General features: G+C 46.7%; 1 protein-coding gene across 1 annotated transcript; it reads left to right on the plus strand.

The window, feature by feature from the left end:
- Positions 1-25,380: 25,380 nt before the first annotated feature.
- On the plus strand, positions 25,381-60,451 carry RNF32 (ring finger protein 32). The gene is made up of 8 exons (XM_055421644.2): positions 25,381-25,395; positions 25,920-26,187; positions 30,469-30,611; positions 34,828-34,860; positions 35,609-35,733; positions 35,850-35,958; positions 59,411-59,578; positions 60,205-60,451. Exons 1-8 carry the CDS (start codon positions 25,381-25,383, stop codon positions 60,424-60,426), a joined length of 1,083 nt encoding a protein of 360 aa, XP_055277619.2. The 3' UTR covers positions 60,427-60,451.
- The last annotated feature ends 497 nt before the right edge of the window (positions 60,452-60,948 follow it).

Here is a 60,948-nt window from a genome sequence, read left to right on the forward strand (position 1 = left end):
TTTCATAACTATTAGTTTAATGACTAGGCAATCGAACATGTATTTAGAAATAATGGCCATGTAAATTAGTTATGCTGAGAACAGCACAGGAACAAACTTTATTTAAAATATACGTCGCAAAGAGTCGGACACGACTGAGCGACTGAACTGAACTGAACTGATACACGAAACGCTTCCAAACCAAGCCACTCAGACGATTGTCATACAATAGAACAACTTTAGAAAAAGAGAACTCATTTTTTTATGGACTATCTTTTATTTAGGAGTTTCTTTTTGTATTTCTACTTACACAAAACTACCTCTTTTTCTGTTAAAGGAGTTTAAGCTTCGTAAAAGTTCTCAGCATGACATTTGTTTCAGAGTGGTGTTTATTTCCTGTTCAACACTGTCACAACTGAGGCAGCTGGACCCTTTCAGTATTCAACTTCATGCCTTGCTGTGTACACAAAGCATGATGTCTTCTTACAAAACTCCCACACCTGCTGTACTTAAATATACTCCAAACTCCCTTTCTTTATGATTCATTTTAAGGGCAATAAAGAGACAGTGACAGTCATTATAATAGGATTTAATATGAATGAAAAGTATAGCCTGTGTGTAAGACTGCTGCTACCTAAAGGCTGAGAACTAAGAAACTGAGTGCAGTTGGCAAAAATAAAATCACGGATACTTCAGATAGAAACGTCTAGAGGATTTCAGTAACAATAAATACCACGTGAGTGACACGCATGACACACTGAATTCTCACAAAACATTTACTTCCAAATTATCTTCGAGCGCTGAAAAAACACACAGGCAACTGCATAATAGTAGTTTAATGGACTCGTTCTAAATAATTTCTTGATTAATTAATAAACTCTGGATCCATGAGCTAAGATTTCCCTTAAAAAGTAGGAACGATACGCTTCGCACGTGAAAGCGAGTGAGCTGCCGTCAAGGAGGCTGTCTTCCTAGGTGGTTTCACTCGCCCAGACAGAGCGCGCACGGCCCGGCCCCGCGGACCCGCAGGGGCGCAGGGGGACGCAGAGTCAGGCAAAGAGCTCCCGCCCGGGCCCACCCGTCCTCCTGCACCCGCGCTCCCCCAGACGCTCCGCGGAGCCACCCTCCGATCCGCCCCACCCCGGACCTGCTGGGGCTGTCCGCGCAGCAGCACACGGCACACACACACCTGAGCAGCCCCGCGTGACGGCCCCGAGCTGTCACCGCGGAGAACACGCGATGCTCGTGGGGCAGGGCTGAGTGACCCCAGTTGCCAAGGCCACCAAGGCCACTTGAATGACAGTGCTTTTCGCGTTCTTCCTTAGTAAGTGGCCTGTTCATGTAAGAAGTTGTCCCCGCTGAGGCCTCTGGCTAAGTCCAGCCAGTCGCCAACCTGTGGACTTAACTCACAGCCTAGATGAGTCTTACTGCTTGAAACCCCCTGAGTCCGGGCTGGAGAGGGGCTGTACTGGGTCACTACCGCGACCACAGACAATGGCCACAGCATGGAGTCGTGGAGGGACTGAGTATACAGACAGACCACAGCCAGACCGTATGTGATAACAGAACGTTGACCCACAGTCTGGCAGCAACCAGCCGGGAAGCCAGCCCATAGCCTCTGCAGCAGGCCAGGCAGTCAGGATTGATCCACGCCAGCTTTGGTGTGTTTTATCCATCCTGTCAAGTCAGGGCAGAGCAAAAAAGCTAATGTGCCCCAAACCAGGCACATCAGATGTCCCACATCTGTCATATGTAGCCCGTCTCCAGCTTCCCTGTGCCCGCAGCCACCAGCAGGGCACACTGAGCCACCCCCTTTCAATCCTGCCCCCCTTCGAGGCTCTGATGAACGCAAGTGCCGGAGGCCAGCGACCTCCTGATAGAAAACCCTTCATCAACAGCACGTCTTCCTGGTCGGTCTTTCTCCCACCGCACGAGGCAGCAGAGAGGATGTCATCACCAGCTGACAGAGGTAGAACCAGGAGCCGAACGGACGGCTCATAACGTAAATAAAATGCCGCGCCAAAAAGCTGTGTTTTCGCATCCCTCCGCTTCAGCTCTGCCTTTTACAGCAGACTCTTTTGTTGCAGACGACTCGAGACATTCCTCACCATCTGTCCAGGAGCTTCTCTTAACCCTTCAACCTCGAAGCCTTTCTCCTCGGACGCCCCTTTCCCGGTGATCATCCTTGTCAGTCTCCTCTAAAGTCTCCACCTGGTCTAAATCCACCAGATCCTCAATCAGCGATGGCTTTTCCCATAAGGCCATTTCCATCAGCTACAGTACGTCCTGACACTCACAAGATCTGTAATCTTGGCTTTGCAATCTCTTTGCCTCATGTTCTTAAAAGTGCACTGTCCACCCTCAGAGGTGGACAGGACGCTGTGGCACAGCTGACAGGGGAGCGTGGAATGGACATTTCTTTAGAGCCAATTCTGTGAGTGTTCTGATAGATCAATTTTGATCATGAAGCCAGGACAGCAATACTTCACTGTTTTCATAATCTTCTTACGTTTTAGAAAGATCTTTTGGAAACAAAAACATCATGGTAAAAAATTATATCTAAAAACAACCCTCAATACTTTTTATTTTTTAAATAGCATGTCAAGTGTGATTCCCTTGATCACACATTCATTTTTAGTCTCTCTGTACACATGCACTGGAGATACGACTAAATGGTATTCACCGAATGTTCATGATAACTCCTCCCTGTGGTAGGGCCTTAAGTGTGTTCACATATGTTTATACATGTGTGTATATGTTTACTTTCTTCTTTGTACAGTTATATATTATTAGAAGTTGCTTAAAAGGCTCTATGATTTTACCAAACAGTGAAGTTTTTCTTTTTGAAAACCCAAAACTTGAAAGTACACAAATAAACATCTATTTATTCAATAACTTATTGACAGTTTATGAAATTAAAAAACAATCAGGGAAGAGTTTAGAAACATATATATACCAAATAAATAGTAGGTACAAGAGGGCTAAGGGAATAAGTAAAAAAATTCAGGGATCATATAAAGTAAAAGGTTAAAAAACTAAAAGAAGAGATAATGAGGGAGGGAGAAAGAAAAATTACCCAATGAAAGGGAATGAAAGAAAGTAACCCAAGAAGAAGACAGTTACGGGGGAAAAAAACAAAACGAACAAAACATCTAGATTCACAACGCTGACTTTGACTTTGACTTTGACATGTAAATAGCTTGCAGACGTCACTCCCATACTCACAAGGAAAGAGCTGAAAAAAATCAACAGCTTTTCTTAGGATGACCAGAAAATTAAGATCAGAAGGCAAACCATCACGCAAAAACCAGAGCTGGCTCACTAACCACTGGAGCATGGACCAGCTTAAGAGTTAAAAACACCGGGGGACCAGGTATTCTGTGAGTTTTACCTCCAGGAGTTTCACTAAGTTCTCATGGTGAATCTTGCAGGAAGACTCCCCTCCCCTGGTGTCCATGCCAGTGGGAGGGAACACGCAAGGGAGGAGGCATTCTGAAATGCACACGGAGCTTTCTCTTCTTTGCTCAGAGACCGGCCCTCATGGGAAGCTTTGCTCTTGCAGCCAGCGACCTGGGAGAGGACGGGTGGGTGATTCGAGCCCCTGCTATTCTCCTGTCTCACACAAGGAAGGGGAAGCAGGCTGACGGGCTCTTGTAAAGCTCACAGCCCGCAGACACCGGCCCATTGAAAAGTGAAGATTTATCCTAAGATTACAGAATGCTTCTCCTCCCCCGTACCAGGCACCACATCACAGGGCTCCAGGATAATCAGTGGATTATGACTGAGAGAGATGAGACAGAGCATCCATCTAAGACAGAGTTTCAAGGGAAATCCGACGATGGTAGAGGAAAGAATAAAGACCACAGCAGAAATGGAAGCGTCGAAGCCTCCAGCCGCAGCAAGGACTCAACCCAGCAGGGCTCCTCACCAGACAGACAAAAAACATTACACCTGTGGAGAAGACTCTGGAGTCCCTTGGACTGCAAGGAGATCCAACCAGTCCATCCTAAAGGAGATCAGTCCTGGATGTTCACTGGAAGGACTGATGCTCAAGCTGAAGCTCCAATACTTTGGCCACCTCATGCGACAAGTTGACTCACTGGAAAAGATTCTGATGCTGGGAGGGATTGGGGGCGGGAGGAGACGGGGATGACAGAGAATCAGATGGCTGGATGGCGTCACCAACTCGATGGACATGAGTTTGAGTGAACTCCGGGAGTTGGTGATGGACAGGGAGGCCTGGCGTGCTGCGACTCATGGGGTTGCAAAGCGTCGGACACGACTGAGCGACTGAACCGAACTGAACTAAACTGAAAGGTCTATTTACCTCACTTCCTATTATCCAAAACACATGCCTGGCTCCCACCAAAAATAATAAAATACACAAAAGGCATTTTTAAAACTGCTGTCTGGGACTTCCCTGGTGGTGCAATAGATGGGAATCCACCTGCCAGTGCAGGGGACATGGGTTCAATCCCTGGTCCAGGAAGATCCCACATGACACGGACACCACAGCTACTGAAGCCCACACCCTACAACCTGTGCTCCACAACAAGAGAAGCGACGGCAATAGGAAGTCCGTGCGCCAAAATGAAGAGTGACCTCTGCTCGCCACAACTAGAAAAAGCCCACACACAGCAACCAAGACCCAGAAAAACCAAAAACTAAAGAAATAAATCTGTTTTTTTAAAAAAACCTGATGTCTGAAAAGACAAAGCAAGCCAGACTGTGAACAGGACTCCAATATGGCAGAGATTTTGAAATGACCAAATGGGTCTTTTTTAAAACAATGACAAATATGATGATCGCTTGAGTGAAAAAAAATGAACAACATGCAAGAACAGACAGGTAATTTAAGCAGAGATGGAAATTCTAGGGAAGAGTCCAAAGGAAACCCTAGAAATCAAAACTACTGTGAAGAATTGAGTGCCTCTGATGGTTTATCAGGAGACTGTGGCACACAGCCAAGGAAAGACTCAGAGAGCTTGAAGGCACATCAGTAAAAACTTCCCAAACAGAAGTACAAAGAGAAAGAAAAGAATGAAAAAGAAAGAGAATATCCAGTAACTGTGGGACAATTCCCAAAGATTTAAATTTGTGTATTAGACTATTGGAAGGAGAAGGAAAGGGGGGGGGAATGGAACATTTGAAATAATAATGAATAATGAATAAGAATTTCCAAGGAGAAGGAAATGGCAACCCACTCCAGTGTTCTTGCCTGGAGAATCCCAGGGACGGGGGAGCCTGGTGGGCTGCCGTCTATGGGGTCGCACAGAGTCGGACTCGACTGAAGTGACTTAGCAAGAATTTCCAAAATTAATGGTACACACCAAACCACAGATCCAGGAAGCTCAGCAACATCAAGCAAGATAAATACCAAAAATTGTACACCTGGCATATCACATACAAATTACAGAAAACCAAAGAAAAAGAGGAAATCCTGAAAGTTAGAGGAAAAAACTCACCTTGCCTATAGAGGAATAAGGATTGTATTTACATCAGACTTCCTCTCTGAAATTATGCAAGCAAGAAAAAAGTGGAGTAAAATATGTAAAGCATTGAAAAAAAAACCAACTAATCTAGAATTCTGTATCTAGTGAAATTATCCTTCCAAAGTGAAGGGGACACTAACAATGAATAATCTGAAAAGGAAATAAAACAATTCAATTTTCAACTACATCAAAAAGAATAATATATTTAGGAATAAATTTAAGCAAGGAGGTATAAGGCTTTTACACTGAAAACTACAAAATCTTGCTGAAAGAAATTAAAGAAGACCTTAATAAATGGAAAGACATCTTGTGTTCTTGGACTGGAAGGCTTAATACTGTTAAAATGACAGTACTACCAAATGTGGTACAGAGATTCATTGCAATGAACCCCCTATCAAAATCCCAATAGTATTTTTGCGGAAATGGGAAAATAAATTCTAAAACTTATACAGAAGTTCAAGGGACCCAAAATAGCTAAAACAACCTTGAAACAGAAGAGTAAAACTATAGTCTCCTACAGGCCAATTTCAAAACTTACTGCAAAATGCAACTGGCGCCAGCACAAGGACAGACACATAGACCAGCGTAATAGAATTGAGATTCCAGGTATAAACATCTATGGTTAACTGATTTTTAACAAAGGTGCCAACACCATTCAATGGGGAGAGGGTGGTGTCATCCCAAAAAATGGTGCTGGGAAAAACAGACATCCACATGCAAAAGAATGAACTGTACCTTTGCCTCACACCATATACAAACATTAACTCAAAATAGATTAAAGAACTTAAGTGCAAGAGCTAAAACTACAAAACTCTTCGAAGAAAGCATTAAGGGAAAATCTTCATGACATTGGATTTAGTGATGATTTCCTGGATATGACACCAAGAGCACAGTCAAGAACAGAAAACACAGATAAATGGGACCATTAACTTTGAAACGTCTGCATATAAAAGAAGATGCGTGAAGGGAGTGAAAAGGCACACCACAAAGTGGGAGAAAATATTTGCAAATCACACGTATGGTAAAAGTTTCATTTCCAGAATATATAAAGATCTCCTAAAATTCAAAGACAAGCATGCAAGCCAATTTAAAAATGAGCGAGTGACCTGAATAAACATGTCTTCAAAGACAATATACAAATGGTCACCAAGCACATGAAAAGCTGCTCAATATCATTAGTTATTAGGGAAATGCAAATTAGAATCACAGTGAGACACCACCTCACAACTATTAGGATGGCTGTGACATTTTTAAGTTCAAAATAGCAAGTGTTGGAGATAATGTGGAGAAACTGAGCTTGTACATTACTGATAATGGAAAATGGTGCATCTGCTATATAAAACTGTGTGGTGGTCACATACCAAATGACTCAGCAATTTCACTCCTGGTATGTACACAAAAGAATTGAAAATAGGTATTGAACAAATGCAAGTACATGTGTGTTCACAGTACTGCTACTGACATTAGCCAAAACATGGGAACAGACCAAGCGTCTAAGAATGATGAATGGATGCAAATTGTGGCACGCGCATATAGTGGAATATTCAGTTCAGTCCAGTCGCTCAGTCGTGTCCGACTCTCCACGACCCCATGAATCACAGCACGCCAGGCCTCCCTGTCCATCACCAACTCCCGGAGTTCACTCAAACTCATGTCCACAGAGTCGGTGATGCCATCCAGCCATCTCATTCTCTGTCGTCCCCTTCTCCTCCCGCCCCCAACCTTTCCTACTCAGCCATAAAAAAGAATGAAGCGCCGACACATACTACACATGGGTGAACCTCACAAACATTATGCTAACTGAAAAAGACCAGACACAAAAAGTCACACAGTGTATGATTCTATGTATATGAAACATCCAGAATAGGTAAATCCATAGAGTTAGAATGCAGACTGGTGGTTGCCAGGGGCTGGCGGAGGAGGGAATGGTATGGCATTTTATTTTCACTATGGAGTTATTGACTCAGATCATGAACTCCTTATTGCCAAATTCAGACTTAAATTGAAGAAAGTAGGGAAAACCACTAGACCATTCAGATATGACCTAAATCAAATCCCTTATGATTATACAGTGGAAGTGAAAAATAGATTTAAGGGACTAGATCTGATAGATAGAGTGCCTGATGAACTCTGGACGGAGGTTCGTGACATTGTACAGGAGACAGGGACCAAGACCATCCCCATGGAAAAGAAATGCAAAAAAGCAAAATGGCTGTCTGAGGAGGCCTTACAAATAGCTGTGAAAAGAAGAGAGGCGAAAAGCAAAGGAGAAAAGGAAAGATATAAGCATCTGAATGCAGAGTTCCAAAGAATAGCAAGGAGAGATAAGAAAGCCTTACTCAGCGATCAATGCAAAGAAATAGAGGAAAACAACAGAATAGGAAAAACAAGAGATCTCTTCAAGAAAATTAGAGATTCCAAGGGAACATTTCATGCAAAGATGGGCTCGATAAAGGACAGAAATGGTATGGACCTAACAGAAGCAGAAGATATTAAGAGGTGGCAAGAATACACAGAAAAACTGTACAAAAAAGATCTTCACGACCAAGATAGTCACAATAACGTGCTCACTGACCTAGAGCCAGACATATTGGAATGTGAAGTCAAGTGGGCCTTAGAAAGCATCACTACAAACAAAGCTAGTGGAGGTGATGGAATTCCAGTTGAGCTATTTCAAATCCTGAAAGATGATGCTGTGAAAGTGCTGCACTCAATATGCCAGCAAATTTGGAAAACTCAGCAGTGGCCACAGGACTGGAAAAGGTCAGTCTTCATTCCAATCCCAAAGAAAGTCAATGCCAAAGAATGCTCAAACTACCACACAATTGCACTCATCTCACACGCTAGTAAAGTCATGCTCAAAATTCTCCAAGCCAGGCTTCAGCAATATGTGAACCGTGAACTCCCAGATTCCTTTTTTAGAAAAGGCAGAGGAACCAGAGATCAAATTGCCAACATCCACTGGATCATGGAGAAAGCAAGAGAGTTCCAGAAAAACATCTATTTCTGCTTCATTGACTATGCCAAAGACTTTGACTGTTTGAATCACAATAAACTGTGGAAAATTCTGAAAGAGATGGGAATCCCAGACCACCTGACCTGCCTCTTGAGAAACCTGTATGCAGGTCAGGAAGCAACAGTCAGAACTGGACATGGAACAACAGACTGGTTCCAAATAGGAAAAGGAGTACGTCAAGGCTGTATACTGTCACCCGGCTTATTTAACTTATATGCAGAGTACATCATGAGGAACGCTGGGCTGGAAGAAGCACCAGATGGAATCAAGATTGCCGTGAGAAATATCAATAACCTCAGATATGCAGATGACACCACCCTTATGGCAGAAAGTGAAGAGGAACTCAAAAACCTCTTGAGGAAAGTGAAAGAGGAGAGTGAAAAGGTTGGCTTGAAGCTCAACATTCAGAAAACAAAGATCATGGCATCTGGTCCCATCACTTCATGGGAAATAGATGGAAAAACAGTGGAAACAGTGTCAGACTTTATTTTGGGGGGCTCCAAAATCACTGCAGATGGTGACTGCAGCCATGAAATTAAAAGACGCTTACTCCTTGGAAGGAAAGTTATGACCAACCTAGATAGCATATTAAAAAACAGAGACATTACTTTGCCAACCAAGATCCGTTTAGTCAAGGCTATGGTTTTTCCCATGGTCATGTATGGATGTGAGAGTTGGACTGTGAAGAAAGCTGATCGCCGAAGAATTGATGCTTTTGAACTGTGGTGCTGGAGAAGACTCTTGAGAGTCCCTTGTATTGCAAGGAGATCCAACCAGTTCATTCTAAAGGAGAACAAGCCTGGGTGTTCAATGGAAGGACTGATGCTAAAGCTGAAACTGCAATACTTTGGCCACCTCATGTGACGAGTTGACTCACTGGAAAAGACTCTGATGCTGGGAAAGGTTGGGGGCGGGAGGAGAAGGGGACGACAGAGAATGAGATGGCTGGATGGCATCACCGACTGTATGGACGTGAGTTTGAGTGAACTCCGGGAGTTGGTGATGGACAGGGAGGCCTGGCGTGCTGTGATTCATGGGGTCGCAGAGAGTCGGACACGACTGAGCGACTTGACTGAACTGAACTGATGGAGTTACTGGAATGTTTTGGAACTAAATAGAGGTGGTAGTTGCACATTTTGAAGATGTTAAATGCCACTGAATTGTTCACTGTAAAATGGTTAACTTTATGCTATGTGAATTTCACATAAATAAATTGTTTTTAAAATCATGGAGAAATATAGACCTTTTCAGACCGAAAAAAAAAAAAAATGAAGGGATTTGCTCCCAGGAGAATCATCTTGCAATAAATGCCTAAAGTTCTTCAGAAAGAAGGAAAATGAGATGGGTCAGAAATTCAAATATACTTTAAAAAAAGTATATTTGAATAAAAAAGATGGTTAGAGAAGGAACAGATGAAGGCAAAACAAAATGTTTCATTTTTTCATGTTCTTCGTTGATCTAATAGATATATTGTTTGTTCAATATAATCAACAAAGAGCTATGTATTGGATGATTTATGGCTTACAGATAAGTGAAATGGATGACACCACTGTTAGAGGGGATGGCAGAGAGTGGAGCGTCTACTCCTATCCATGAAACAACATAATGTTACTTGAAATCAGATTTAGATTAGTTGCAAATGTCTACAGTAAACTCAGTGAGTGAGTGCAGTCGCCCAGTCGTGACCGACTCTCTGCGACCCCATGAATCACAGCACGCCAGGCCTCCCTGTCCATCACCAACTCCCAGAGTTCACTCAAACTCATGTCCATCGAGTTGGTGACGCCATCCAGCCATCTCATTCTCTGTCGTCCCCGTCTCCTCCCGCACCCAATCCCTCCCAGCATCAGAGTCTTTTCCAGTGAGTCAATTCTTCGCATGAGGTGGCCATGCTAGCACTAATCAAAAGAAAGCTGGAGAAGCTGTACTGACGTCAAACAAAGCCAACCTAAGGAAAGGATAATCATCAAAGATAAAGACAGGCATTTCATAACAATAAATGGGCCAACTCTACATGAAGACATAACTATTTTTAATGCGTATGTACCTAATAACAGGTCAAAATATGTGAGGCACAAACTTGCAGATCTGCAAGAAGAAATAGACAAATCCACTATTATAAGTGGAAACTTCAACAGCCTCCCATCAGTAACTGACAGATCCAGCCCATAGAAAATCACTAAGGACATAGTTGACCTGACCAGCACCATCAATCAACCAAATTTAATTGACATTTAATAACAGTTCATTGAACAACAGCACAATGTACATTCTTCCCAAGTTCATATGGAATATTCATCAAGATAAACCACATTCTGAAACTAAACTACTAGTTATCAATAACTGAAACAGTTTGAAAATGCTGAAATATTTGGGGAATCAATTACACATTTCCACGTAAGACATGAATCAAAGAAAAAAGTCTCAAGATTTTTTAAAATACTTTAAAGAAATATGAAAATGTAATTTATTGAAGTTTGTAGAATGTAGAAAAAGCAGTGCTTAAAGAAAAATTTATAGTATTGAACGCATGTTAGAAAATAAGAAAACTCTAAAATCAAGACTCTTGGCTTCTGCATTAGGAATCTAGAGCAAGAAGAGCAATACAAACCAAAAGCAAACAGAAGAAAATAAATAATAAAAATTAGTGCAGAAACCAGTGAAATTGAAAACAGGAAAACAATAGAGAAAAACCAACAAAATCAAAGCTGGTATTTTTAAAAGATCAGTAAAATTCATAAACCTCTAATCAAGAAAAAAAGGGAATACAGAAATTGCTAATCAGAAATTCAAATGGGATTATCAATGGATTGCTACTGACCCACTGGACATATAAAAATAGTAAAGGGATATTCTGAACAATTTCCACACCTACAAATTTGATAACTTATATTAAACAGACCAATGTCTTAAAAGATACACCCTAACAGAACTTTTAACAAGAAAAAGAGATAATCTGAACAGCCTATATTTAATAATAATATAGGTGCTAAAAAAACTAAGCAGCAAGTCCAGAGTGTTTCACTGCTAGACTTTTAAGAACGAAATCACACAAATTTTCTACAATCTCACCCAGAAAAACAGAAGCACTGCCCTGATACCTGCACCAAATAAAGGTATTATAAGAAATGAAGACTACAAACCAACATCCCTGATGAAAATAGATGCAGTTTCTCAGCAAATTATTAGCAAATAGAGCCCAACAATGCATGAAAAGAATTACATACCATGACCAAGTGAAATTTAATCCAGTAATGCAAAGCTGGTTCAACATTCAAAAATCAGTTATTGTAATCCACCACATCAACAGGCTAAAGAAGAAAAATCATATGATCTTATCAATAGATACAGATAAAGCATATGACAAAATTCAACACCCATTCATGACAAAAAACTCTTAGTGAACTAGGGATAGAGGGGAACTTCCTTAACTTGATGAAGAACATCTGTGAAAAAGCTAACAGCTAACATTAGACTTTACTGTGATAAGTGCTTTATCCCTCTCATGGGGAAAAAAGCAAGAATGTTTCCTCATTCTACACCTATTCAACATCATACTGAAAGTCCTAGACAATGCAATACGAAAAGAAAAGTAAACAATAAAAATATACATACTGGGAATCTTTATTCTCAGAAGATATGATTCTCTACAAAGAAAATCCCAAAGAACTAGCAAAAAAGAAAAAATAAAAGTCCTGGAACTGATAAGCTATTATAACAAGGTTGCAGGATATAAGATTAATATAAAAAAGTCAATCACTTTTCTGTATACCAGCAATGAACAAGTGGAATTTGAAATTAAAAACACAGCACCATTTACATTAACTCCAATAAAAATCAAATACTTAGGTACAGATCTAATAAAATATGTATAAGATCTACATATGGAAAATTACAAAACTCTGAAAGAAAGCAAAGATCTAAATAAGTGGAGAGATATTCCATGTCCAGGGAAAGGAAGACAATGTATTTAAAATATTAGTTCTTCCCCAATTTGATCTATGGACACAACACAACCAAAATCCCAGTGAATTATTCTGTGGAACTCAACAAACTGATTCTACAGTTCATTTGAAAAGGGACAGGACCCAAAATGTTGTTGTTGTCCAGTTGCTCAGTCATGTCTTACTCTTTGAGGCCTCATGAACTGCAGCACGCCAGGTTCCCTCAAACGCATGTCCATCAAGTCAGTGATGCCATCCAACCATCTCATCCTCTGTTGCCCGGCCCCCTCTCCTCCTGCCTTCAAACTATTCCAGAATCAGGGTCTTTCTCCATGAGTCAGCTCTTTACATCAGGTGGCCAAAATATTAGAGCTTCAGTTTCAGTGTCAGTTCTTCCAATGAATACTCAGGGCTGATTTCCAAGATTGACTGGTTTGATCTCTTCACTATCCACGGCATTTCAAGAGTGTTTCAGCACCACAGTTCAAAAGTACCAATTCTTTAGCTTTCAGCCTTCTTTATGGTTCAGCTCTCACATCTGTACATGACAACTAGAAAATCCATAGCTTTGACTGTACGGACCTTTTTCGACAATGTCGTGCCTCGGCTTTTTATTATGCTGTCTAGGTTTGTCATAGCTTTTCTTCCAAGAAGCAAGCATCTTTTACTTTCATACCTGCAGTCACTTGAAAAGGCACAAGACCCAGAATAGCCAACACAATACTAAAGAAGAACAAAGGTCAAGCACTAACCCTCCTAACTTAAAGACTACATTAGAAAGATATAGTAATCAAGGCAATGTGACATTGGTGAAAGAGTGGACAGATAAATGGAGCAGAATAAAGAGCCCAGGGGAAAAAAGGGTTCTAGACACAGACCTTGTATCTTTCACAAAAACTAACTCCAAATAGATAATACACCTAAATGTAAAATGCAAAACTATAAAATTTCTAGAAGATAAACTGTGAGAACATCTAGGTGACCTTGGCTTTGGCAATGACTTTTTACTAATAATACCAAAGCCACAATCCATGAAAGAAAACAAACTTTAAAGATGGACCTCATTAAAATTTTAAATTCTGTTTTGTTAAAAACATTGTTGTTCAGTTGCTCAGTTGTGTCCAACTGTTTGCAACCCCATGGACTGCAGCACACCAGGCTTCCTTGTCTTTCACTATCTCCTGGAGTTTGCGCAAACTCATGTCCATTGAGTCAATGATGCCATCCAATCATCTCATCCTCTGTTGCCCCCTTCTCCTCCTGCCCTCAGTCTTTCCCAGCATCAGGGCCTTTTCCAGATGAAAAAGACAAGACACAGCCTGGGAGGAAATCTTTGGACTTATGTTCAAAATATACAAAGAACTTCTACCACTCAACCTAAGAAGGTATCATGATTTTTTTAAGTGGGCAAAAAATCTAAACAGACACCTCACCAAAGTAAATACATAGATAGCAAATAAAGATATTGAAGATGTTCGATATCACATGTCATAGTTCAGTTCAGTTCAGTTCAGTCACTCAGTCGCGTCCGACTCTCCGCGACCCCATGAATCACAGCACGCCAGGCCTCCCTGTCCATCACCAACTCCCGGAGTTCACTCAAACTCATGTCCACAGAGTCGGTGATGCCATCCAGCCATCTCATTCTCCATTGTCCCCTTCTCCTCCCGCCCCCAACCTTTCCCAGCATCAGAGTCTTTTCCAGTGAGTCAACTCGTCGCATGAGGTGGCCAAAGTATTGGAGTTTCAGCTTTAGCATCAGTCCCTCCAATGAACATCCAGGATTGATCTCCTTTAGGAAACTACAAATTAAAACAAAAATGAGATGCCATTACACACTTATTAAAATGCCTAAACTTCAAATAACGTACCATATCAAGTGCTGATAAGGATGTGGAGCTAGTGAGGATTCAGAAAGTACACTTTGGAAGACTGGCAGTTTCTTAGAAAGCCAAACATGGTCTTCACATAATCCAGTAACCCAAGTGAGTTGAAAACTTATGTCTACACAAAAACTTGCACACAAATGTTTACAACAGCTTTATTCATAATCACTGAAACTACCAAAGTGTCCTTCAGTAGATGAGTGGTGAACAAACTATGGTCCATCAGACAATGGCATATTACTCAGCAATAAAAAGAAATGAGGTATCAAACATAAAAAGACATGAAGGAAACTGAAATGCATGTTGCTAAGTTAAAGAAGCCAATCTGAAAAGGCTACACACTGTATGAGTATGAAATTCTGGAAAAGGCAAAACAACAGACAGTACAAAGGTCAGTGGTTGCCCATTATTAACATCTTGCTAACATATGCTGCATGTGTCCCAAATGACCAACCAATGTTGATATATTCCGATTAGCTAAAGTGTATAGTTTTAAGAATTCACATCTTTTTGTATAGCTGTAAAGGTTTTGACAACTGCACCACATCATGTCCACGATTACAGCATCACTCAGAGAATTTCATTACCATAAAAATCTCTCCCTCCCTTCTTTGTACTGTCATTTTGCCTTTTCCAGAATTCCAAGATTTTTATGGTTTTACGGTTTACGAATTCTTAAAACTATATACTTCAGCCAATCAGAATGTATCAACATTGGTTGGTCATTTGGAACAAATGCAGCATACAAATGCAAGATATTAATAATGGGAAACTGTAAAGAAATGCTTTGTATTATATGCTCTGTATTATATGCTTAATTTGTCTATAAATTTCATTAAATAAATAAAATTTATTAATTTTAAAAAAGTATCTGGATTTGATCAGGATTGAGTCCGCACTGAATATAGCAAAGCATCAGCTGATTCCACTTTCAGAGAAACTGTGCTGTCGATGCAGTGGTTAGAAACTAGCATGCACTTCTCTTCCAGGCTACTGTGGAGTTTACGCTAGAAACCTGGCAGTTGTAATGCTTTTAATGGGCTTCCCTGGTGGCTCAGATGGTAAAGAATCCACCTGCAATGCGGACAACCTGGGTTGGGAAGATCCTCTGGAGAAGGGAAAGGCTACCCACTCCAGTATCCTGGCCTGGAGAATTCCATGGACTGTATGGTCCATGGGGTTCACAAAGAGTCTGACACAACTGACAGAGTTTCACTTCACTTTGTTAGGGCAGAAAAATCACAAATATCTGAGCAGAGTCAGTACTTGCAAACTCCAGTGAGTAAGCATAATTGTCCTTGAATGGTTTTTAAAGCGTCTGGTACAGGAGACTCACAGAGCAGTGGGCATGAATATCTTTATCATGTCAGTCATTCCATTGTAACAGGACACTCCTCTTCCCCAAAGTAACAGATGCACTCTAAATATATTGGATTCAACAACAAAGAATGAATTTGCTCCATTTTCTGTTCAGAAAACAAGTTTCTAAAGGAGCTCTTTGGCTATGCCCGTGACTTCAAATTACAGGCAAGGCACTGAAGCATGGACGGTGACCCCGTACCCTCCCCGCCCACCCCGGCTAGGAGACGTTGCCATTAGCGCCTCTCTGCTATTTTAACATTAGCAGGGACGATGCAATCATTGTACTCGTGCCACGGACAAAAATACAGATACGCCTTTGGCCAGAAGGGATGAAATAGCTCAACCTGAAAGATGATGCTGTGAAAGTGCTGCACTCAATATGCCAGCAAATTTGGAAAACTCAGCAATGGCCACAGGACTGGAAAAGATCAGTCTTCATTCCAATCCCAAAGAAAGGCAATGACAAAGAATGCTCAAACTACCGCACAATTGCACTCATCTCACACGCTAGTAAAGTCATGCTCAAAATTCTCCAAGCCAGGCTTCAGCAATATGTGAATCGTGAACTTCCAGATGTTCAAGCAGGTTTTAGAAAAGGCAGAGGCACCAGAGATCAAATTGCCAACATCCGCTGGATTATGGAGAAAGCAAGAGAGTTCCAGAAAAACATCTACTTCTGCTTCATTGACTATGCCAAGGCCTTTGACTGTGTGGATCACAATAAACTGTGGAACATTCTGAAAGAGATGGGAATCCCAGACCACCTGACCTGCCTCTTGAGAAACCTGTATGCAGGTCAGGAAGCAACAGTCAGAACTGGACATGGAACAACAGACTGGTTCCAAATAGGAAAAGGAGTACGTCAAGGTTGTATATTGTCACCCGGCTTATTTAAATTATATGCAGAGTACATCATGAGGAACGCTGGGCTGGAAGAAGCACAAGCTGGAATCAAGATTGCTGGGAGAAATATCAATAACCTCAGATATGCAGATGACACCACCCTTATGGCAGAAAGTGAAGAGGAACTCAAAGGCCTATTGATGAAAGTGAAAGAGGAGAGTGAAAAGGTTGGCTTGAAGCTTAACATTCAGAAAACGAAGATCATGGCATCTGGTCCCATCACTTCTTGGGAAATAGATGGGGAAACAGTGGAAACAGTGTCAGACTTTATTTTTTTGGGCTCCAAAATCACTGTGGATGCTGACTGAAGCCATGAAATTAAAAGACGCTTACTCCTTGGAAGGAAAGTTATGACCAGCCTAGATAGCATATTAAAAAGCAGAGACATTACTTTGCCAACAAAGGTCCGTCTAGTCAAGGCTATGGTTTTTCCCGTGGTCATGTATGGATGTGAGAGTTGGACTGTGAAGAAAGCTGATCGCCGAAGAATTGATGCTTTTGAACTGTGGTGCTGGAGAAGACTCTTGAGAGTCCCTTGGACTGCAAGGAAATCCAACCAGTCCATTCTAGAGGAGATCAACCCTGGGTGTTCATTGGAAGGACTTATGCTAAAGCTGAAACTCCAATACTTTGGCCACCTCATGCGACGAGTTGACTCATTGGAAAAGACTCTGATGCTGGGAGTGATTGGGGGTAGGAGGAGACGGGGACGACAGAGAATGAGGTGGCTGGATGGCATCACCGACTCGATGGACATGAGTTTGAGTGAACTCCGGGAGTTGGTGATGGACAGGGAGGCCTGGCGTGCTGTGGTTCATGGGGTCGCTAAGAGTCGGACACAACTGAGCGGCTGAACTGAACTGAAGCTCTTTTTCATTTCATTATTACAAACAAAACAAAACTCTTGTATAATCTTTAGGAAAAAGAGTATTTTAGAAAGTTCCCCCACTGGTGTAACTGAGCCTTTACAGGATGGCTGCCGCAGGACTCGGAGAGATCACAAATTTCCCAACAATCGCTGGCCCTCACATATTGCAAAATACAGGAAAAGAATTATTTGGAAAAAAGACTTGGGTGGAAGTAAGATACGAATTAGTAATAAATCTAGAAATATTACTAGAAAGTTAAAGGCGATACTAAAGATTCAGAGAAATATATTGAAGGAAAAGGCATTTTCGGTGACGGTTAAAATTGAAAGCTATCCATAAATTAAAGGTGGATTCTGCACCACTGTTCTTCACTCTGCAGGTTTATTTTCAGCATTAAGGACAGTGCTGAGAGGCCGGAGTGGGATATGCATCGAGTGGGACTAAGAACATTCCACAGGCAACAAAGGAGGAACGTGACAGCACGAACATTAAATACGCGAGGGTGCGGAGGCGGTTAAACTAGGAAGAACCACTCTAGTCCTGCCCAGCGCCCATCAGCACAGGGTCCGTACGTAGTTTTGGCAGATGGGCAAGCTTCATCTGTGTGGACCAAACGGATTGAGAACCCAGACTCTCCCACCACGAGTGTCCAACAGCTTGTCTCTGCAGTAATAGCGGGAAAACGTCATTCTCAACCAGGAGACGAAGTCCAAATGCCCACTGTCATAGCTGGCTATTTTCCTGTGTGGTGGAGAAGAACGCACCCAACTCCACACCGATGCTCACCTCTCTGCTCTGTGCGCAGACATGCTGGCTCTGCACATCTGTAAAAGGACATTGACTATTGCCTGAAAAATACACAGGAGCCCTTGTATGAGGCAATGCTCTGCCTCCCAGGCTAGACCTTTCCATTTAAGTAGAGATAAAAATGTGCAGGACAGAAAATAACAATTATGTTGCTGGAGATTCAAAGGAACATTGTGAACAAAGGATTCTGGCACCAAGAAGGATGCAACAAGCTCCTCCTCTTTGGGTTAAAAAAAAGAAGCCTCAATGCTAACTTGGATGAAATGGTTTTCTGGGACACCAGTCCGCCATCGCCCCTGTCTGTTGGCTCCCAAATAAAGACACTGTCCCCTTGACCCAACAACCGGTCTGTGGATTCGTTTGACTGTCAGGCTGCGATCAGTACACGCTCGGACTCGGAAATACCTGCATTGCTCCCACACAGAGAAAATATACTATACAATTCCCCCGGCATATAAACGCTTCCCATGAGGAGCCAGCCCTTCCCGTCCTCGGCTGCCCCTCCTTTGAGGGGTGTGGGCACCATCACCCTTCCCTTCACAGTGTTTATGCCCGGACCTCTGAACCACAGCACCACACGTAGCAGGCTTCCGTCCTCAGCGCGCGGCGCACTCACTGCAGGCACGCCCGCGTCTTCTCCGCATCTCAGCGGAGCGACCAGCCTCAGCCTGTCCCCTCCACCTGCGTCTCACCTCCTCCCCACTGTTTTCTCCTCAGATCATTCCCAGAACACCCAGTTCATGCTTCTGAGATTCTGAGACATTAATAACCAAGTGTAAGCAGAGAGGGTTGGGGGTCCCCAGAGAAAGGGAACCAGACACGGCTTTCTAGACATGAGAAAAGCCATTTTTGGTCTAAGCCATTCTGAGATCTAAGCCTGGTCGCAGTGCTTGCCTTGAACAGGTCTCAGTCATTATTGATATTAAAGGAAATGCAGAACCAAAGACACAATCAAGAAACAATAGTTCACTGATAAAACAGAGTCCGAGTTCCCCCAAAGGGATGTAGGGAACAATCTGATTCAACCACTGTTGTTGTTTAGGCGCTCAGTCATGTCTGACTCTCTGCAGCCCCACAGACTGTAGCCCCCCTGGCTCCTCTGTCCATGGGATTCTCCAGGCAAGAATACTGGAGTCAGTTGCCATTTACAACCACTGAGCTCTCCCCCCCGATACAGAACAGAATGATGATGTTGACCCTTTAAGACCAAGACTTTGATAAAATAAAACTCGGACTCTGTTGGCCTTCACCCCAGTGCAGTGCTGAATTCGCCTCTGCTCAGGCCCCTTCACAAATGTGCATGTGAAGTGAAGGTCGCTCAGTCGTGTCCGACTCTTTGCGACGCCGTGGACTGTACAGTCCATGGGATTCTCCAGGCCAGAACACTGGAGTGGGTAGCCTTTCCCTTCTGCGGGAGATCTTCCCAAGCCAGGGATCGAACCCAGTTTCCCGCATTGCAGGCGGATTCTTTACCAGCTGAGCCACCAAGGAAGCCGAATTAATGAATGTGCACGTACCTTAGCTTAAAACTTCCCCAGCCTGGCTGTTCCGGGAGGCACTGCCTTGGGAAAGATCCCCAGGGTTCTCCTCACTTGCTGCAAGTAACCATTCCTTCCTTCTCCTTCTCCTTGGCTTCGTTGTGTCTTCTGGCTCAACATCCACCAAAAAGTGAACCTGGTTTTCAGGTGACATGAGTGCTTATATAAAGGGCATTGGACACTATTGCAGAGAACGTATTCACGGGCGGGGGTGGGGGGGTGTTCAGAGGATGCAAACACAGTCTACATAAGGCAAATTTTAAGCCCATCTTTAAGCAAACAAACAAAGACACTAAAAGCATAACAAACTATAAATCACTGACAAAAGGTTTCTCGGAGTGAGGCAGGTGGATTATTGAATGTTATTGAATCTTTCTCATCCACGAATGTCTCATTTTGAAGATGAATACAAGACTCTATCTGAAGGAGAGGTGAGATATGTGGTCCTCATAACATCTTCAAATATCAACCACATCAGCTATGCTTTTTGTCAAGAATTACAAAGTAACAATTGCAAGACTAAATTTTTAAGCAAATGCCTGCAAAAAAGTATTCTATGTCACTAAGAAGAAAGACCCCTTTCCTTAGGATAGAAAACATGCAGATAGTAAAACAGTACTGAAAGCTGAAACACTTGGACGGAGTGAAGGAATTTTTTAAAATGGGAATTTTCCTTAGATGTTGAAGTTTAAAAAGAACAAACACCTTAAAATTGATATAAAGATTGCTGCTGCTGCTGCTGCTGCTAAGTTGCTTCAGTCATGTCCAACTCTGTGTGACCCCACAGACGGCGGCCCACCAGGCTCCTCCATCCCTGGGATTCTCCATGCAAGAACACTGGAGTGGGCTGCCATTTCCTTCTCCAATGCATGAAAGTGAAAAGCAAAAGTGAAGTCACTCACTCATGTCCGACTCATCGCGACCCCATGAACTGCAGCTCACCAGGCTTCTCCACCCATGGGATTTTCCAGGCAAGAGGACTGGAGTGGGGTGCCATTGCCTCCGCCAGATATAAAGATTAGCAGGCACTGTACACTGTACTAAGCAGTTCACATACATACGCTGTTTTAGCCTTACCCATACACGCATGGGAGTCTCCGGGCAAGAATACTGGAGTGGGTTGTATCCTCCAAAGGATCCTCACAACCCAGAGATCGAACCCACGTTGCTTACATCTCCTGCATTGGAAGGCGGGTTCTTCACCACTAGTGCCATCTGGGAAGCCCTGTTTTAACCTCACCAGAGCCCTAAAGTGGCACAGTATAGCTCTTTATCATCTGAATTCTTCCCATTACAAGTAACAGAAAACCAGACCTCAACTGCCTGAGGCTTAAACGGAAGTTATTCACTCAGGTTAACTGGAAAGACTCAGAGTTGGGTTAAAGCCCCTTCAGGACTTAAACTACCTCACCAGGGCTTGGACTCTGTCCAAATCTACGCCACTTCCTGTTTAATCTCCTTCTGAGGTTCAGGACAGCCCCCAACAACTTGAGGCTCTCACCTTGTGAGGAGAAGACAGCCAGCACAGCTGCAGCTTCACGTCTTTCCTTGTTCCTGCACGTAGCAGGAAGAATAAAGGAATTTTCCCGTTGCCCCCACAAGCAGACAGAGTCCATCTGATCGGACCCGCTCCATACTATGCTCATGCCAATTGTAAGTCACTGTGGCCAGGGCACCGAGACTTTCTGCTGAGCTGTGGCTGCTCGTATGCTCCATCCCAGGACGCCTGATGGAGCAGGGCTCATGGACGCTGAGGGGAGGAATAAGAAATGCCCCCTTTATGTACAGAACCCAAAAGTAAGACCTACCTGACTGATCCCAAAGCTCTGGCGCTCTCTCCTCTGTGCTGGAGACACTCCCAGTCACAGAACAAAAGGTTCTCAGACCACCCTGCCTTGTCTCCGAGCCCCATCACCAATCGGAACGTCAATCAAGGTTACAGTGTTTGTTGGAAAAGCTTCCAATAGTATGTGAAGGTTAATAAAACTCACTTCATTATGAATTTAACTTGGCTTTACCAAAAAAATTTAGCTGTTTTTAGTCAGTTTCTACAAGTTTCCAAACAAGAGTGGCTGCTGCTGCTGCTGCTAAGTCACTTCAGTCATGTCCGACTCTGTGTGACCCCATAGACGGAAGCCCACCAGGCTCCCCGGTCCCTGGGATTCTCCAGGCAAGAGTGGCTACCTTACGAAATTTATTCCACTAGGAAAAAAAAATCTTCAATGAAGATTCTAATTGTCTTGTTTCATCAATATAATACCATTCATTCCCATGTTACATCACTCACGTGGCCTTCAACAATCAACGATCTATTAAACCAACTTGGTAAGTTCTTTAGACCTCGCTTTCAGAGGAGTGGAGAAAAAAGGGGCTATTTGCATTTAGTATGTTGCGTCTGTACTTTCAGCTGAACTTCCTTTGAATAAAAGTTGAAATAGTACAACTGAGTCAGTGTCTCAACAACTGGGTCTGGTCTCCGGGTTGGGCCAGAGTGCGGCGTTAAGTCCGGGATCCCAGCCTACCTCCAACAACTAAAAAGCCAAAGAAATGGACGCAACAGCGGTTTTCGGACGCTGGACGACGGGCAGCGCGTGATGTGATGCTTAGAGAAGGGAAACCGGGGTGCCCAGGCAAGCCAAGCCATAACCGAGGCAGGGCGGCGGCCCGGCGGCCCGGGGCAGGCGGGCTCCAGGAACCGCGCGGGGCGGAGAGCCGCGGGCAGAGCGGAGAGCCGCGGGCAGAGCGCCCCGGGCCCGGCCGCGCGCCCCCGCCCGCGCGCCCCCGAGCGAGGGCCGGCCGAGCGAGCACGCGCGGCGCGGCCCTGTGCGGCGCGCGGCCCACGAGCGCGCGCGGTAAGAAAGCCCCGCCCAGGCGTACTGGGCGCTCGGCAGGGCCGGCGAGCATGCGCGATGCGGTTGCAAGCGGGGCGGGACCGGCGAGCATGCGCAGTGTGGCAGAGCCGCGGCTGGCCTCCGGAAAGCGGCTCCCGGCCCGGGGCGGTGCGGGGCTGATGAGCATGCGCGCTGGTGCTAGCCTGCCGCGGAGGCGGTTGCTAGGCAACGGCGAGCCGCTTTGGTAGAGGGCTCCGGCCGCGGTGGTCGTGCGGCGGGCGGGGTCGATTGCGCCGCAGGTGTGGTCTCCGGTGGGGTACGCGGGAAGGGAAGGGCGGGGACGCCCTGCGAGCGAAAGCGGTCGGCATTGTCCCCGGGACAGCCCGCCTGCTCCGCGGCCATCCCTTGGGAGGCCCTGAAGGGTCAGTGCTTGAGATCCGTTACTGGAAGGCTTCCCGTGTACCGTTGGCCCTTGAACTCAGTGAATTGCCGAGTCCTCCCGTGTGCTGTGCGCCGATGTTCTTCAGTAAATGACGGGCTGCAGCGCCGTACCCTCCCTGGAGGAGGACGGGGTGGCGCCTGGGGCTCGAGCGTCCTGGGGACTTGGTCAAACCACGGGGACCCAGGGACCCGAGGACGTCACCTTACATCTGTCTCTGTGCTTCTGGACAGCCTAGGTGCAGTCTCGTCAAAACCGTAAAACAAGGGATTCCTGAGTTACAAAACGACAGTGTCCAATTGTCTTTTAAAAATTGCGTTCCTCTTGTATGCCTGTGTTTTTAACTAGCGTGTTTATAAATTAGCTGAAAGTCACTTAGGCAAATTGGTAACTAATTACTTTGGCACCATAGTAGTGTTTTTTTGTTACTAAGTCCTACATCTTTTAACTAATTGTTAACAATGGAATTTACAAAGAAAGAATATTCCTATTAATTTTAGCTCTAAATACTGGCTAAGGATTAACTTTCTAACCCTACCATTGCCACAGACTAATTATATAATTTTGGAGGAGTCAGTAATCTCTGGATATGTTTTCTCATTTTAAAATAGAGTTACTGCGTGTGTGTGTGTGTACGCATGCGCACGTACGAGCTCAGTTGGGTCCGACTCTTTGCGACCCAAAATGAAGTTGGACTAAATACTTGAAAATAGCTTCCAATGCTGAAATTTAATGACACTATAGGACTTACAAGGGGCACCGTTTTTAAAAGCTTTTATCCTGATGTTAATCATGATGGCTTACTCGAGATAAAACTGTCAACTGCAGAAGGTTAGCTGTGATTATTAAACAATTTTTAAGATGATGTAAACTATACTCTCCCAGGTTGTGGGCGTTTGGAAAGTAGAAGATTCTGGTAGTGATCTTTCAGCATTTTAAATGTCTTCTGCCATTTCTCCAGCCTAGACTGTTGTGATGAAACATTGGATGGAAACTTCCTTCATGCTTCTCTTGATGCCAGAATTGAAAGGCAATGAGGTTGCCGTGGAAACGGTCACCTCACTTCTAGGGGATCTTGGCAGCAGCTCAGCCCTGACTTTTCTTATTCTACATTTCTCATTCAACCCTCTCTCCTTAGGAGGTTCATTCTGTGGGACTGACTGGATGTAGGTGTCCACCCTGAGACACACATGAGGGATCACTTCCTTTCTTGTCGTAAATCAGGCCCTCGATACTGCTCCCTAGATGACTTTAACAGGGTGCCGTCTCTCCCCCCCCCAATGTATTTTGGTCTCTTGTCTTCTCAGATGGTGAAGAATCATGAGATATACCCTTGTCTAAAAACTGACGGGGTCAATTCCAAATTCTTCCTCCAGCTTTGAAGGGAATTGGGCTGCGTTATTTAATCCTGACAGTAGTCCTGTGCGGAGAGGGTTGTGTGTGTGTCTTATGGGAAAGCAGCCTCAGATATGCTATGTGTTTTGCAAACGGAGCAAGACTGGAACCTGGCTCACGTTCTGTAGTCTGTGCTCTCAGCAGGGGGACGTCACGGAGCGTCCTCCTCCATCCCAGGGCATCCACTGTTCCCTTCTCTGAAATGCAAACCTCTGCTGAGCTCTGGAGCACCTTTGCTTTTCTCGTGCTGTGGGGCAGCATGTTCATCGCCCGCTCTCTATCCTTCAAATCCCAGGTTTAGTATTCTCTCTTTAAGAGGCTTCCCCGATGGCTCAGATGGTAAAGAGTCTGCCTGCAATACAGGAGACCCAGGTTCAATCCCTGGTCAGGAAGATCCCCTGGAGAAGGAAATGGCAACCCACTTGAGTATTCCAGCCTGGGAAATCCCATGATCAGAGGAGCCTGGTGGGCTACAGTCCATGGCGTTGCAAAAAGTCACAGCAACTAACACTTTGACTTTTCAAGAAGTATTTCACTTATATTCTCTGATCTTTTAGTCTGAAATTTTGTTGTATTCACACATGATATCATTATATTTAGCAATGGATTGTTCTCGTTCACATTAATAAGTTTCCCCCAACTCACTGGAGAACTGCTTGAGGACAGGGCTTGACCAAGATGCAACTGGCTTGAATTCCTCCAAGACCAGATCATGGAACGTGGGCTGTGGTGGTAGGCGGTCCTGTCACTTCAGTTAGACCCTCAATTTATCTCTTCCCCATAAGCTTCATCAGATGTGTTATGCACACTCTAACTTTGACTTTCTGTTGACTTTTTTACAGTAGAAGAATTAAAGGACTGGGGTATGAAATGATGATATAATTTGATGTAGCCAAGCAACAGCTCCTCCCGAATCAACATGTTAAGAAATAAGGTACACAATCCTATTTAAAACACAGACATTGTTTTACTCATGAATATGTTTTAATTCAGCTATTTGATGTTTTAAAAATAGTTTGCAAACCTTGCATCAGTGAGGCACTGTCGGCTGTAGTGCTTGGCGCAAGCATTTCTTAGCTGCAGAGCAATTTTTTGTGTCAGTTTTCACCAAAGAAACACGCACTTAAATGCAAGGTTCTCTGTGGTATAACAGAAACAAGCTTTGCCTAATATAATTATCGTGAAACAATATACTCAGGCATGCACAGCTTTTATAGGTCAGACTGTATTTATTCTTATTATGATTAAGGCCTTAGTAATTAAGTGAAAAGATGTTACTGTGCCATTAACATAAATGAGAGTGGGCTTTGGTCCCCCGACTAGGGTAGCGATAGGTGCAGCATTCTTTACTACTGGATCTGGTCTGGTATGCCGTCAAGGTTGAGTATTAAAGTGTAAGCTTTCTTGTAAATGAGCCATTAGATATGTAACTATAAGGCTTTTTTCCCTACTTTTTAGGGTCATTCCTCTAAACAGGATAACTTAGCAGTCACTGCAGTGGCTTTACAAGATCACATTGTACATGATCTTCAACTTCAAAATCTTTCAATAGCAGATTATTCTAAGACAAAGGTACAAAAGGCAGAGAACAGATCCAAATCTCTGAAAAGAAATACAAAGGCAATAATAGATACTGGACTTAAGAAAACTACACAAGGAGGCCCTAAAGTGGAAGATCCAGAAAAAGAATATGTTCTTGATCCAAAACCACCACCATTATCTTTAGGTAAGCTGATCTCATCACTCTTATTTTGCCTTACTAGAGCTAAAGAATCTAGTTGAGATGAATAGTACCATTTTCTTTGATACATAAATTATTTTAATTTATAATCTTACAGAAAGATATGTGTGTACTAAAGTTTAAAAACAGTGGTGGGGACAGTTTGAGCAAAAATTAAAGATAGTAATGATAAATGAAACTTGCTTAGCTGTGTCCAACTCTTTGTGACCCCATGGACTAAAGAGTCCATGGAATTCTCCAGGCCAGAATACTAGAGTGGGTAGCCTTTCCCTACCCCAGGGGATCTTCCCAACCCAGGGATCAAACCCAGGTCTCCCGCATTGCAAGCAGATTCTTTACCAGCTGAGCCACAAGGGAAGGCCAGTAATGATAAGTAGCACAAGAATAAGTAAGAGGAGAATAAAGTAAATATCCGTTAATCTACAGTGATAGAAATAAATCATTGAATAAATAATAGGAAAGGCTCTTTCTTACAGTCGATTAACAGCTATTAAATATAGTAGATGGCTAGAAATAGGAAATCACCATCTGGCCAAGACCATAGTGATAAAAAGCTGCCACATCTCTTTGCCAACAAAGATCCGTATAGTCAAAGCTATGGTTTTTCCAGCAGTCATGTACAGATGTGAGAGTTGGACCATAAGGAAGGCGGCAGCCAAAGAATTGATGCTTTCAAATTGTTTTTCTGGAGAAGACTCTCGAGAGTCCTTTGGACTTCAAGGAGATCAAACCAGTTAGTCCTAAAGGAAATCAACCCTGAATATTCATTGGAAGGACTAACGTGAAGCTCTAATACTTTGGCCACCTGATGCAAAGAGTCGACTCATTAGAAAAGACCCTGATCCTGGGAAAGATTGAGGACGGGAAGAGAAGGGGATGACAGCGGGTGAGATGGTTGGACAGCATCACTGACTCAATGGGAGAAAGTGAAGGACAGGGAAGCCTGGGGTGCTTTAGTCCACGCGGTCACAGAGGGTCGGACGTGACTTAGTGACAACAACAGCCACAGTGGTGACAGTGGTACCCGGACGCCGGAACCAGCGGGGAGTGGCGCTCAGACTCGGATCTGGGCGCAGCCTCAGAGCGTCGCCCCAGGGGCGTACTCACTGCACAGAGAAAGCGGCGGCACCTTTACCAGGTGAAGAAGCCTGGGGCCAGGCTCTCAGAAGGGCGCAGGCCCCTCCTAGACACTCCCACCAGAGAAGCATCTCTCAGTCTGCTCTGAGGACACATCAGTTGACCCAGAGGGAGGTTCCTGGCCGGGGCTCCGCAGAAGCGTCAATAGAAGCAAATAAAGCCCGAGGTGCCAGGCCAGGTCCTGAGGGGCCGAGGGGGCAGGCCAGCTGAGCACATGTGGGATCACGGTCAGGGCAGAAGGGCGTCAGGGAGACTAGAAGGACGCCCAGCGGGGCGGACAGATGAATCAAGAGCGCTGGATCAACAGGCCGAGCCGGATGGGGCCGGGCGCTCAGGTCCCATGACATGTGAGCATCTGGGGGGGCCCAGTGCATGGCGCGTGAGGCTCCTTTACACAGTTTTATAGTATTTACAAACAAGTCCAAACTATTGTAAGCTGCAAACTTAGGAACAGAAAAGGTTTTCTTTCTTTTTTTTTTTTCATTTTTTGCAAGAGAGGTCAGATCCAGCCATGCACTCAGGAGGAGGCTGGCGAACATCAGCTGGCTTCCACCATAGATTCGCAGGGTTAAGTGGATTTGTCCCTGCAATTCCTTCATAGCTCAGTTAGTAAATCATCTGCCTGCAATGAGGGAGACCCAGATTCGACTCCTGGGTCAGGAAGATCCCCTGGAGAAGTAAATGACAACCAACTCCAATATTCTTGCCTGGAGAATCCCATGGATGGAGACTGCTCTTGGGTTCCCATCTTTTCTTGCTGACATGCTGGAGTTCTCAGCGTCCTCTTTGTCTGAATCCCGTGTTGACTTCGCCACAGAGACTATCCTCTCCGGGTCTGTGTCTGATCATACGTTTGAACAGACTCTTCACTCCAACTACTGTTTCGTTACCAGTTTTTCTCGTTATCCTTTATGATCTGGGGGGTTTCCATCCTTACCCATCCTTGAGATCGCAGAGATGTCCCCACCTTTTTTTCACTACCTTTGAAGTTTTGCATTTCACTTAGATCTCAGCCCAGTTTATTTTGCAAATGATTCGGGGAACATTATTTCATATAACAATTAAAGTTAGATTCTTCCCTCAAATCATCAGCCATGCTTTCCTAGCTGGCTTGTGGCACCACGCTGTGCATGCAGAGAGTTTTCTGTGTTTATCTGAGAGAGGGAGAGGGAACGTGTGCATGATTTGGGGCTTCTGTTTTTATGTCAGCATCTCACTGTTTTTATTCATAAAATTTTGTAATACGCCATAATAACTCGTAGGAAAAGAGCCAAAATCCGTCCCCCAGAATGTCTTCCAAAAGTATATTCTCTCAGTACATTAAAATACAGCAGGTGACCTTTCATTGTATCTTCATGGAGACATTCCTTCTGGAAGCTTCCACCATTCCGCTCACATCTGGACAGTCGCTCTGCGGGGCTGGTGCGGCGCCGTGGGCCCTGGGCCTCTGCTCAGCACCCTCTTGTGGACTGCGGCCCCGAGGCTCTCCTGCCCCTTAGCTTTCCTCACCCCGCAGTGCCATTGTAGCAGGAACTGCTGGGAAACAGCGTGTGAGAGGCCACATCCAAGCGAGCAGGCAGGAGACACCTGTGTTCTGCTCCGACGTGGACTGTGGCTGATACGAGGTTCTCCTCACAGTTCTGGAAGGGCTGCCTCCTGGTGTCTGTGTTGCTGTGGGTGCATCTGATGTGCTTCTGGCTCCGGGTACTCTGGGATCTTCTCTGCCTCTGCAGCATCGCAGCGAGCAGACTTGGGTGAGTCCTTCATTCCGGCCTTGCTGGGTGCTCTCTGGCTAGAAACAGGTGGCCTCTTCTGGGAGACGTTTGGGCTCTTTTTTTTCTTGAAGTTGTCCACTCTCCGTTTTCTGTTCTTTCTGGAATGCCTGACTTTCAGGTGTCAGACTGATCCTTGAGTCTTCTTATTTTCTGCCTCCGGAAGTAGTAATCTTCTACCTTGAGATTATCCCTTCCTCCTCCAGTCTTTTGGTTGACTCTGGTATTCCTATGGATACTAAAACGTTTCCATCTTCGAGAGCTCTTGTACTCTGAGCGGGCCTGTCGAGGCCTCCCGTTCTTGTTCCGCAGACCTGGCACTTCACTGTCCGTCCCTGAAGGCGGCCCTGTGGGTTGATGCTGTGTCCACTCAGTGGCCTGGGGCCGCGGTGGGGAGAGCAGAGGCTGTGCTGACACCCCCAACCCCATTCTCCCGAGCTCCTCGCAGTTCCTTCTCCAGAGTGAGTGCTTCCACTGGAACAGATGCTCTGGGCCTGCTCCGGGGTAGACACGCAGAGGATCCTCAAACGTGGCTGAGACAAGGGCTGATTCTAACGATAACTGTACGTCATAAGAAATTTTTAGCAAGGGAAGAACTGGGTTGATACTCATTTTACAAAGGTCATTGGCAACAGAAACAAGCAAAATTGGAGGAAGGCAATGCCGAAGGCTGAGAGAGAAGTTAGCTGAAAAATGAGGAGACCTTTGGCTAACACCTGTAAAAAATTTGTAACATAGAATATCAGCCCGGCCTGCTTTATGGAGTCATTGTGAAAACGAAATAGAAATGGGGAATTCTTTGTAAATAAAAGCAACATAAATGTAGGATATTATTCACCTTGCAAGTCCCTTGGATAGTGAAGAGATCCAGCCAGGCCATCCCAAAGAAAATCAACCCTGAATATTCACTGAAAGCACGGATGCCGAAGCTGAAGCTCCTATACTTTGGCCACTTGATGCAAAGAGCTGACTCACTGGAAAAGACCCTGATGCTGGGAAAGACTGAGGGCAGGAGGAGAAGTGGATGATAGAGGATGAGATGGTTGGATGGCATCACAGACTCAATGGACATGAGTTTGAGCAAGTTCCGGGAGGTGGTGAAGGACAGGGAAGCCTGGAGTGCTGCAGTCCATGGGGCTGCAAAGAGTTGGACACAACTGAGTGACTGAACAGCACCAAATTATTGTCCTTGACTTCTGTGCACCCATATAAAAGCAGCATTCTAAATACGGTGGAATGAAGTAAGTAATGTGAATGTTTTGCCTTAAGATTTGCAAAATAATGTCATTAAAATGATGCATGAGTTACCACCCTCCAAAATATACTGGACTCACATTCCCTGTTATTTGAACTTCAGCACAGAAGTTGGGCCTCTTTGCCCCTCCCCCGTTGCCACTGTCGGCGGATGAATGGGACAGGGTGAAGCAGAGGTCCGTGGAGCAGGGGGACTCCATGCAACCGTGCCCGATATGCAAAGAGGAGTTTGGACTTCACCCGCAGGTGTTTATCGTGAGCCTTAGATAAGCAAGCCTGCGGGGCGTTCTCCAGTGACTGGACTCTGAACTGGGGATTAAGAGGGTCCACGCTTCTTTCTTCCAGTCTCTTCCTCCTACTTGACCCTGAAAGACTCTACATTTTCTTTTCCATTAGTTAAGTTTGTATATGAGAAGGAGCTAAACACCCTCACTGAACAGTCTTATTTACTGATTGCTCTTAATTCTCAAGTACAGGGTTTGTACAAGACCGTTCCCACTCCACTGGCCGTGCGCAGCGGGGGTGGGGGAACCCAGCTGGCAAGGTACACGGAGCAGAAGAGTGGGGATCGTTTATGCTGTTCTGAGAATTGAAATCTTAAAAGGAAAACCGAGCTTGAATATCTCCAAAGAATCTGTGGGAGGATCTTTAAGTAAAATCTTATAACAATCTTTATTATGAAAGTTTACCATAATTCAGACTGATGATAATATAGATAATGTACAATCAGTCTATGTCATAGGTTTGTTTGGTTTTTTCCTATACATACTTTGTCTAATTACTTCAATCTCGTGGAAGTTAAGGGGCTCTGCAATTTCCCTCATGTGTAGCATAATGCTTCCTACACAGAAGCACTTGGAACTTTGCCTTAAAAAAGCAAAAAAATACAGCAAATATATTTAAAAGCAGGCTTAGAATTCACAGCCTAGGAATCCCAGGCTTTGTCTACCAACCTGGCACATAAACTCTCAAACTTCATTTGTTTTAGTAAGTTTTTATGGTTAATGAGTTAGTTCACAGTGATAAACTTCTGTTCTTTACTAATTTGAACTCACACATTATTTTAAACATACTTATTATGTCCTAGTTCTCTATCAAGACCTAATCTCTTAGGTCCATGAAGGTTGGGTATTTCAGAAAGATTGTGGTCCTTAAAGTGCGGAAGTAGCTCTGGGACGATTTAGCCTTTAGTGAAAGAGCTAAAAAAGCCGCGAGGAGTCTTTCTGGCCCCAACAGCCTCTCCCTTCACGGTGCTGCAGACACTAGGTCTGATGGCGATGTGAAGAAGGGGAGCTGAAGCTGAATATCTGAAGGGGGACCAGAGTGTCACAGCAGCGTCTCCCCCACTCTGCTTGTTGGGAACGTCTCACTGGAATGCCTCTGATTATAGATATGAAATGTGTCTCCTCTGCATTTCTGGTTACAGTTCTCAGGTGTGGCTTCTTCCTGTGCTGTTGTCTAGTCGCTCAGTCGTGTCCGACTCTTTGCAACCCCACAGACCCTGCCCACCAGGCTCTACTACTCATGGAGTTCTCCAGGCAAGAATGCCAGAGGGGGTTGCTACTTCCTTCTCCAGGGGATCTTCCCCACCCAGGGACTGATTCCCAGTCTCTTGTATTGGCAGGCAGATTCTTTACCACTGAGCCAACTGGGAAGCCCAGTTTCTCCTTAGTTGGCATTTTCCCAACGTTCGATCAGTTCAACTCATGTGTCTCTGAGGTGGGCGTTATATCCCTTAACTGATGAGGAAATAAGCAATTCCCATGATCCACAGCAGGCTGCCTCAGGACATGTACTCAGCAGGGCTGGGATCCAACCCTGACTTCAAGGACACTTTCACTGTGTTTACCACCACTGAGTCATTCAATTTTCTTATCTCAGAGAATGTTTGCCAATAACAACTATTCATGAACGTCTAATAGTATATTTTAAATATACAGAGTTCAGTTCAGTTCAGTCTCTCAGTCATATCCGACTCTCTGTGACCCCATGAGCTGCATCACGTCAGGCTGTCCTTCACCATCTCCCAGAGCTTCCTCAAACTCATGTCCATCAAATCGATGATGCCATCCAACCATCTCATCCTCTGTCATCCACTTCTCCTCCCGCCTTCAATCTTTCCCAGCATCAGTGTCTTTTCCAATGAGTCAGCTCTTCGCATCAAGTGGCCAAAAGATTGGAGTTTCAGCTTCAGCATCAGTCCTTCCAATGAACACCCAGGACTGATCTCCTTTAGGATGGACTGGTTTGATCTCCTTGCAGTCCAAGGAACCCTCAAGAGTCTTCTCCAACACCACAGTTCAAAAGCATCAATTCTTCTGCACTCAGCTTTCTTTACAGTCCAACTCTCACATCCATACATGGCTACTGGGAAAACCATAGCTTTGACTAGATGGACCTTTGTTGGAAAAGTAATGTCTCTGCTTTTTAATATGTTGTATAAATTAGTCATAGATTTTCTTTTAATCTTTAAGGACTAAGCGTCTTTTAATTTCAATACCGCAGTCACCATCTGCAGTAATTTTTGAGCCCAAAAAATACACTGTCACTGTTTCCATTGTTTCCCCATCTATTTGCCATCTATTTGCCATGAAGGGATGGGACTGGATGCCATGATCTTAGTTTTTTGAACACTAAGTTTTAAGCCAACTTTTTCACTCTCCTCTTTCACTTTCATCAAGGGGCTCTTTAGTTCTTCTTCGCTTTCTGCCGTAAGGGTGGTGTCATCTGCATGTCTGAGGTTATTGATATTTTCCCCCACAATCTTGATTCCAGCTGTGCTTCATCCAGCCCAGCATTTTGTATGATGTACTCTGCACATAAGTTAAATGAGCAGGGTGACAGTATACAGCTTTAATGTACTCCTTTCCCTATTTGGAACCAGTCTGTTATTCCATATCTGGTTCTAACTGTTGCTTCTTGACTTGCATACAGGTTTCTCAGGAGGCAGGTAAGGTGGTCTGGAATTCCCATCTCTTGAAGAATTGTCCACAGTTTGTTGTGATCCACACAGTCAAAGGCTTTGGCATAATCAATAACGCGGAAGTAGATGTTTTTTCTAGAACTCTCTTGCTTTTTGTGTGATCCAACAGATGTTGGCAATTTGATCTCTGGTTCCTCTGCCTTTTCTAAATCCAGCTTGAACATCTGGAAGTTCACAGTTCACGTACTGTTGAAGCGTGGCTTGGAGAATTTTGAGCTAGACTAGATGGACCTTTGTCAGCAAAGTAATGTCTCTGCTTTTTAATATGCTGTCTAGGTTTGTCATAGCTTTTCTTTCAAGAAGCAAGCTTAAACGGTGATAATTTAAAAGGACCCATGTTAATGAGTTTTTGCAATTTAGGCTTCTTGGTGGCAATAAGTTTCAAGGATCGGTTTTGGAACTTTCTGGGTTGTATTTATTTTGCTATTCTTCCATCTTTCCCATTGAGAAGAAAAGACTAGACTGAATAAAGGCAGGATGGTGGGGTGAGGGGATGGTTGCTTTAAAACTGGGAGGTTTCCCTCAGACCAGGTGGCCCAGGGAAGGCATGGGCCTTCCATGCCTTGGAACATGCACTCCTGGGAAGTTTATCTGCTGCTCCCCCCTCCATCCCAGCACCCTCGAGAGAATTCAGGAACGCGGAGCAGTGGAGTGGACTGCATGCTGGCTGGCCTGCCCTCACCTTCCCTGGTCCTTCCTTCCAGAAGAGCCAGCGGCTTTTCTCTTCATTCAGTCTAAGCTCCTTTGTCCCAGCCCAGAGTATCTTTAGACAGTCTGGATATAACATCTCAACCCAGAATATCATAGTATCACCGACTCAATGGACGTGAGTCTGAGCAAACTCTGGGAGATACTGAGGGACAGGGGAGCCTGGCATGCTGCCATTCATGTGGTCACAAAGAGTCAGCCACGACTGAGTGACTGAACAACACGGAATACCATTGTTCAGTGGGAATCTGAGCCACAGAAAGGTGGAATTTTCTGGCGACCACCCTTGCCCTGCATTTAAAGGAGAAAAAGTAATTCATGTGTCTCTGGGATTTACTGCTCATTAAATTTGAGAGTGTAGTTGAGTTGAACAGAGTCCTAAGAAAAGGTGTTTGCTTTCTGTCTTCTGCACCCCGCCCCCAGCCTGGGGCCCTGCCAGCTGTGCTCTTTCTTAGGATCTGCCCAGAAATTCTTCTCTTTTATAATCATCTCATTTTTAAATATACACTTGTTCTGTAGCAAACTTCACATGTTCATTTGATGTTTCAGATTGTTGTTAAGTTTCTCTTGAGATTATATACCTGTGCCATGCTAAACTTTAACTATGAATATTGTAAATATCAAAGTTGTTAATCTGCTTCTTAACTTTTTCAAAGAAGCAACACAGCTTACCTTTTAAAGAGTCAGAACTTTTCTTTTAATTAATGCATTTATGCTGCTTCTCCTTTAAACTAATTTAAACTTCAAACCTCCTTTGTCTTCTCTGAACAGGTGCTGCTCTCCTGCTCCCACGTGTTCCACAGGGTGAGGCACTCCCCGCTCCGTGCCCCCAGGGGCACACCGCACCCTCCTAGCTCAGAGCTGGGGACCACCTCTCACTGTGCTGTTTAGTCCCTCAGTCGGGTCCGACTCTGTGCGACCCCATGGACTGTAGCCCAGCAGGCTCTTCCGTCCATGGGATTTCCCAGGCCATGATACTGGAGTGGCCTGCCATTTCCTCCTCCAGGGGATCTTCCCCACCCAGGGAGCAAGCCCGCATTGGCAGGCAGATTCTTTACCACTGAGCCACCAGGGAAGGCCTCTCTCACTTTCCCGCTCCTGAAAAGAGCCATTTATTTTATCCATTGTCACCACTGACAGCTAGAAATATGATTTTAGACTAGAGTAGGACCCATCCTGTTTTGAAAGTTGTGAATTCTCCGTGGCATTCAAGCCTCAAATGTCCCTCCGAGAGAGTGTGGTTGGTGACGTCCACCGGCGTGGGCAAGCCCCGCTCCCTCTGAGTTCACCGCCCTGTCGCCTGAACGCAGGGCATCCACCTTCACGCAGGGGCTCTCAGAAGTGTTTGATGTGCCTGCGTGTACATTCTTGTAAAATATCATTTTTCATGAGGAAGGTGTTAACATCTGATGAAATGTCTTCCCTTCATAATCTGAATTGGGCCAAGTCTCATGATTATGCGAGAAAAAGAACAGTATAATTACATGAGAAGTAAAACGTGTTGTTTCTGCGTAATTACTCGTGAAATTTCAAGTGAAATGTTTTCCTTCAGGCTTGCCTTCAGGCTTTTGAAAACTTCACAAATAAAAAAACCTGTCCTCTCTGTAGAAAGAACCAGTACCAAACCCGGGTGATCCGCGATGGGGCCCGACTCTTCAAAATCAAGTGTGCGACCAGGTGAGCGGCCCGGGCCGGGAGGGAGCAGGCCGGCCCCGGGCGCGCTCCGGGGCGGCGGGGTGCGGGGGTCTTCCCTGCACGGGCCGGCCCGGCGCTGACGGCGCCCTGTGCCCTAGGATCCAGGCGTCCTGGCGCGGACACGTGGTCAGGAGGTGGTACCGGGAGCTGAGGAGGATGGTGCCGCCCGCAGACGCCAAGCTGAGGAGGAAGTTCTTTGAAGCCAAGGTGGGTGTGACCCCGACGCCGCTGGCGGCTCCCTGCCCGCGGATCCCAGGCCTACGCGGCGGGACACCCTGAGCCGGGCTTCAGGTTTAGGCTCTTTCAAACGGGGAAATGCCAGCCCCTTAAACTGGTTTTCTAACCCGGACAGTAAATACTTTCAGATGTCCTTTTCTAGTCACGTCATAAAAGAGAAGTCGCTCAGTCGTGTCCAACTCATTGCGACCCCAGGGACTGTAGCCCACCAGGCTCCTATGTCCCTGGGATTCTCCAGGCAAGAGTACTGGAGTGGGCTGCCATTTCCTTCTCCATCATAAAACTGGTAAAATTGAATAGGGTGAAATTCAGAGCAAGCTTTTGTGTGCCCACCTTATGACAACGATTTAGATAAACTCATCTCTTCAGAGAAAAGAAAGGGAACCGCCTCAAGGTTTTACACCTCCTCCTGAGCAATGGAAGGCCCTCCTGGGGTCACCGAAGTGCGAGAGACTTTTAGAAATAAGAAACTGCGGTTTCTGCCTTTTCCTTTAACCAGTGTGTGTGTGTGTGTGTGTGTGTGTGTGTGTATAGGTCTGTTTAACAACTTTCCCTTACACGCCTCATACACAAAGGCCAGGCACAGAGGAGGGGCAGGAGGTCCCCGACCTGCCCCCCAGCTCTGCGGCCTCGGACGACACCCTGGCTCCTGCCTGGGGCCCTGTCTGTGCTGTGAAGGCCGTCGTCTCCCCCGCAGAGCGGAGGGCCTAGCACACAGCGGGCACCGGAGCCGCGTTTACTGTAAACGTTACCATATCGCTCAGGTCAGTCTGTGTGCAGCTTTAGACGTGGTATCTTGTAGACACGCCCTGTATGAGAGGATGACCTTGCAACAGTGTCACCTGGAATCACTGGGGCAAACCTGCAGTCACAATTTCCTATGCCTGTTATCTGTGGAAGCACCACTCCCGTTTATTTCCATCCTTTCTAAACGCATCTGTCTTCTAGCCTGCACTCCCACGTGGGATAATGAGTGATAGGAAGTTACCCTTCGCTGTGCAAGAGGTGCCCTCTCTCCAGCTGTGTGATTCCTTGTGTCCAGAACCTAAGGACTGAGCCCCGTGCACTGGGGAGGGGGTCGCCGTGGGCCATTGTCCAACCTCCTGCCCGACCTCAGGCTGCGGGGCTGATGTCCATGGGTGTCTCGACCCCACCATCCTTCTGCGTGCCCGGGGTGGGGGGCTTCTTCAGTGTCCCTGAAAGTAGGTGGATATAGCTTGACCACAAAGCAGCGATCATAACAGATTTTTCTAATGCCCTTCCTGGTCGCTAGGTAACGGTTCCAAGCAAGGTAGTTGTCAGTATGCACAAAAGAAAATCAGAATCATGGCTCACGTGAAGTCACCATGCCTCAGACTTAATCGAGAAAGTGTACTTGATTTGCCCTCTGGAATAGGACACCAGTAAAGGCAGCATGTGAGCAAGCGACCTTAAAATACCGAGTCTTTTGATGACTCAGAGGTTGATGCGGGTGGAGGGAGTCCCTTCTGTGGCCCAGCACAGCGGGCTGGAGCTGCCCCAGGGCCGCCTCCTTCCCTGGCAGTCAGGATGGCCGCTGGAGGGGGGCAGAAACAGGGAGGAGGAGGCCGTGGGTGGGGAATCTGGGGTTCCCCCCGCAGGACTGGTGTGGAGGACATCTGGGGCAGGGGCAGGGCCTGGGTCGCCGCAGGTGCCCCCGTGAAAACCCCTGAGTTCCCTGCCTCCTGGGCCTTTCGCAAACGTCCCCATTTTACAGAAGAAACAGATCAGCTAAAACTCTGGATAAGGGACTTGACAGAAAGAACACGTGCCACGCTCACTGTTACCTGGACAGTGAGCCTCTCCCCCAAATGGCTCAGGGAGCACCACGCTCACCTCCTTAGCAGCTCTCAGTGCCACCGAGTCTACCATCTCGGAGAGCCTTGGCCTTTCCCCGCACGGAGCCCCCATGCTCACCACCCCCAGCCTGGACGGGGCCGCCGGCACTTCCTCCGCAGGCCTCTGTCTCACCTCCGCCGGAGACGGCAATCCCGCGTGTTGTGGTTCGTTCTGAGCCAGCGAGCGACTGCCTCCCATGTTGGTTTTTCATCTCCCTCTTATGTTCCTTCCATGCTTTTCTGTATTCTTAGTCTGACAGTAAGGCTTATTCTCGGTGTTCCTCTTAATAATTTATAATATATAATAATAACTATTATTTTTATGTATAATTATTACATAAATATATGTGGGCTCTCAAATCAGAAATTATCATTTCTGCTTGGAAAAATTTAATTACAGACTCAATAGTAGTTTTACCTTCTGTATAAAATTTTTTTATTTTCCTGCATCAGTTTAAGATAACTTTTGAAAGCATAGACTACCCTTTGCGTCCACACGGAGCCGAGTCGAGCGGCTCATCCGGCTGCACACACACACACACCGTACTTCACATCACTCTTCCCCAGAAGCATTTTAACTTAGTGAAGTTTTACTCCTACTTTTTTGCACAGATAGGCATTTAGTAATTGCCTCTTTCAGTTTATGAAACCTGGAATCCCCGACTATCTCTGCTAGTTTCCTAAACCTTCTCCACAATTTGTTCACACCTCGCCCCAGCCCACTTATCCCGTTTGGCCATGAACAGTCAACATCTGTAAACTCAAACCTCATTTTCAATAAGTGAAGCCTGAATTTACATCAGGTAGTAGATTGGCCCATCACTTCTGGGAAATAGATGGAAAAACAGTGTCAGATTTTATTTTTTGGGCTCCAAAATCAATGGCTGTGGATGCTGACTGCAGCCATGAAATTAAAAGATACTTACTCCTTGGAAGGAAAGTTATGACCAACTTAGATAGTATATTAAAAAGCAGAGACATTACTTTGCCAACCAAGATCCATCTAGTCAAGGCTATGGTTTTTCCAGTGGTTATGTATGGATGTGAGAGTTGGACTGTGAAGAAAGCTGATCACCGAAGAATTGATGCTTTTGAACTGTGGTGTTGGAGAGAACTCTTGAGAGTCCCTTGGACTGCAAGGAGATCCAACCAGTCCATTCTAAAGGAGATCACTCCTGGGTGTTCATTGGAAGGACTGATGCTAAAGCTGAAAGTCCAATACTTTGGCCACCTCATGCGACGAGTTGACTCACTGGAAAAGACTCTGATGCTGGGAAGGATTGGGGGCGGGAGGAGAAGGGGACGACGGAGAATGAGATGGCTGGATGGCATCACCGACTCTGTGGACATGAGTTTGAGAGAACTCTGGGAGTTGGTGATGGACAGGGAGGCCTGGCGTGCTGTGATTCATGGGGTCGCAAAGAGTCAGACACGACTGAGCAACTGAACTGAACTGAAGTGAACTGAGTAGATTGGCAGAAGTACACACTCCTGTCTCTGCTCCTGGTGGCTGGTAACAGTAGAGGCCTTGGACACTTAAATGCCTACCTAGGTGGAGCCCAGAGACCATCCTTTATGATACAGACCACTTATCATTTATTGAATGACTCTTGTGATTTGATGACGCACTCCTTTTCCTATTTGGAACCAGTCTGTTGTTCCATGACCAGTTCTAACTGTTGCTTCCTGACCTGCATACAGGTTTCTCAAGAGGCAGGTCAGGTGGTCTGGGATTCCCATCTCTTTCAGAATGTTCCACAGTTTATTGTGATCCACACAGTCAAAGGCTTTGGCATAGTCAATGAAGCAGAAATAGATGTTTTTCTGAAACTCTCTTGCTTTCTCCATGATCCAGCGGATGTTGGCAATTTGATCTCTGGTGCCTCTGCCTTTTCTAAAACCTGCTTGAACATCTGGGAGTTCACGGTTTACATACTGCTGAAGCCTGGCTTGGAGAATTTTGAGCATGACTTTACTAGCGTGTGAGATGAGTGCAATTGTGCGGTAGTTTGAGCATTCTTTGGCATTGCCTTTCTTTGGGATTGGAATGAAGACTGACCTCTTCCAGTCCTGTGGCCACTGCTGAGTTTTCCAAATCTGCTGGCATATTGAGTGCAGCACTTTCACAGCATCATCTTTCAAGACTTGAAATAGCTCAACTGGAATTCCATCACCACCACTAGCTTTGTTCGTAGTGATGCTTTCTAAGGCCCACTTGACTTCACATTCCAAGATGTCTGGCTCTAGGTCAGTGATCACATTATCGTGACTATCTTGGTCGTGAAGATCTTTTTTGTACAGTTCTTCTGTGTATTCCTGCCACCTCTTCTTAATATCTTCTGCTTCTGTTAGGTCCATACCATTTCTGTCCTTTATCGAGCCCATCTTTGCATGAAAAGTTCCCTTGGAATCTCTAATTTTCTTGAAGAGGTCTCTTGTTTTTCCTATTCTGTTGTTTTCCTCTATTTCTTTGCATTGATCACTGAGGAAGGCTTTCTTATCTCTCCTTGCTATTCTTTGGAACTCTGCATTCAGATGCTTATATCTTTCCTTTTCTCCTTTGCTTTTCGCCTCTCTTCTTTTTACAGCTATTTGTAAGGCCTCCTCAGACAGCCGGTTGTATATTGTCACCTTGCTTATTTAACTTATATGCAGAGTACATCATGAGGAACGCTGGGCTGGAAGAAGCACAAGCTGGAATCAAGATTGCTGGGAGAAATATCAATAACCTCAGATATGCAGATGACACTACCCTTATGGCAGAAAGTGAAGAGGAACTCAAAAGCCTCTTGAGGAAAGTGAAAGAGGAGAGTGAAAAGGTTGGCTTGAAGCTCAACATTCAGAAAACAAAGATCATGGCATCTGGTCCCATCACTTCATGGGAAATAGATGGAAAAACAGTGGAAACAGTGTCAGACTTTGTTTTTTTGGGCTCCAAAATCACTGCAGATGCTGATTGCAGCCATGAAATTAAAAGACGCTTGCTCCTTGGAAGGAAAGTTATGACCAACCTTGATAGTATATTAAAAAGCAGAGACATTACTTTGCCGACCAAGGTCCGTCTAGTCAAGGCAATGGTTTTTCCCGTGGTCATGTATGGATGTGAGAGTTGGACTGTGAAGAAAGCTGATCGCCGAAGAATCGATGCTTTTGAACTGTGGTGTTGGAGAAGACTCTTGAGAGTCCCTTATACTGCAAGGAGATCCAACCAGTCCATTCTAAAGGAGATCAATCCTGGATGTTCATTGGAGGGACTGATGCTAAAGCTGAAACTCCAATACTTTGGCCACCTCATGAGACGAGTTGACTCACTGGAAAAGACTCTGATGCTGGGAAAGGTTGGGGGCGGGAGGAGAAGGGGACGACGGAGAATGAGATGGCTGGATGGCATCACCGACTCTGTGGACATGAGTTTGAGTGTACTCCGGGAGTTGGTGATGGACAGGGAGGCCTGGCGTGCTGTGATTCATGGGGTCGCGGAGAGTCGGACACGACTGAGCGACTGAACTGAACTGAACTGAACTGTGATTTGTTGACTTTTCCTTCCTCTTCCAACTTGATAGACTCACTTGTTGAGCTATTAGTATGATCTTGTTGTTCAGTCACTCAATCATGTCTGACTCTTTGTGACCTCATGGACTGCAGCATGCCAGGCTTCCCTGTCCTTCACCATCTCCCGGAGCCTTCTCAAACTCATGTCCATTGAGTCAGTGATGCCATCCAACCAGCTCATCTTGTGTCGTCCCCTTCTCCTCCCACCTTCAGTCTTTCCCAGCATCAGGGACTTTTCTAGTGAAGAATCAGCTCTTCCTCGGGATGATCTAGGAAATGTTAATCTACAACTCTAAGTGCCAGCATGCCTGTGTGGAATCTGAGAGGTGATTAAACTAGGTCCTGAGTTTCACATCACCCAGGAGTCTATAGACACACCCAGCCTACACGGATGCACACAGGTGACAGTCTGAGAACCGTGTCAGGAAGTTACTGTGAGCTGCTGGGTGAAAGATGGTTGGGGACTGCATTTTTCACACACAGTCTCAAAGGAATCACCCCCCAGATGAGTCAGAGTCTATCAAGAGGAGGAGATGTGCATACACTAGAAAAGTCCAGGAACCCCCTTCTCGGCCCAGGGGCCACAAAGCCAGTCAGTGGGCAGAGCGGCCCCTGAGCCCCTCAAGTGCACGCGGAGCGCTGGGACAGAGCTGCGTCTTTGCACTTTGACACCAAAGCTGCTTCGCCTGAGCCCAGCCCCAAGGACACCTGTAAGCAGGTGGACCCCAAATGAGAAGTATTCTGTAAAACAGCTGACTTCAACAGAACAGTGTCATAAAGAAAAAAGAGGAATGTTCTGGAACAAAGATACTTGAGAGATACAACATTTAAATGTAATGAAAAGTCTTTGACCAGATCCTGGGTCAACACTAAACAGGAAAGCAACGGGAAAACCAAGCAACTGTGACAGTGCCAAAGGAACACATCAATCTTCCCAATAACTGACTCCAAAGACACGGAGATCTGTGATTTACGTGGAAAAGAGCTCAATGAGCTACATTAACACAGAAAAACCAGTCAGCAGTCTCAGGAACACAGCATAGGAACAAAATGAGAAATTCAACAGAGCGGTAGAAAAATTAAAAAGAACCAAGCAAATTCTGGAGCTGAAGTACACGATGAATGAAACGAAACGAAAACCGAAACGGAAGCCTAAACATCGGAGCGGTTCCAGGAGGAGAGCGTGAGTTAGAAGACAGAACTGCGGGAGCTACTCAGTAAGAGGGGAACAGAGAAAAGTGACGAAAGCACGCGTGACCCTTGGAATACATGAGAAGAAACCATTTGTGAATTATTAGAGTCCCAGAAGAAGAGAGGGAGGAGGCAGACAGTACATAAAGCAACAACGGCTGAGAACTTCCCAGATGGGGGAGAGATTTAGACATCCAAGTTGGTAAACCTCATAGGTCACCAAACAAACTCAATTTAAAGAGACGTTCTCCAGGACACATTATAATAACTGTCAAAAGACAGCATCTTAAAAGCAGCAAGAGAAAATAAGTTTATTACTAACTTAACAAGAAAATGCCTACAGGCTATTGGTGGGTCTCATCAGACTCACAGGCCAGAAGGTGATATATGCAAGGTGCTAAAAAGAAAAAAAACCGCCACGCAAGAACACTCTGCTAGCAAAGATGTCCTTCAGAAATGAAGGAGAGATAGTAAAGCCTGCCCCAGACAAATGAAAGCTGAGGGACTTCATCTCTAGACCTGCCTCCCAAGAAACGCTGAGTTTTGCAGGCTGAATGCTAATTTCAGGAAGGATGCTAGTTGGTAACATATGCATGTGTGTGTGCAGTCGCTCAGTCCCGCTCTGTGGCCCGCGGACTGTAGCCACCAGGCTTCTCTGTCCGTGGGCTTGCCCAGGCCAGAACACTGGAGCAGCCTGCCCTCTCCTCCTCCAGGGAATCTTCCTGACTCAGGCAGCGAACCCCTGCCTCTTGTGTCTCCTGCATCAGCAGGGGTATTCTTTACTACTGCGCCACCTGGGAAGTCCAGTTAGTATCATGAGAACATACAAAAGAAAGCACATTGTCAAATTCAGAATACTCTTAATACTGTGATATTGTGCTATATTACTCCCTTATAAAGATTAAAGGACAAAGTATTAAAAATAACTATCAGTTCAGTTCAGTCACTCAGTCGTGTCCGACTCTTTGCGACCCCATGAGTCACAGCATGCCAGGCCTCCCTGTCCATCACCAACTCCCAGAGTTCACTCAAACTCATGTTCATCGAGCTGGTGATGCCATCCAGCCATCTCATCCTCTGTCATCCCTTTCTCCTCCTGCACCCAATCCCTCCCAGCATCAGAGTCTTTTCCAGTGAGTCAACTCTTCGCATGAGGTGGCCAAAGTACTGGACTTTCAGCTTTAGCATCAGTCCTTCCAATGAACACCCAGGATTGATCTCCTTGACAATGGACTGGTTGGATCTCCTTGCAGTCCAAGGGACTCTCAAGAGTCTTCTCTAACACCACAGTTCAAAAGCATCAATTCTTTGGCGCTCAGCTTTCTTCACAGTCCAACTCTCACATCCATACATGACCACTGGAAAAACCATAGCCTTGACTAGACAGACCTTTGTTGGCAAAGTAATGTCTCTGCGTTTTAATATACTATCTAGGTTGGTCATAACTTTTCTTCCAAGGAGTAAGCATCTTTTATTTCATGACTGCAATCAGCATCCTCAGTGATTTTGGAGCCCAAAAAAATAAAGTCTGATACTGTTTCCCCTTCTATTTCCCATGAAGTGATGGGACCAGATGCCATGATCTTAGTTTTCTGAATGTTCAGCTTTAAGCCAACTTTTTCACTCTGCTCTTTCATTTTCATCAAGAGGCTTTTGAGTTTCTCTTCACTTTCTGCCATAAGGGTGGTGTCATCTGCATATCTGAGGTTATTGATATTTCTCCCAGCAATCTTGATTCCAGCTTATGCTTCTTCCAGCCCAGCGTTCCTCATGATGTACTCTGCATATAAGTTAAATAAGCAGGGTGACATATGCAGCCTTGATGTACTCCTTTTCCTATTTGGAACCAGTCTGTTGTTCCATGTCCAGTTCTAACTGTTGCTTCCTGACCTGCATACAGGTTTCTCAAGAGACAGGTCAGGTGGTCTGGTATTCCCATCTCTTTCAGAATGTTCCACAGTTTATTGTGATACACACAGTCAAAGGCTTTGGCATAGTCCATAAAGCAGAAATAGATGGTTTTCTGGAACTCTCTTGCTTTCTCCATGATCCAGCGGATGTTGGCAATTTGATCTCTGGTGCCTCTGCCTTTTCTAAAACCATCTTGAACATCTGGAAGTTCCCGATTCACATATTGCTGAAGCCTGGCTCGGAGAATTTTGAGCATGACTTTACTAGCGTGTGAGATGAGTGCAACTGTGCGGTAGTTTGAGCATTCTTTGGCATTGCCTTTCTTTGGGATTGGAATGAAGACTGACCTTTTCCAGTCCTGTGGCCACTGCTGAGTTTTCCAGATTTGCTGGCATATTGAGTGCAGCACTTTCACAGCATCATCTTTCAGGATTTGAAATAGCTCAACTGGAACTCCATCACCTCCACCAGTGAATATATTTGTCAGTACTATAAAAAGATGGAAATTATATAGTATTTGTCAATACTATAAAAATATGTCAATTGTGACATCAAAAACATACAAGGGGGAAGTAAAAGGGTGGAGTATATGCAGTCAGAGTTATCAGTGTAAAACAGACTTGGATCTATACGACGCTTTATGTAAGCCTCACGGTAACCACACAGCAAAACCCTACCGCAGATACACTGAGTTAAACAGAAGGGAAGTGAACGCTCCACTCTGCAAGACCTTCAGTCCACAAAGGCCAGCAGCAAGGGAAGAAGAGAGGAAGACAGGAGCTAGGGACAGACAGGAGGCGGCAGGGGCGTCCGGAAGTCCTTACCTAGCAGCGGTGCCTCTCAATATGCATGAATTAATTTGTCCAATCAAAAGGCGTCAAATGAGCAGATGGATAAAAAGCAAAACTGCCTACAGAGAGACTTGCTCCACCATTAAGGGCACAAACAGGCTCAAATTGAAGGGACAGAAAAAGATACTGCATGCAGGTAGAAACCAAGAGAGAGCAGGGGTAGCTGTGCTTCTGTCAGATAAAATAGACATTAAAGCTGTAGCAGACAGAGAAGATCATTGTATAATGACAAAGTAGTTAATCCATCCAGAGGACGTAACCAAAATTAACCCAAAATGGGGTACAGACTTAAAGCCTGAAAGCAGAAAACTCTTAGCAAAAGGCCCAGGGGGAGTCTTGGCACTGACCTTGGCACTGATGTCTTTGGATACAACACCAAAAGCACAGGCAACAAAAGCAGAAAGAAATAAATGGTCCACCTGAAACCATCACAACCTTGTTATATCAGCTATACTCCAAAACAAAATAAAAGGTTTAATTAAAAACATAATTAGCTAGAGGGGAAAGGAGGGAAGAGAGAAGAGAAGTTAGGTATGGAAGCCAGATTTCTCTGAAAGTGTTCAGTTTGTGTTTTTATTTATTAAATGTTCTTAATAACTAAAAATTAATCAATCAACTACATCAAAATAAATAGCTTCTGCACATCACTGGAAACAGTCTACAAAATGAAAAGAGACAACCTAAAGAATGGGAGAAAATATTTGCAAATCATAAATCTCATGAGGGGGTTGTATTCAAAATATATAAAGAACTCATACAACTCAACAGCCAAAACAACCCAACCATCTGATTTTTTAAAATGGGCAGAGGCAGTGACTAGGCACTCTTCTGAAGAAGACATACACACGGCCAACAGGGGCGTGAAAAAGGTGTTCAGCCTCAGTTATCATCAGGAAATGCAAGTCAACACCACGGTGACACCACCTCCTGCCTGTTAGCATGACTGTAATGAAAAGGCAGGAAAGAACAAGTGCTGATGGGGAAGTGGAGGAAAGGGAGCCTCTGGGCGCTGTTGGTGGGAATGTAAATCGGTACAGCCTCGATGGAGGCCGCACGGAGGTACTGAAGCTTGAGTAAAAGCGGGATGACCGTACCATCCGGCAGTTCCACTCCTGCGCATCTGACCGTCTGAAGCAGAGATCAAGAGCTCGGAGAGATCGCTGCACTCCCACGTGGACGGCAGCATGATGCATGTCGGCCACGGCCCAGAGGCAGCCTGGGCGTCGGTCGGCAGAAGAGTGGACGAGGAAGACGTGGCGCACACAGAGGAACTGAGCCGTGAGAGAGCAAGCGAGGCGCCATCCGCACCAGCACACGTGGACCTTGAGGACGTTATGCTATGTGATGTGAGTCCACGCATATGTGAAACCCGCGCAAGCCGAACTGCCAGAAGCAGAGTAGCATGGCGGTGGCCAGGGCCGCCGCGGGAGGGGTGGGCAAGCGGGGACGCCGGCAGAGGGCAGCGCCCGGCTCCGGGACGCCCTGGTGCTTGGCCCGGCGATGGCCATCAACAACACTATCGGACGCTTGAAAGCTGCTGGGAACGTAGATCGGAAACGTCCTCACCACCGACAGGAAATGGTGTTAACTCACCCTCTGTACCTAAGAGGCTCGGGTTCGACCCCTGGGGTGAGGCAATCCCCTGGAGGAGGGCACGGCAGCACACTCCAGTATTCTCGCCTGGAGCATCCCATGGACAGAGGAGCCTGGGATGGCTGTGGGCTGGGGTCCACGGGGTCCCAAAGAGTCGGCTTAGCACGCACGCACCCTCCTGTGGTGACTGCTTCCCAATATGTAAGTGCGTCGAGTCATCACATTGTAAACCGGAAACTTACACCACGTTATACATCAGTTCTGTCCCAACAAGGCTATAATGAGGTCGCACATCCTTGCTAAATATCAAAATATATATAAAACTTTGGAGATTCTTGTGAAACGACAGATGGACGGGTGATGAAGCAGCAGAAAGCCACCCACCTGTGTCCAGAGACTCTACAGTAAGGAGACACAGCAGATCAGTGAAGAAAAAGACTTACTGAAAAGGACAGTTAATCTCGGCATTCACGTGAAGGAGAAAAACAGACATTACTTCATACCTCATCCTCAGAAGATTCCATGTTAATTACATAAATACTTCCCAAGAGAATGTATAAAGTTACTAGAAGGCAACAGATGTCGCACTGGGCCCTGAGCTCTGCCCTGCCAGGGGCCCAGGACACTGCGGTGACCCACGTGCACTGGGGGCTTAGAAGACCCTCCTGACGTTGCCACTGGAGCCAGGGGCCAGCGGCCCCCACCGTGCCGAGCTGCTCAGCAAAGCACCAACACGGGTGGTCAACAGGGTGAGACGATCGTCTCTACCTGAGTTTTCAGTGACAGCGGAGCATCAGCTTATATCAGTACACAGACTGAAATGCATGTGTTATTCAGGGGTTGGCTACTTTCAAAAGATGTGACCCTGTGAATAGAGTAAGTGTTTCTCAGTGCAGTACCATAACAGCCTAATAAGAAAGATGTTAGACATGAAACAACCGTGAACTCTGAGTCAGTAAAGACGTCATTGTCCAGAGGTGCCCTAAGAAAAAAAGACTTTCATCTCAGTTCAAAAGGATACCCTATTTTATTAAAGATAATTCAATGGCATTTTTCTAATGGTGGAGACTCTTGAGAGTCCCTTGGACTGCAAGGAGATCCAACCAGTCAATCGTCAAGGATTTCTGAATATTCATTGGAAAGACTGATGCTGAAGCTGAAGCTCCAATACTTTGGCCACCTGATGCAAAGAGCTCACTCATTGGAAAAGACCCTGATGCTGGGAAAGATTGAAGGCAGGAGGAAAAGGGGACAACAGAGGAGGAGATGGTTGGATGGCATCACCGACTCAATGGACATGCATTTGAGCAAACTCCAGGAGATGGTGAAGGACAGGGAAGCCTGGCATGCTGCAGCCCCTGGGATCACAAAGAGTTGGACACGACTGAACAGCTGAACATCAATGATGTAAACAGAATTTTATTATTTTCATCAAGAAACAAACGTGCATTTCAGTTTTAAAAAAATGTTTGTTTTCCTTTAAATGCCTATAAAAATCCTTTAACTTGAGCTTGTCAGTATAATGAGCCTTTCAAATCTAGAAACCACAGGTTAAGAGATTTAAAATAAAGCGTAACTCGTGGTCCTGGATTCTCACTGTCTTCATCTCCACAGTTTTTCAGAACCAGACGTGTGTCCCAAACAAAGCCCAGCTTCAGAGGCATCGGGGTCTGCAGGTTCCCTAGTGATAGATCCAGTAAAAGATAAAGCCCAAAGCCAAGGCCCCAGTGTGCGGGAGACCAGCCCTGTGACAGGGACATTCCAGGAGCGCCAGGCGCCTGCACTGGCCTGCCTTTGGCTCTGCCTGCTGACACCCGCGTGCTCACCCCATCACCCTCCTTGCGCAGAACTGTAGATCAACGCGCCATTAGGGACCCAGTGTCTGAGTTTCAGAAATTGGACAGTTTGCAGAGCAAAATGTGCGGTAGCCACAGTATCGAATATGGCGCATTTATCATTCTCTGTGGAACCAGGGGTCCTTTAAACTGGGGGTGACTTGTGCAACCAGAAGCCACATTTCTAAGCTGTATCTGCATACTGACCACGGGCAAGAGTCAATGTAAAGTCATCTTATGCTTTGTCTAAAAAACTGAAATTGCCAGTGACTGGAAGGAAGAAACCGCGTGACCCACTTCACCGCCCAAGGCCAACGGATGGGTGCGTGTTGGCCCCGCCGCCTCCATGGGCCCGTGAAGTCGGGGTGCTGCAGCAGGGTCCCCTCTCCTCACAGCCCCTGCAGCTCCATACCCCAGGGGTCTCCCACTGACCGGAGTCTGCCAGTGATCAAAGAGAAACCCCGCGTCCAACAGACTCATTACCAACTTTCAAAAACTGTCCATTTGGCCAAGTAAGTGTTAAAGTGTCACATGGAGGCCCTCAGAATCATCTTGTAAGACTGAAGGGCTGTTTCAACAGCAGGAAAACTGGGAGTACCTATCCAGGGTGTTCCTGGACACTGAATTGTTCAGCTCTAGAAGCTCCACTCCACTCAATTCCCTTTTCTTTCCCCTTGTCTGGCAGATAGGTGAAAACGTCCCTCCATACCTGGGGACCACTGGCCTGGTTCCCTTTAGGGAAAAGAAGGCTAATCCACATAAAGAAAGGCAAAGCAGGGTTGAGACGGTGGTATTTTTAGGCCCCACACATGAGGAGGGGCTCCTTTCCTTTAAAGTTTCAAGACCTCACCAAGATGGATATGTCTTTAATACTCGAGATTAGATTAGCTCCGGCCATCCTATTTTTATAAATCAATCCGTCTTTCTTGTAAAAGAACCCTGGCCTTGCGCGCTGGCCCTTCTGTCTCAGGGCGATTAATATGGGGGATTAATGAGGTCTTCTCCCGGCTCAGTTGTCGTCCGTCTGCGGGGTGTCAGCAATCTAGCAGAAGGCAGCGGTCCTCTCTCAGCAGACAGTCACGCTCCCCCAGGCCCAGCCTTTGTTTTGGCAGAGCTGCCTTGCCCGGAATACCCCTGGCACATTCCTGACAAGACGGAACAGGGCAGAGTGAGGCTGCGGCGCACCGGAGGTCTCTCAGACGCCAGGCAGGGCCGTGCTAAGGCTGGAAGGGGGTCGCCTGCTGAGCCCGTGGCCCGGGGAAGCGTGCGGAGGCACCCTGCGTCCGCGGCGACCCCGCCGCCGGCCGAGCCCAGATCAAAGCCGCGCGGGGAGGTCAGGAGAGCCGGCGCGCTCACGCCCGTCACCGTGTGTACAGAACTCCGAGCGCGCCCAGAATGCAGTGGTCGGTCCTTGAGTGCCTTTGATCCTTATCTGGGAGTTCTGCTAGCATGTCATATAATTGAGGTATGGCCTTTTATTGCGGCAATTAAAACTTTTCAAATGCATTATATTATCTCCACCCGAGCTAAAAGTCCGGGCCATTGTTTAGAAAGCGAGGCGAGGGGTCTGTCAGACGCTGCGGTTGACTTTAGGGCCGCCGCTCCCAGCCCCGCCCCGGGAGGGTGCTCTTTTTTTTTTTTTCATTCCATCTCACCAAACAGCATAATGGTCTTCACGTTTGCTCAGCCCTTTTGACTTCCTTTATCACATAGAGATGGCAAACATTCTGTTGCTAACTTGAAGTGGCTCCAAGCAGCAAGACGGGAGGACATTAAACCAGTAAAAGCTTATCAACGGATTCATTGATACGCTGTAAATTCCAGGCGTTTCACTTTGCTTTTGAGGGCGGCAGTAAGTCAACACATTAGTAAGCAATTGCTGACATCAAGATGGATGCTCAGAGGGGCCCCTGGGCAGGCAGAGTTCACCTGGGCACTTCTGCGAGCGGGTCTTCTTTACTCTTTAGCCGGGATGTACTTGTAAATGACCAGTGATTGCTCGACGTATCAGTTACCTGAATCCCTAACTGCTTGATTTATCAAATATATGAAATGTGAGGCTTAGAAAGAGAAAAGAAGATACTCGTTTGCAATGGAAGATTTTATGTGTTTCGTATGCTTCTGTAGAGTTAATATTAACCACTAGTCTGTAAACTAGAAGCCGATCGTCTTCGTGTGTGTGTTCTTGCCTTTCCAACCACTAAAGGCCTCTGACCCACGTGACAGTGAGGGACTTAACAGGAACAGAAGGATGCCGCTCAGGCAGGAATCTGACCTGTAAGAAATACTTAATAATAGCTACACCTCGGACATGGCCACAGGATAGTCTGTACCCATTTGCTAATTTAGCTTTTTTTAGGATATTATTCTTGCTAACTTGTCAACACTTGAAGCACAAGAATGAAGACAATCACGCCAGCTCACTTTTAGAGCTGTGCCATAAGTGCACAGGGAAGGATTCTCAGCATGTTTATCAACAAGCTGGAGCCAATGTTAGGAGCCCAACACTGACGCTTTACTGAACCTCAGCACTGCAAGATTGTTCAGAACCCTCCCACGCTGACAGTGCCCTCTCTTCAACCCCACGAGGAGCCCGCAGGGCACTCCTGCAGGTGTGCCCTGGGGCGCGTGCGGGCTTCATTCCTCAGCTGTTGCAAGTTTCAAGGCGACATTTTTGTTGAATGCCAAGGGCCTCCCCAAGATGAAGCGGAGGAGCCAAGAGATAAGAAATACACACAGGAAGAAGGAAGGAGCCCCGGCCGGTGACAAGTGTCAGCAGAAGGAGCCAAGAGAGCCCTCTGGGCAGCCAGGCCGAGCGCTAGCTGGGCGGAAAAGCCCGCCGGGCAGCGGGCGGAGGGAGCAGGCCGGCCGGGCAGAGGCTGAGCAGGAAGGCAGCGAGGAGAGGCTGCCCGGAGGAGGGGAGCCGGGGTCAGAGGCGGAACAATGTGGGCCGTCTCCCCGCTCGGCCACGACCCGCTCCTCCAGGGCCGTCTGTGCTTTCACCCCTCACCTGCAAAAGCTAGCCAGCAGGGCGAGGGCACAGTGCTTTAGCTTAGGTTAAATAACCTGCATTTCTTCAATTTTTTAAAAAATTAATTTATCTTTTATTGAAGGATAATTGCCTCATTGAATTTTGCTGTTTTCTGTCAAACCTCAAGGTGAATCAGCCACAGGCATACACACATCCCCTCCCTTTTGAACCTCCCTCCCACCTCCCGCCCCATCCCACCCCTCTAGGTTGATACAGAGCCCCTGTGTGAGTTTCCTGAGCCAGACAGCAAATTCCCGCGGGCTGTCTATGTCACAAGTGGTGATGTGAGTTTCCGTGTTACTCTCTCCAGACGTCCCGCCCTCTCCTCCCCTCTCCCCGTGTCCGTAAGTCTGTTCTCTTCGTCTGTTTCTCCACTGCTGCCCTGTAAGTAAAGGCTTCAGCACCATTTTTCTAGATTCCGTATGTATGTGTTGCTGCTGCTGCTGCTGCTAAGTCACTTCAGTCGTGTCCGACTCTGTGACCCCATAGACGGCAGCCCACCGGGCTCCCCCATCCCTGGGATTCTCCAGGCAAGAACACTGGAGTGGGTTGCCAGAGAATACGATATTTATCTTTCTCTTCCCGACCCACTTCACTCTGTAGAATGGGTTCTAGGTTCATCCACCTCATCAGAACTGACTCGAATGCGTTCCTTTTTACGGCTGAGTAATACTCCGTGGTATATATGTATTAATACCACCACTTCTTTATCCATTCACCTGCTGATGGGACATCGAGGTCGCCTCCACGCTCCAGCTGCGGTACAGGGCGCTGCCGTGAGCAGGGGGCACACGTGTCTCTTTCAGTTCTGGTTTCTTCAGGGTGTGTGCCTAGGATGGGATTGCTGGGTCATACGGTGGTTTTATTCCTAGTTTTTTAAGGAATCTCCATACCATCTTCCATAGTGGCTGTATCAATTTACATTCCCACGAACAGTGCAAGAGCGTTCCCTTTTCTCCACACCCTCTCCAGCATTTATTGTTTGTAGACTTTTTGATGAGGGCCATTCTGACCGGTGTGAGGTGATATCGCATTGTGGTTTTGATTTGCATTTCTCTAATAATGAGCAATGTTGGGCATCTTTGCATGTGTTTGTTAGCCATCTGTATGTCTTCTTTGGAGAAATGTCTCTTTAGGTCGTTTTCCCACTTTTTGATTGGGTTGTTTGTTTTTCTGGTATTGAGTTGTATGAGCTGCTTGTATATTTTGGAAATTCATCTTTTGTCAGTTATTTAATTTGCTATTATTTTTCTCCCATTCTGAGGGTTGTCTTTTCACCTTGCTTATAGTTTCCTTTGCTGTGCAAAAGCTTTTAAGTTTAATCAGGTCCCACTTGTTTCAGCTCAGTTCAGTCACTCAGTCGTGTCTGACTCTTTGCAACCCCATGAACTGCAGCACGCCAGGCCTCCCTGCCCATCACCAACTGCTAGAGTCCTTCAAACCCATGCCTATGAGTCAGTGATATCATCCAACCATCTCATCCTCTGTTGCCCCCTTCTCCTCCTGCCCTCAATCTTTCCCAGCATCAGGGTCTTCTCGGATGAGTCAGCTCTTGTCATCAGGTGGCCAAAGTATTGGAGTTTCAGCTTCAACATCAGTCCTTCCAGTGAACACCCAGGACTGATCTCCTTTCGGATGGACCGGTTGAAACTCCAGTTGTTTACTTTAATTTCCGTTACTCTAGGAGGTGGGTCATAGAGGATCTTGCTTTGATTTATGTCATCGAGTGTTCTGCCTATGTTTTCCTCTAAGAGTTTTATAGTTTCTGGTCTTACATTTAGGTCTTTAATCCATTTTGAGTTTTCTTTGTGTAGGTGTTAGGAGGTGTTCTAATTTCACCCTTTTACATGTAGCTGTCTACTTTTCCCAGCACCATTTATTGAAGAGGCTGTCTTTGCCCCATTGTATATTCTTGCCTCCTTTGTTAAAAATAAGGTACCCATCAGTGCATGGATTTATCTCTGGGCTTTCTATTTTGCTCATTGATCTATATTTCTGTCTTTGTGCCAGTACCATACTGTGTTGATGACTGTAGCTCTGTAATGTAATCTGCAATCAGGAAGGTTGATTCCTCCAGCTTCATTCTTCTTTCTCAAGACTGCTTTGGCTATTCGGGGTCTTTTGTGTTTCCATATGAATTGTGAAATTTTTTGTTCTAGTTTTGTGAAAAATGCCATTGGTAATTTGATAGGGATCACATTGAATCTGTGCATTAAGCTTGGTAGTATAGTCATTTTCACAATATTGATTCTTCCTGCCCAGGAGCATGGACTGTCTCTCCATCTGTTTATGTCGTCTTTGATTTCTTTCATTCAGTTCAGTTCAGTTCAGTCGCTCAGTCGTGTCCGACTCTCCACGACCCCATGAATCCCAGCACGCCAGGCCTCCCTGTCCATCACCAACTCCTGGAGGTCACCCAAACTCATGTCCATCAAGTCCGTGATGCCATCCAGCCATCTCATCCTCTGTCGTCCCCTTCTCCTCCCGCCCCCAACCTTTCCCAGCATCAGAGACTTTTCCAGTGAGTCAACTCGTCGCATGAGGTGGCCAAAGTATTGCATTTTCAGCTTTAGCATCAGTCCCTTCAATGCACACCTAGGATTGATCTCCTCTAGAATGGACTGGTTGGATCTCCTTGCAGTACAAGGGACTCTCAAGAGTCTTCTCCAGCACCACAGTTCAAAGCATCAATTCTTCGGTGATCAGCTTTCTTCACAGTCCAACTCTAACATCCATACATGACCACGGGAAAAACCATAGCCTTGACTAGACGGACCTTGGTTGGCAAAGTAATGTCTCTGCTTTTTAATATGCTATCTAGGTTGGTCATAACTTTCCTTCCAAGGAGTAAGCGTCTTTTAATTTCATGGCTGCAGTCAGCATCTGCAGTGATTCTGGAGCCCAAAAAAATAAAGTCTGACACTGTCTCCACTGTTTCCCCATCTATTTCCCATGAAGTGATGGGACCAGATGCCATGATCTTTGTTTTCTGAATGTTGAGCTTCAAGCCAACCTTTTCACTCTCCTCTTTCACTTTCATCAAGAGGCTTTTGAGTTCCTCTTCACTTTCTGCCATAAGGGTAGTGTCATCTACATATCTGAGGTTATTGATATTTCTCCCAGCAATCTTGATTCCAGCTCATGCTTCTTCCAGCCCAGCGTTCCTCATGATGTACTCTGCTGCTGCTGCTGCTGCTGCTAAGTCACTTCAGTCATGTCTGACTCTGTGTGACCCCATAGACGGTAGCACACCAGGCTCCCCCGTCCCTGGGATTCTCCAGGCAAGAGTACTGGAGTGGCTTGCCATTGCCTTCTCCGCATGATGTACTCTGCATATAAGTTAAATAAGCAAGGTGACAATATACAGCCTTGACGTACTCCTTTTCCTATTTGGAACCAGTCTGTTGTTCCATGTCCAGTTCTGACTGTTGCTTCCTGACCTGCATACAGGTTTCTCAAGAGGCAGGTCAGGTGGTCTGGGATTCCCATCTCTTTCAGAATGTTCCACAGTTTATTGTGATCCACACAGTCAAAGGCTTTGGCATAGTCAATGAAGCAGAAATAGATGGTTTTCTGGAACTCTCTTGCTTTCTCCATGAGCCAGAGGATGTTGGCAATTTGATCTCTGGTGCCTCTGCCTTTTCTAAAACCTGCTTGAACATCTGGAAGTTCATGGTTCACATATTGCTGAAGCCTGGCTTGGAGAATTTTGAGCATGACTTTATTAGCGTGTGAGATGAGTGCAATTGTGTGGTCGTTTGAGCATTCTTTAGCATTGCCTTTCTTTGAGATTGGAATGAAGACTGATCTTTTCCAGTCCTGTGGCCACTGCTGAGTTTTCCAAATTTGCTGGCATATTGAGTGCAGCACTTTCACAGCATCATATTTCAAGATTTGAAATAGTTCAACTGGAATTCCATCACCTCCAGTAGCTTTGTTCATAGTGATGCTTTCTAAGGCCCACTTGACTTCATATTCCAAGATGTCTGGTTCTAGGTCAGTGATCACGTTATCATGATTTCTTTCATTAGTGTCTTCCAATTTTCTGTGTACAGTTCTTTTGTCTCCGTAGGTAAGTTTATTCGTAGATATTTAATTATTTTTGTTGCAACAGTGAATGGGATTGATTCCTTAATTTCTCTTTCTGATTTTTCATTGTTAGTATATAGAAATGCGAGTGATTTCTGTGTATTGATTTTGTGTCCTGTGACTTTGCTAAATCCACTGATTAGCTCTAGTCAAATTTATTTTTTAACTGGAGGAAAACTGCTTTACAACGTCACATTGGTTTCTGCCGTCCGACAATGCCAGCTGGCTGTAATTACACAGAATGCTGGCCCTCGTGGGCCCCTCCCCGCCCCCACCCTCCGGGTGCCACAGAGTGCCAGGCAGGGCTCCCTGTGCTGGACGGCAGCCTCCCACCAGCTCCCTGTGTTAATCTGCACTAAAGGGATGGCTGTTTTCCTCATTTGTGAAATGCTTCCCATTTAGGCTGAGGACAGCAGTGTGCCCGTTAACAAGTGTGAGAGCGACGTGAAGAGAGAGAAAGCCGTGCACCCGCCTCCACGCTGACCCTGCCCTCTGCGCCCAGAACTGGGTTCCAGCTGGGGGGCTGTGCCACAGATCCGGCGTCACCGGGCGCGCCCCCCCAACCAGGGCCTCCCCCCAGGCCCACGGCTACCTCGGGTGCGTCCCACCTTCCTGGAGGGGAGACACAGTATACATCAGGTATTTTGTCGAAAACGTTGATTTCCACCAGTTGTGTCCTGGAGAAAAAACCCTGGAGAGGTGAAGGGGTGGCAGCGACTTTGGCCATCCCAGAGTTCCTGGCTGCATCTGCAAAACCGCCACAGCCATTTCTTCAGCAAGTGCTTCTCCGGCGCCTCGCGTGGGCAGTGCACAGAGCGGCTCACAGACAGACACACAGCCGGGGGGCACGCGGGGAGACAGCCCGGAGTTGGCAGAGCAGATGGAGGCGGTGCCACCGCAGGGCTGGAGGCGGCAGGGGACACCGAGGACATCCGCACGGGGCCACCTGGGACCAGCGTGCACAGCTGTTCCGGGCACACTAGCTCTGTGCATCCCAAGCCATGCGAGCTCACATGACACGAGGACAGGTGTGCAGGAAGAGGGACACAGATGTCTTGGCACACACGCGTGATAACACACACATGCAAGAAAACGGACACGCCCATGGCCTCCACACTCTCTCTGGCACTCCCTGAGGCGACCCTTGACAGCTCAGGAGGGTACCGCACACTTGAAGCTGGGTGGCCACATCTCAGGGAAGGGAAGGGAAGGGAAAGTCGCTCAGCCGTCTCCGACTCTTTGCGACCCCGTGGACTATACAGTCCATGGAATTCTGCAGGCCAGAATACTGGAGTGGGAAGCCTTTCCCTTCTCCAGTGGATCTTCCTGACCAAGGAATCGAGCCGGGGTCTCCTGCACGGCAGGTGGATTCTTTACCAGCTGAGCTGCCAGGGAAGCCCCACATCTCAGGGAGTGACGACTAAGTCGGTGTTAAATAACTTTGACTCCTAAACCTTAATTGGGCAGCTTCTACGAGAGCAGTTCCCATTGCCAGTGAGCATCAGTCCCCTTGCCCCCGGGGCGGTGAGAACATGGGCGGCTGCCTCCGCCCGCACTGCTGACCCAGGAGAGCTGGGGCTGCCCGGGATCGGCACTACTAGCACCTCCCCGGCGAGGCGGATGCTCTGGTGCAACGGCCTCCCCTGGAAGAGGACTGCGGCCCCCCACCCCAGCGGCGGGACACCTCGGCTCTGCTGACCCTGCAGGCAGCACTTCTGCTGAGACCCAGTGTGAGAGCGAACCTCGGCATCCCAGAGACTATGTTAGGTCTGCACTGGCGGGGGCTAATTCTGGAGGAAGAAACGATCTTACCTTTGAGCTCTACACGGGGAATCTCTCACAGTGCAAAAAGCCAACTTAGAGAAAACCTGACTTACAAAACATTAATTGGAAGGCACCTGTATATGCATTTCCAAGGAATTCTTCCTTTTAATAAAGTATAGGGGCCAATTCTGTTTTTAATAATAGACATTATCAGGTATTTGAAAGGCTCAGAAATAGAGAAAATGAAACCTTGCCAGTTGGAGCCCATGAGCTTGGATACAGCTGCCGGTTGGATAATTAGTCAGCAAGAAACAGAACTGGACTCCAAAATGAAAAAGCATCTTCGTCCAGGCCTCTGACACAGCGGAGAAACCACTGCCGACAAGACCCCAAGAGGCAGGCGCCTGGATTCAAACCCCGTGGGCTGCGGCCGCTTCACAGGCGGCCTTCCCCTGATGGCCAGAGCCCGCCCTGTAGGCCCCAGGGACCAAGGCCGAGAGGGTCACTGCCCACAGCCCTGCCCCACCCTGCCCAGGCTCCAGGCTTCCTGCGGAGCGCCTGGGAGCTGGGAGGGGCCCCGGCGCCGCGAAGGCGCCTTCTGACGGGGCTGAGCGGCGCAGACTGTGCGGAAAGGCGCCCGCGGTGTCCCGGACGGCGGAGCACAGGACGCCGGGCACAGCCTCTGGGCCCGCGTGGACGCACCTGCAGGACCGCAAGGCTGGACTGAGCCTCGAGGACGGAGGACACAGCTCGCGCTTTGCCGTGAGCCACCGTTGGCCCCAGTGCCGCGGAAGGGCAGACGAGAGGGCTGCGCGCCCGAGTCCACGCGCCTCCCACGTGACCTCGTCCCGTAGCATTATACAAGCCGCGTGTGGCCAAGTGCGCCCTGCAAACGCGTGCGCTCATCTCGGCCACCCTGGTTCGCTCAGAGCTGTCGCCCTCGACAGACGACAGCGTTCCAGGCCGCAGCCCTCCACGATTCCCGTTACCTCGTTTGTCCTGAGAGCAGAGTGCTTTTCTAGATCTCTTTGTAGCAAATGCAGACCTTTATAAAGAGGCCTGAGCCCGGGGGAACGTTAGAGACTGTATTTGACGACAGTGCCTTCAAAGCAAAACGGAAGTTTGCCATAAACTCTGATAAGCCGCCTTCATATTTAGGCTAGCGGTGAAATCGGGATTGTAGGCAAGTCCTGAAAATGCGCTCCATAGCAGACATGAGTGTCCGTAACGTGATCACCTCAGCCTCTTTTTTTAGCTCTTTGGGCAACAGGGATGGGTTCACAGTGAGGATTCTGGAGCTCGGTGGGAAAGGCAGGACGAGTAACCAGCTCAAAGGGGAGGGGACAGTCTTTCCCGTGGATTCCCTTTTTGGAAATGTTGACACTGAAAGGACAGTTCCTGACCTGCAGCTGTGAGGGACAACACTGCAGAGCCAGGGGACGTGCCGTGCCAGGCATCACTCACGATGCCCTGGCGCGGGCCCGGGGGCAGCACCGCCCAGGGCGGGCCTGTGAGGCTCCGGGGCACCACCAGTGCGAGATAACCATGTGGCCCAATGTACCCGGGTTGGTCCCTCCTCAACGCCTCACCAGCGTGCTCCCTGCCACCAAGCAAGGCTTGCCGGCAGGTGCCCCTTCCTGAAATCTCCCCCAGGCCCTCTGGGCTGGCAAGTGTGAGGGGGGCTGGGGGAGGGCGGTGGGGACCCCAGGGCGCTGCCCGGCGCGGCTCACAGCGGGCGCGGGCGCTCAGTTCACAGAGATCAGCCAGCGCCTGCTCTGCTCCTACCGCAGCGACGTCGACGCGCTCTTCTCCGAGGTGGACCGCTGCCTGGCCATCAACCGCAGCGTCCTGCAGCAGCTGGAGGAGCGCTGTGGCCGCGAGCTCTCCGAAGAGGAGTGGGGCGAGATCCAGACCCAGGTAGGCACAGCCAGCCTGCCGGGGGCGGAGGGCCGGGCACCGTGTAGAGGGGCCTGGCATGTGTGTCTGCCCCCAGGGGCCCTGGACCCTCGTCACCCACTCTGGGGTGAGGCCAAGGGCCCTGGGTGTGGAATTCTGCTTTGATGAAGGCGTCTAGTGAGCAGTGAAAGCGCCAAGGGCAAAGGCCTCCCCACATGCCCCCCTCCTGCCCCCACCCCAAGCTTCCTGCCAGTCTCAGCCTGCCCGCCCCTTGCATCTGAGGAGAGAGACTCCAGACCCAGCAGGGGAAACACTTACTTAGAAATCACAAAATTGATAAAATGCATAAAGAAGTTTAGCGGCTACATAGTGTCAGAGGCTGCTTAATTAAAAGAAAGTCAGTTACTGAGGTTCAGATTTTATAAACTGTTTGTGTTTCGAAGTGGGTTATCCCAGGTGGGTTGCGGTCCCTTCCATTTTTCACAGGAATAGCAGAGCACAGACATATTAGCGTTATTTTAACCCAGGATGAAATGTCCTCACGTGTAGAAGACCCACGTCTGAGGGTGCCTGGTCCTCACCTAAACTTGGGACACTGCCCGCCAAGGCGAGACCTGCACGTGTGACCGCCTGGCCCTGTGTTGCAGGCCCTGCACCGGGAGGCCCCCGACTGCCCCATCTGCCTCACCGCGCTGGCCACTGGCGGCCCCGCGCCCGCACCGCGGGAGACGGTCCTGCTGTCCTGCTCACACGTGTTCCACCACGCGTGTCTCCGCGCCCTGGAGGAGTTCTCCCTGGGGGAGAGCACCCCTTTCCACGCGTGTCCTCTCTGCCGCTCCTGCTATCAGAAGAGGATTCTTGAATGTTGAATTCACAGGAAAAAAAATTATATAATTCAAGGGGGGAAGTGTTAACCTTATTGTTGGTAGTTGTACATTAGGAAAGCTGACAATATTTTGAAAGCTGACAAACCCATCCGATTCTAGTCTTTATAGAGAGAAAACTTCAAATTCATGAGCTGAGTCAGCTGAAGTGAGGAACGGATTAAAAACTTCTATCTTGGATGCTCTGCAGTTTGCTGATTAGCTCGGCTTCCGGTTGGTTGGTTGGGCTGCTCGTGAGGGTAGAGGGTCCCCTCCTGCCCTCTTCGCAGCGTCTTTCCAGGCCTGCCCTGCAGCTGCAGCTTGTGTCCGACTGCGGACTGAAGCTAAACCTCTCAGAGCGCCCAAAGGCCCTCTGCCATTCAAATGCTGGCCTTGTAGTTGTCGCTTCGTCTCTATGGGATAAGTTACTGTTGACTCCAGCACTTTGAATACGTAAACCCAAGATAGAAAAATAAGATATTCAGCGGTTTCAACAGCAGTTCAGTCACTCAGTCGTGTCTGACTCTT

Source organism: Moschus berezovskii, chromosome 3 (assembly GCF_049115385.1).
Source record: "Moschus berezovskii isolate FMDL1 chromosome 3, NW_MosBer_1.0, whole genome shotgun sequence".
In the NCBI taxonomy this organism is placed as follows: domain Eukaryota; kingdom Metazoa; phylum Chordata; class Mammalia; order Artiodactyla; family Moschidae; genus Moschus; species Moschus berezovskii.

Bases quoted from the DNA above. Each gene is read 5' to 3' on its own strand.
- RNF32 (XM_055421644.2), top strand. The intron at 26,188-30,468 runs GTAAGCTGATCT...TTTGAACTTCAG, and splicing joins ACCACCACCATTATCTTTAG to CACAGAAGTTGGGCCTCTTT. The intron at 35,959-59,410 runs GTGGGTGTGACC...GCGGGCGCTCAG, and splicing joins GGAAGTTCTTTGAAGCCAAG to TTCACAGAGATCAGCCAGCG.